Raw genomic sequence first — 72,089 nt, forward strand, 5'->3', positions numbered from 1 at the left:
GGTTGGTTCTATTGGGGTCCAATTCGTTCCCAAAACATAGGGTGTTGGGTTTTTTTTGTGATTTTAAAGCTTACACATGTAAAACTACCTGTAATAGACAAGTTATGACAAAGAAATGGTTCATTTGGTTAGAAATGTAGAAAATAGGCAAAAAATAGGTCATATTGGCCTCAGTTGGTTCTATTGGGGTCCAATTCGTTCCCAAAACTTAGGGAGTTGGTTTTTCTTTATGATTTCAAGGCTTATACATGTAAAAATACCTATGATAGACATTGTATGACAAAGAAATTGTTCATTTGGTTAGAAATGTAGAAAATAGGCAAAGAATAGGTCATATTGGCCTTAGTTGGTTCTATTTGGGTCAAAATCGTCCCCGAAACTTAGGGATTTGATTTTTTTTTTTATGATTTCTAGACTTATACAACTTAAAGTACCTATAATTGACATGTTATGACAAAGAAATGGTTCATTTGGTTAGAAATGTAGAAAATAGGCAAAGAATAGGTCATATTGGCCTTAGATGGTTCTATTTGGGTTCAATTCGTTCCCAAAACTTGGGGAGTTGGTTTTTCTTTGTGATTTCAAGGCTTATACACGTAAAAATACCTATAATAGAAATTGTATGACAAAGAAATGGTTCATTTTGTTAGAAATGTTGAAAATAGGCAAAGAATAAGTCATATTGCCCTCAATTTGTTTTATTTGGATAAAAATCGTCCCCATAACTTAGGGAATTGGTTTTTTTTTTATCTCAAGGCTTATACATGTAAAACCACCTATAATAGACATGTTAACACAACGAAATGGTTCATTTGTTAGTAATGTGGAAAAGAGGCAAAGAATAGGTCATATTGGCCTCAATTGGTTCTATTGGGGTCCAATTCGTTACCAAAACATAGGGTGTTGGTTTTTTTTTATAAAAAGTATATACATGTAAAACTACCTATAATAGACATGTTATGACAAAGAAATGGTTCATTTGGTTAGAAATGTAGAAATATGCAAAGAATAGGTCATATTTGCCTCTGTTGGTTCTATTGGGGTCCAATTCGTTTCCAAAACTTAGGGAGTTGGTTTTTTTTATTGATTTCAAGGCTTATACATGTAAAACTACCTATCATAGACATGTTATGACAAAAAAATGGTTCATTTGGTTAGAAATGTAGAAAATAGGCAGAGAATAGGTCATATTGGCCTTAGTTGGTTCTATTGGGGTCCAATTCGTTCCCAAAACATAGGGAGTTGGTTTTTTTTTTGTGATTTCAAGGCTAATACATGTAAAACTACCTATAATAGACGTGTTATGACAAAGAAATGGTTCATTTGGCTGGAAATGTAGAAAATAGGCAAAGAATAGGTCATATTGGCCTAAATTGGTTCTATTTGGGTCAAAATCGTCCCCTGAACTTAGGAAGTTGGATTTTTTTTGTGATTTCAAGGCTTATACATGTAACACTACCTATAATAGACGTTTTATGACAAAGAAATGGTTCATTTGGTTAGAAATGTAGAAAATAGGCAAAGAATAGGTCATATTGGCCACAGTTGGTTCTATTTGGGTCAAAATCGTCCCTAGAACTTAGGGAGTTGGTTTTTTTTGTGATTTCAAGGATTATACATGTAAAACTGCCTATAATAGACATGTTATGACAAAGAAATGGTTCATTTGGTTAGAAATGTAGAAAATAGGCAAAGAATAGGTCATATTGGCCTCAGTTGGTTCTATTGGGGTCCAATTCGTTCCCAAAACTTAGGGAGTTGGTTTTTTTTGTCATTTCAAGTCTTATACATGTAAAACTACCTATAATAGACATTTTATGACAAAAGAATGGTTCATTTGGTTAGAAATGTAGAAAATAGGCAAAGAATAGGTCATATTGGCCTCAGTTGGTTCTATTTGGGTCAAAATCGTCCCCGGAACTTAGGGATTTGATTTTTTTTTTTTATGATTTCTAGATTTATACAAGTTAAAGTACCTATAATAGACATGTTATGACAAAGAAATGGTTCATTTGGTTAGAAATGTAGAAAATAGGCAAAGAATAGGTCATATTGGCCTTAGTTGGTTCTATTTGGGTCAAAATCGTACCCTGAACTTAGGGAGTTGGTTTTTTTTTTATCTAAAGGCTTATACATGTAATACTACCTATAACAGACATGTTATGACAAAGAAATGGTTCATTTGGTTAGCAATGTAGAAATATGCAAAGAATAGGTCATATTTGCCTCAGTTGGTTCTATTGGGGTCCAATTCGTTTCCAAAACTTAGGGAGTTGGTTTTTTTATTGATTTCAAGGCGTATACATGTAAAACTACCTATAATAGACATGTTATGACAAAGAAATGGTTCATTTGGTTAGAAATGTAGAAAATAGGCAAAGAATAGGTCATATTGGCCTCAGTTGGTTCTATTGGTGTCCAATTCGTTCCCAAAACTTGGGGAGTTGGTTTTTTTTGTCATTTCAAGTCTTATACATGTAAAACTACCTATAATAGACATGTTATGACAAACAAATGGTTCATTTGGTTAGAAATGTAGAAAATAGGCAAAGAATAGGTCATATTGGCCTCAATTTGTTCTATAGGGGTCCAATTCGTTCCCAAAACATAGGGTGTTGGTTTTTTGTTATTTAAAGACTTATACATGTAAAACTACCAACAATAGACATGTTATAACAAATAAATGGTTCATTTGGTTAGAAATGTAGAAAATAGGCAAAGAATAGGTCATATTGGCCTCAATTGGTTCTATTTGGGTCAAAATCGTCCCCAGAACATAGGGAGTTAGTTTTTTTGTGATTTCAAGGCTTATACATGTAAAACTACCTATAATAGACATGTTATAACAAAGAAATGGTTCATTTGGTTAGAAATGTAGAAAACAGGCAAAGAATAGGTCATATTGGCCTCAATTGGTTCTATTGGGGTCCAATTCGTTCCCAAAACTTAGGGAGTTGATTTTTTTTTTATTGATTTCATGGCTTATACATTTTAAACTACCTATAATAGACATTTTATGACAAATAAGTGGTTCATTTGGTTAGAAATCTAGAAAATAGGCAAAGAATAGTTCTTATTGGCCTTAGTTGGTTCTATTGGGGTCCAATTCGTTCCCAAAACTTAAGGAGTTGGTTTTTTTTTGTCATTTCAAGTTTTATACATGTAAAACTACCTATAATAGACATGTTATGACAAACAAATGGTTCATTTGGTTAGAAATGTAGAAAGTAGGCAAAGAATAGGTCATATTGGCCTCAATTGGTTCTATTTGGGGCAAAATCGTACCCTGAACTTAGGGAGTTGGTTTTTTTTTTTATCTAAAGGCTTATACATGTAATACTACCTATAACAGACATGTTATGACAAAGAAATGGTTCATTTGGTTAGCAATGTAGAAATATGCAAAGAATAGGTCATATTTGCCTCATTTGGTTCTATTGGGGTCCAATTCGTTTCCAAAACTTAGGGAGTTGGTTTTTTTATTGATTTCAAGGCATATACATGTAAAACTACCTATAATAGACATGTTATGACAAAGAAATGGTTCATTTGGTTAGAAATGTAGAAAGTAGGCAAAGAATAGGTCATATTGGCCTTAGTTGGTACTATTATGGTCCATTTCGTTCCCAAAACATAGGGAGTTGGTTTTTCTTTGTGATTTCAGGGCTTATACATGTAAAAATACCTATAGTAGACATTGTATGACAAAGAAATGGTTCATTTGGTTAGAAATGTAGAAAATAGGCAAAGAATAGGTTATATTGGCCTAAATTGGTTTTATTTGGGTCAAAATCGTCCCCTGAACTTAGGGAGTTGTTTTTTTTTTATGATTTCAAGGCTTATACATGTAACACTACCTATAATAGACGTTTTATGACAAAGAAATTGTACATTTGGTTAGAAATGTAGAAAATAGGCAAAGAATAGGTCATATTGGCCACAGTTGGTTCTATTTGGGTCAAAATTGCCCCAGAACATAGGGAGTTGGTTTTTTTTTGTGATTTCAAGGACTATACATGTAAAACTACCTATAATAGACATGTTATGACAAACAAATGGTTCATTTGGTTAGAAATGAGAAAATAGGCAAAGAATAGGTCATATTGGCCTCAGTTGGTTCTATTGGGGTCCAATTCGTTCCCAAAACTTAGGGAGTTGGTTTTTTTTGTGATTTCAAGGCTTATACATTTAAAAATACCTATAATACACATGTTATGACAAATAAATGGTTCATTTGGTTAGAAATGTAGAAAATAGGCAAAGAATAGGTCATACTGGCCTCAGTTAGTTCTAATTGGTTCAAAATCATCCCTGGAACTTAGGGAGTTGGTTGTTTTGTGATTTCAAGCCTTATACATGTAAAAAAACCTACAATAGACATGTTATTACAAATAAATGGTTCATTTTGTTAGAATTGTAGAAAATAGGCAAAGAATAGGTCATATTGGCCTCAATTGGTTCAATTTTGGGTCAAAATCGTCCCAAGAACTTAGGGAAACAGTTTTTTTGTGATTTCAAGGCTTATACATGTAAAAATACCTATAATAGACATGTTATGTCAAAGAAATGGTTCATTTGGTTAGAAATGTAGAAAATATTCAAAGAATAGGTCATATTGGCCTCAGTTGGTTCTAGTGGGATCCAATTCGTTCCCAAAACATAGGGAGTTGGTTTTTTTGTGATTTCAAGACTTATACATGTAAAACTACCTATAATAGACATTTTATGACAAATAAATGGTTCATTTGGGTAGAAATGAAGAAAATAAGCAAAGAATAGGTCATATTGGCCTCAATTGGTTCTATTTGGGTAAAAATCGTCCCCTGAACATAGGGAGGTTGTTTTTTTTTTGTGATTTCAAGGGTTATACATGTAAAAATACCTATAATAGACATGTTATGACAAATAAATGGTTCATTTGGTTAGAAATGTAGAAAATAGGCAAAGAATAGGTCATATTGGACTTAGTAGGTTTTATTGGGCTCCAATTCGTTCCCAAAACATAGGGAGTTGGTTTTTTTTTGTGATTTCAAGAATTATTCATGTGAAATTACCTACAATAGACATGTTATGACAAAGAAATGGTTCATTTGGTTAGGAATGTAGAAAATAGGTAAAGAATAGGTCATATTGGCCTCAATTGGTTCTATTTGGGTCCAATTCTTTCCCAAAACATAGGGAGTTGGTTTTTTATTGTGATTTCAAGGCTTATTCATGTAAAACTACCTATAATAGACATTTTATGACAAAGAAATGGTTCATTTGGTTAGAAATGTAGAAAATAGACAAAGAATAGGTCATATTGGCCTCAATTGGTTCTATTTGGGGCAAAATCGTACCCTGAACTTAGGGAGTTGGTTATTTTTTTATCTAAAGGCTTATACATGTAATACTACCTATAACAGACATGTTATGACAAAGAAATGGTTCATTTGGTTAGCAATGTAGAAATATGCAAAGAATAGGTCATATTTGCCTCAATTGGTTCTATTGGGGTCCAATTCGTTTCCAAAACTTAGGGAGTTGGTTTTTTTATTGATTTCAAGGCTTATACATGTAAAACTGCCTATAATAGACCTGTTATGACAAAGAAATGGTTCATTTGGTTAGAAATGTAGAAAATAGGCAAAGAATAGGTCATATTGGCCTCAGTTGGTTCTATTGGGGTCCAATTCGTTTTCAAAACTTAGGGAGTTGGTTTTTTTTGTCATTTCAAGTCTTATACATGTAAAACTACCTATAATAGACATTTTATGACAAACGAATGGTTCATTTGGTTAGAAATGTAGAAAATAGGCAAAGAATAGGTCATATTGGCCTCAATTTGTTCTATTGGGGTCCAATTCGTTCCCAAAACATAGGGAGTTGGTTTTTTGTGATTTCAAGACTTATACATGTTAAACTACCAACGATAGACATGTTATAACAAATAAATGGCTCATTTGGTTAGAAATGTAGAAAATAGGCAAAGAATAGGTCATATTGGCCTCAATTGGTTCTATTTGGGTCAAAATCGTCCCCAGAACATAGGGAGTTAGTATTTTTTTGATTTCAACGCTTATACATGTAAAACTACCTATAATAGACAAGTTATAACAAAGAAATGGTTCATTTGGTTAGAAATGTAGAAAACAGGCAAAGAATAGGTCATATTGGCCTCAATTGGTTCTATTGGGGTCCAATTCATTCCCAAAACTTAGGGAGTTGATTTTTTTTATTGATTTCATGGCTTACACATGTTAAAATACCTATAATAGACATTGTATGACAAATAAATGGTTCATTTGGTTAGAAATCTAGAAAATAGGAAAAGAATAGTTCTTATTGGCCTCAGTTGGTTCTATTGGGGTCCAATTCGTTCCCAAAACTTAGGGAGTTGGTTTTTTTTGTGATTTCAAGGCTTATACATGTAAAACCACCTATAATAGACATTTTATGACAAAGAAATGGTTCATTTGGTTAGAAATGTAGAAAATAGGCAAAGAATAGGTCATATTGGCCTCAGTTGGTTCTATTGGGGTCTAATTCGTTCCCAAAACATAGGGAGTTGGTTTTATTTTGTGATTTCAAGGCTTATACATGTAAAACTAACTATAATAGACATGTTATGACAAATAAATGGTTCATTTGGTTAGAAATGTAGAAAATGGGAAAAGAATAGGTCATATTGGCCTCAATTGGTTCTATTTGGGTCAAAATCATCCCCATAACTTAGGGAGTTTGTTTTTTTTTTTATCTCAATGCTTATAAATGTAAAACTACCTATAATAAACATGTTATGACAATTAAATGGTTCATTTAGTTAGAAATGTAGAAAATAGGCAAAGAATAGGTCACTTTGGCCTCAGTTAGTTCTATTTGGGTCCAATTCGTTCCCAAAACATAGGGTGATGGTTTTTTTTTGTGATATCAAGGATTAAATATGTAAAACTACCTATAATAGACATGTTATGACAATGAAATGGTTCATTTGGTTAGAAATGTAGAAAATAGGCAAAGAATAGGTCGTATTGAACTCAGTTGGTTCTATTAGGGGCCAAATTGTTCCCAAAACATAGGGAGTTGGTTTTTTTTGTGATTTCAAGGCTTATACATGTAAAATTACCTATAATAGACATGTTATGACAAAGAAATGGTTCATTTGGTTAGAAATGTAGAGAATAGGCAAAGAATAGGTCATATTAGCCCTAGTTGGTTCTATTGGGGTCCAATTCGTTCCCAAAACTTAGGGAGTTGTTTTTTTGGTTATTTCAAGGCTTATACATGTAAAACTACCTACAATAGACATGTTATGACAAAGAAATGGTTCATTTGGTTAGAAATGTAGAAAATAGGCAAAGAATAGGTCATATTGGCCTCAGTTTGTTCTATTAGGGGCCAAATTGTTCCCAATACTTAGGGAGTTGGTTTTTTTTCTGATTTCAAGGCTTATACATGTAAAATTACCTATAATGGACATGTTATGACAAAGAAATGGTTCATTTGGTTAGAAATGTAGAAAATAGGCAAAGAATAGGTCATATTAGCCATAGTTGGTTCTATTGGGGTCCAATTCGTTCCCAAAACTTAGAGAGTAGGTTTTTTATTATTTCAAGGCTTATACATTTAAAACTACCTACAATAGACATGTTATGACAAAGAAATGGTTCATTTGGTTAGAAATGTAGAAAATAGGCAAAGAATAGGTCATATTGGCCTTAGTTGGTTCTATCTGGGTCAAAGTCGTCCCTAGAACTTAGGGATTTGGTTTTTTTGTTACTTCAAGGCTTATACATGTAAAACTACCTATAATAGACATTTTATGACAAAGAAATGGTTCATTTGGTTAGAAATGTAGAAAATAGGCAAAGAATAGGTCATATTGGCCTTAGTTGGTTCTATCTGGGTCAAAGTCGTCCCCAGAACTTAGGGAGTTGGTTTTTTTGTGATTTCAAGGCTTATACATGTAAAACTACCTATAATAGACATTTTATGACAAAGAAATGGTTCATTTGGTTAGAAATGTAGAAAATAGGCAAAGAATAGATCATATTTGCCTCAATTGATTATATTTGGGTCAAAATCGTCCCCAGAAAAAAGGGAGTTGGTTTTTTTTTTTTTTTATCTCAAGGCTTGTACATATAAAACTAACTCTAATAGACTTGTTATGACAAAGAAATGGTTCATTTGGTTAGAAAGGTAGAAAATCGGCAAAGAATAGGTCATATTAGCCTTAGTTGGTTCTATTGGGGTCCAATTCGTTCCCAAAACATAGGGAGTTGGTTTTTTTTTTTGTGAGTTCAGGGCTTATACATGTATAAATACCAACATTAGACTTTTGATGACAAAGAAATGGTTCATTTGGTTAGAAATGTAGAAAATTGGCAAAGAATAGGTCATATTGGCCTCAGTTTGTTTTATTTCTGTCAAAATCGTCCCCTGAACTTAGGGAGTTGGTTTTTTATGTGATTTTAAGGCTTATACATGTAAAACTACTAATAATAGACATGTTATTACAAAGAAATGATTAATTTGGTTAGAAAATTAGAAAATAGGCGAAGAATAGGTCATATTAGCCTTAATTGGTTCTATTTGGGTCAAAATCGTCCCCAGAACTTAGGGAGTTGGTTTTTTTTTTCATCTCAAGGCTTATACATGTAAAACTACCTATAATAGACATGTTATTACAAAGAAATGGTTCATTTGGTTAGAAATGTAGAAAATTGGCAAAGAATAGGTCATATTGAACTCAGTTGGTTCTATTTGGGTCAAAATTGTCCCCGAAACTTAGGGAGTTAATATTTTTTTTTTTGTGATTTCAAGCCTTATACAAGTAAAAATACCTATAATAGACATGTTATGACAAAGAAATGGTTCATTTTGTTAGAAAAGTAGAAAAAAGGCAAAGAATAGGTCATATTGGCCTCAGTTGGTTCTATTAGGGGCCAAATTTTTCCCAAAACTTAGGGAGTTGGTTTTTTTTTGTGATTTCAAGGCTTATACATGTAAAAATACCTATAATGTACATGTTATGACAAAGAAATGGTTCATTTTGTTAGAAATGTAGAAAATAGGCAGAGAATAGGTCATATTAGCCCTAGTTGGTTCTATTGGGGTCCAATTCGTTCCCAAAACTTAGGGAGTTGTTTTTTTTCTTATTTCAAGGCTTATACATGTAAAAATACCTACAATAGACATGTTATGACAAAGAAATGGTTCATTTTGTTAGAAATGTAGAAAATAGGCAAAGAATAGGTCATATTGGCCTCAGTTGGTTCTATTAGGGGCCAAATTGTTCCCATTACTTAGGGAGTTGGTTTTTTTTTGTGATTTCAAGGCTTATACATATAAAACTACCTATAATAGACATTTTATGATAAAGAAATGGTTCATTTGGTTAGAAATGTAGAAAATAGGCAAAGAATAGATCATATTGGCCTCAATTGATTATATTTGGGTCAAAATCGTCCCCAGAACTAAGGGAGTTGTTTTTTTTTTTTATCTCATGGGTTGTACATGTAAAACTACCTCTAATAGACATGTTATGACAAAGAAATGGTTCATTTGGTTAGAAAGGTAGAAAATCGGCAAAGAATAGGTCATATTGGCCTTAGTTGGTTCTATTGGGGTCCAATTCGTTCCCAAAATTTAGGGATTTGGTTTTTTTTTGTGATTTCAAGGCTTATATATGTATAAATACCTACATTAGACATGTGATGACAAAGAAATGGTTCATTTGGTTAGAAATGTAGAAAATAGGCAAAGAATAGGTCATATTGGCCTCAATTGGTTTTATTTCTGTCAAAATCGTCCCCTAAACTTAGGGAGTTGGTTTTTTCTGTGATTTCAAGGATTATACATGTAAAACTACTAATAATAGACATGTTATGACAAAGAAATGGTTCATTTGGTTAGAAATTTAGAAAATAGGCAAAGAATAGGTCATATTGGCCTTAAATGGTTCTATTTGGGTCCAATTCGTTCCCAAAACATAAGGATTTGGTTTTTTTTTTGTTATTTCATGGCTTATACATGTAAAACTTCTTATAATATACATGTTATGAATAAGAAATGGTTCATTTGGTTAGAAATGTAGAAAATAGGCAAAGAATAGGTCATATTGGCCTCAATTGGTTCTATTTGGGTCAAAATCGTCCCTAGAACTTAGGGAGTTGGTGTTTTTTTTTTATCTCAATTCTTTTACATGTAAAACTACCGATAATAGATATGTTATGACAAAGAAATGGTTCATTTGGTTAGAAATGTAGAAAATAGGCAAAGAATAGGTCATATTGGCCTCAATTGGTTCTATTTGGGTCAAAATCGTCCCTAGAACTTAGGGAGTTGGTGTTTTTTTTTTATCTCAATTCTTTTACATGTAAAACTACCGATAATAGACATGTTATGACAAAGAAATGGTTCATTTGGTTAGAAATGTAGAAAATAGGCAAAGAATAGGTCATATTGGCCTCAATTGGTTCTATTTGGATCAAAATCGTCCCCATAACATAGGGAGTTGATTTTTTTTGTGATTTCATGCCTTATACAAGAAAAAATACCTATAATAGACATGTTATGACAAAGAAATGGTTGATTTGGTTAGAAATGTAGAAAATAGGCAAAGAATAGGTCATATTGGCCTCAGTTGGTTCTATTGGGGTCCAATTCGTTCCCAAATATAGGGAGTTGGTTTTTTTTTGTGATTTCAAGAATTATTCATGTAAAATTACCTACAATAGACATGTTATGTCAAAGAAATGGTTCATTTGGTTAGAAATGTAGAAAATAGGCAATGAATAGGTCATATTGGCCTCAATTGGTTCTATTTGGGTGAAATCGTCCTCAGAACTTAGGGATTTGGTTTTTTGTGATTTCAAGGCTTATACATGTAAAACTACCTATAATAGACATGTTATGACAAAGAAATGGTTCATTTGGTTAGAAATGTAGAAAATAGGCAAAGAATAGGTCATATTGGCCTCAATTAGTTCTATTTGGGTCAAAATCGTCCCCAGAACTTAGGGAGTTGGTTTTTTTTTTTTGATCTCAAGGCTTATACATGTTAAACTTCCTAGAATAGACATGTTATGACAATGAAATGGTTCGTTTTATTAGAAATGTAGAAATAGTCAAAGAATAGGTTATATTGGCCTTAGTTGGTTCTATTTGGGTCAAAATTGTCCCCGGAACTTAGGGAGTTGGTTTATTTTGTTATTTCAAGGCTTATTCATGTAAAACTACCTATAATAGACATGTTTTGACAAAGAAATGGTTCATTTGGTTAGAAATGTATAAAATAGGTAAGGAATAGGTCATATTGGCCTTAGTTGGTTCAATTTGGGTCAAAATCGTCCCTGGAACTTAGGGAGTTGGTTTATTTTGTGATTTCAAGGAATGTACATGTAAAACTACGTATAATAGGCATGTTATGACAAAGAAATGGTTCATTTGGTAAGAAATGTCCATAATAGGCAAAGAATAGGTCATATAGGCCTCAATTGGTTCTATTGGGGTCCAATTCGTCCCCAAAAACTAGGGAGTTGGTTTTATTTGTGATTTCAAGGCTTTTACACCTAAAATTACCTATAATAGCCATGTTATGAGAATTAAATTGTTCATTTGGTAAGAAATGTTGATAATGGGCAAAGAATGGGTCGTATATGCCTCAATTGGTTCTATTTTGTTCAGAATTTTGATTTTAACTTACATCTGTGTGCACCTTTTCTTATGTGTATCTTGTAGGAGGCCTACAAGAAGAAATTTGAAGAAGCCAACACCCAAGGGATTCAGAAGAGTTCAAATGAGTTGTACTGGGAAACTGTAGGTGGTCGCAACAAGAAGGGTCGTGTGAAGGGACTTGGCCAAGAAGCAGAGTTTTATTATGGCAACAGGAAGGGTTCCAAGTCTTCCCAGCAGTACACGCCTTCCTTTCTTTCCCAGATGCAGGATCAGATGGACCAGAGGGTGTAGCAGAGGTTGGAGGAGAGGGTGCAAGCTATGCGGAGTGAAATGGAAGTCGAGATGGAGACTCGATTGGCCGAAATAGAAAGGAGAAACCAAGAGAGGTATGAAGAGATGATGCGTCGATTCTCCAGCAACGACCCATGTTCCAACATTCCACATCAGCGTCGAGACCCCACGAAAGACCCGGGTAGCGGCGGTGCAGGGCAAGGTACTCTAGTTGTATCTTAGAATTTGTGTACATAGTTGTACATGTATTAGATTTAGATTATGTTGTATAGTTGCACAAAATGTATACATTATTATTAATAAATATATAAAAATATTTTCGCAATTAAATCGTAAATTCAAAGTTATCTTAAATTAGGTGCAGGATATATAGGTGACCAAAATCAAATTAAATCATTTAATTTTTGCTAAATAAACAGGACTATTCTGACGGACTTTTTCGTCGGAACTTATACTCTTCTAACGGAATTTTTCGTCGGAACATATACTATTCCAACGGAGTTTTCCGTCGGAATAGTATATGTTCCGACGAAAACGTCCATCGGAACATATACATTCCAACGAATAATTCCGTCGGAAGAGTATACTTTCTAACGTAATTTTCCGTCGAAAATGTATATGCACCGACGGAAAATTCCGTCGGAAGCATATATTTTCCGACGTATTTTTTTTCATCAGAACATTGCGACGGACTCTCGTTTAAAGTCAAAACCAGCTCCAACAGACAGAAATCCATCGGAGAATCCGTCGGAAGTGGGGCTTTCGACGGAATATTCCTCGGAAAATGTCGATTTTCCTACGAGGTGTATTGCGACAGACTTGTTCCGACGGAAAGCCCAATTTCGATGGATTTTTCGATGTTTCCGACGGAAATATTCCGTCGGAATCCAGTTGTTTTCTTGTTGTGTAATTAAGTTAATTCTATGACTTAATTAAGCTACATAAATCACAAAAAAATTGTTTTAATCATAAAATTAATTGATAAAAACTAAAAGGTTCATTAAAAGATTTAATAAATGTAAACGATTTATAAAGATATAATACCTCCTTATCCAATAGGATCATCAGGCGAGAAACTTGTACTTTGATATTCCAAAGATTTTTGCTCGAATATAATTCTCTGATTAAATTAGATCTGCATGTAAAAACAAAATTCAGTAAACAAAACATAAACATATAATCATTAAGTATCCCAAATAAACACAATTTAAGCAATAATCACAAATATACATTTAAACATGGATTTTAAAAATTAGGCTAAGAATTACCCCGCCATAGATGACTGAATAAAACTGACACAAAATTAATGACACAAAATTTGCTTGGTTTGGTTTTGTATTGATACGAAATTTTGTTGGTGTCATATGATGCGTCAATTTATAATGGTAAATATCACAAATTTTAGTTCAATTATAATTAAGGAATAATTTTTATTTCTTATCATAAACACTATAAAAATTTATCTTATAATAGTAGGTATATAAATCCTATATCTAAAGATGATTATTTTAAAAGATAATTTTTAGTTTTTTAAATAAATTAAATCCTACTAAATCAATATTCGTTGTTTTTACTTACGTGACAAAATTCTTAAATCTCATTCATCACTTTTGTTTAGGTGGAAAACGAATTTTTTAATTTCAAAATAAAATAGAAATCTAATTTTTAATTGGTTGAAAAATGCCTACTTTATTATATATATTAGATTAGATTTTTAATCCGAGTTTTTTTTTCTGATTCTCCCTCAATAAAAGTGAGTTGTGACTCTTGTGAGTGTATTACAAAGTCTTCTGGCAATTGGTTAGGGAGGTATAAATCATACAAGGTATCATGTTATGAGAATAGTTTTTTTTTTCCTTTTGAAATAATAGATTCAATCGGAAATGCCAATATATTAGCTCTTGGATAGGAGGAATTGAAGACGAACCTGAAGCTAGAGACAAAGAACACCGAATGTAAAAGATTTAATTGTGACTAGAATAAGGGTTTCTTTTTCCCATGGTTGTTTATATATATATACGGGGAGGTTCCGCTGAAAACAAAGCTTATGCTGAAATCTAAAAACAAGCAATCTTAGCCATTGAATGTTCACTAGATAATCTGATGGTGTGAAACAACCCAGAGGTCACTATATACAAAAATAAGGTAATTATATCAAGTTATACTAATTTTGATGACATTTACACCAAGGTCACTATATATAGAAATGAGGTAACTATATCAATTTTTACAATATTTACTTAGAGGTCACTATATACAAAAATAGGGTAATTATATCAATTTTGACCACATTTACATAAAGGTCACTATATACAAAAATAAGGTAACTATATCAATTTTGACCACATTTATACAGAGGCCACTATATATAAAAATAACGAAGGTCACTATATATAAAAATAAGGTAATTATATCAATTATGACAACATTGACCACATTTATATAGAAGTCACTATTTACAAAAATAAGGTAACTATCATCAGATAACTTCTCCTGTGCTCCTCCTTGTCATCAAATAACTTCTTCTGCTGCTCCTTATCATAAGATAACTTCTGAGCAACCTTTCTCTTGTTGTCCTTTATCCTCTGATTGTCCCTTCTCCTAATTCATTGAAACAATACAGCACCATAATCCTAATCAACAACATTCACAGCAACAATATAGCATAATACAAAAAATATTAGAAAATCGAAACAAATTCACACACAAATTCTTGCAGAAAATCCAAACAAAAATTTCATTTCAACTCTTAAGATCTTCCATTGAGTGTACATTTCTCCAACTACTTCAGATTAACAGCAAACGCAAACCAAATTCGATAAACAAAGTAAAAAATACACGAAAAATAGCAACGAAAACTCAACTAAATAACAATTAAACTACTAACAATAACAATAATAATCTACTTTCTAAGAAGATCATCAGAAACTTCATGCAGGGCACGTTTGATGCTGGGACAGACACATTTTGCACAGGGCTACAATGATCAATGGCAATGTAATAACACAGCCACACCTACAAGGTGTAAGAGAGTAAGCAATATTTAATTGAAAGCCACTCACAACAAGAAGTAGTCCAACAAATTCAAGCCACCCCTCCTTCCGTCTCCTAATTCAGACCATGGCCTCTAAGCTACTTTGTAATCAATAATATTTCCATCAAGACGAAGGACATGGAAACTAACTTCTTGCAGTCTTATTGAACATGATGACCAAAAATAGAGTTCAACACTGGTCTAGGGAGTCCAGCCTGTGATTAAGTTATCAGTAATTGTCTAAGACTAATAGATAACTTGAAAATAGATGCAAAATGTATTTCTAATCAGAGACTGGTTGATCGATAAATAGGAAGATATTCATTTTCCACGAAATCTCTCAGTTTTTACATTTCTCTCTTGCAAATGAGAAGGGATAGTCATCAAACATAATCAAGTTCATGACTAAAGAATGAAAGTACCTCATGAAATAAGTTAGCAACATAAAGTGCTGATAAAGGAGTTTGTTCTGCTGTCTTTATAACAACTATATTACCACAAGCTAAGGCAGGTCCAACCTTCCAAGAGAACATTAAAAGGGGAAAGTTCCATGGAATAATCTGCCCTGCTACACCAATTGGTTCATGCAGAGTCTGTACATGATACGGTCCATCAGCAGGAACGGTGAGACCGTGTATCTTACCTGCCCAACCTGAGGATCAGAAATCAAAATAAGTTTTCTGACAGTAGCTTGTTCTAGGGCCACAAAATATAAGAAATGCAACCTTACTATATTAGTTACTTATTTACAAGAAAATGCCATAGCTTAGGGTAATCTTGGTTATGGAGTATTTACTTACCAGCATAATACCGGAAAAGGCGTGCAACCATAGGTATTTCAATATTGGCAGCTTGCTCATAAGGCTTTCCATTATCCCATTTTCTAAAGCAGCAATTGCATCATTATGTTTTTCAATAAGATCTGCAAACTTCAAGAGGATTTTTGATCTTTCCTGCAGTAGATCAACAGTAAAGTTGGCTTAAGGCATATTTACAACGTAAAATCGAAGTATAATTTCACGAATTTTCGGAAATTTAGTTACATAAGTAGTCATCTTTGGCCATGGTCCTTCATCGAATGCTTTCCGAGCAGCAGATACTGCTCTATTCACATCTTCGGCATCTCCTTTAGCAACATCAACAATCACTTTCCGAGTCCGATTAACAATAATCGATTAACAACTAAAACAAAATATCGTTCAAATCTACTCCTATGAAAATATACTGAAGTCGAAACTCAAAAATGCAAATCAAATCGATAATTTCCACCAGAAAAAAAAAATATATATATATATATGTGTGTGTGTATTTATATATATATATATGTGTGTATATATATAATATATATATATGTGTGTGTGTATATATATATATATATATATATATATATATATATATATATATATATATATATCATAAACGAAGAACTCAAAAAATACACAAATCAGAAACGGAAAACAAAAGCAAAAGCAACACATCATAGTAGCAAGATCTCAAACTAAAATCAAGCTAAAATCTAATTAAAAACCTAATTTACACAAAATACGATAAATTAAACAAATGAATCTCAAAGAATGTTATACGAAGAAATTAAGTTAAATTTGAACATAATTACCCAAACCTAGGCCTGCTAATCTCTCTCCTCCTCCTATACTCAACAGTTAAGACAAACCCAAACAATATGCAATATACACTGGAATTAATATCTAACAAGCCACAACCTCAACAAAACCTTCGTTTTCTCTTCGTCGCTTAAGTTCACCACAATAATGGCAACAAATACAAAATTAGAATCGTGAAATTCAAATGGAACAAGCCACAACTGAAATTAAAATCGAAACTCAAAAAATTTGAATTGAAAAATTAGTTTGATTTTAAAAAAAACTTAGAAAATACAAAATTAAACATAAATATAGAACCACAAAATAACATTATAGCTAAAAAAAACAATATGAAGAAATTAATTTGAATTTAAAAATAAATTCACGCTAAAATAAAGAAAATTAATCGGATAATGTAAAAATGATATAATTAGTGAAATCAAAATCGATTTACTTACTTGATACTAGATCGTAGACGATAATGATAACGAATTTGACGAAGAATCAAAGCTATTACATTATTGTGTTTTTGATGTAGCATGAAATTAGAAGAAGAATCGAGAAATTTGAAGTACTGGAGCTTTGAACAAGAGAGAGAAAGGAATGAAGTAGATAGAGAAAGTTACTGATAAAGGCAATAAAAAGGACGAAGATCGCGTGTTTGTTTCCTCTAATATCAGCCAGTATATATATATATATATATATATATATATATATATATATATATATATATATATATATATATATATATATATATATATATATATATATATATATATATATATATATATATATATATATCACTAATAAATAAAGTCGGTCTCGCAGCCAGGCCACAAGACAGCGACACTTGGCATTCCAATTTTTCGTCAAGTGTCGCGCCATGTAGGACATAAATACGTATTATTGTGACACATATGATGATAAGTAAGCGATTTTTGGATAGATTTTTTAAGATAAAATTGTTGCATTGAGTTTTATTATCGATAAAATTCTAATATTTCATATATACAAAATTAATCATAACTTTTAATAAATATACTATTGCTCAATTCCATTTCCATCATCAAATTCGTTTTAAAAAGTTCTTTAAAATAATATATATATATATATATATATATATATATATATATATATATATAGAAATGGGATCATGTGATAACCCCTCTTCTATGTGAGAACCCATTATGTGTAAGAACTAATCTGGACCGTAGGATTAGATTTGATCTGACCACTCAAAATGAATTGGTTAGTAATAGCACTTTTGTAACTTTTTATGCATACTTTCCCCTTTCTTTCTCCTCATTCACGATCTGATTTATTTTACGGTTTATTTCCCCTTTCTTTTTCTCTCTCTAGACTTACATCAAACAGCTCTCTCCTCTCATAAATTTGGGTGCAAATTCCTTCAAGAAATAAAGGTTTGTTATTCAATTCTTATGATTCAATTCTTTCTATTCAGTATATTCTCTTTTATATATTCTCATGATTTTTGTTTCAATTTTTGCCCTAATTTTTGTGATTTATATGCTCTTTTTATGTTTGATTTATGCTTGATTTTCGATTTATGTTCCATTTTAATTGATTTATGTGATTTCTGAGTCGATTTTTTTAATCGAATTTAAGTGATTTATGAGCAATTTCATGAGGCGCATTTCAGAGCGATTTTTGTAAGCAATTTTTTTTTATCGAATTTATGCGATTTATGGGCGAATTTTTTGGTCTATTTTTGTTCCATTTTTTATTGTTTTGTTGCTTTCGATTTTAATTTCATCTTATTTCTGTTTAATTTTTTTTGTATGATTATTCAGTTCGTTTTTTTGTTTGATTATCCACTTCCAATTTTTTGATATTTCGGCTTTATCGTTCTTTGAATTTTGGTTTGATCGACAATGGTGAGATAATCTCCAATCTTATTGAGCATTTGTTTGTCATTTGATTCGAAAAACAACGGAGTAAGAGAAGAGACGAGTTGACATTTTGAGAAATTCGACAATGTCGTTATTGTCGGCAATCAGCGAGGAACTCGGCGAGATTGATGGACAAATCAATGACATTTTCGTGCATTATCGTAAGATTTATGTCATTTTCCCCAATTTTGTGAAATTTAATTATTTTTTGTTCCAAATAATTTAAATTGGTAAATTGTCGTATTGTGAGTTGTTCTTAGAAGTCTTTTGATTCATCTAATTTCAGCATTGGGGATTTGATCGACGCTTTGTTTTTGTTGCTTACAAGTTGCAATTGCCTGATATTTAGCTGTGTAATCTATTTACTGGGATAAGTTTGGGCACAGAGATTTGTTTATATATATATTTTTGCTAGTTTCATTAAGTAGAAAAGTCTGTCTTAGCCATTGAATATGGTTAGCTTCTTGGTTCTTCATATACTGACTCTTTTATCCTCCTCTGCAATACAGGTGTGTCATTGAAGTCTGTAATGGCGTGACCTTTCTTGACCTTATAGTCATGCAAATTGAGGTCTAGCATTCTATTTTCTTTCGGATTTCTGTATATTTTGATTCATCTTGACACTTACCCTCTTGTGAATGATACACAGAACCTTAACAACAAGAATGGATCCAAAGTGCCTTTGGTTCTAATGAACTCATTCAACACACATGATGATACACTAAAGGTAAAGTACCCATATAAATATTCTATACTGATTAGTTGTTCAACCAGATGGATAGTTCTCTTTTTGAAGAAGAGCAACAACTGATTAGTTAAGAAGAAGATGGTGATTTAGTATTTACAATTTGAGCACTTTGTATATACTTCTTAAAAGTCATTTGCTAATATTTTATTTAGATGAAAGCAACTAAAATTACTTGTATTTCACTTGTGGTAGGAATGCTCGCTGAACCAAGTAAATGAAATGATGCTTCATTGTGATCAAGCCCTGCAACATGTACATTGGAACGCTATATTTGAGATGCTGCATATGGGAATTGTAGACAACAATTTAAGGTAGAGCTTTAGTCCTTGTCACTATTGCTTTAATGAGAGTATATGTTCATTTCATTCAGCTATATACTGCTTACTTTTAGATTAAACTGATTTAGCATGTATGTGGAACTGGAATAGGAAACAGGGTGGCATTTATTGCACTTTTTCACTACTTAGGACACTAAACTTCATTACCTTAGGACTGTCAAATTGTTTTCTGTTAATAGCATGCGATGCCTTTTAAAGCTTATTACACTTTTCCTTCCGTCCTTCAATCCCTACACATGATAATACCTCCACTTGTACTTTAAGATTTCTACTTTGATTGACTATACTATTCAAAACACTTTGTATTATATAGTGCTTTGATCCGTTATTTACTGTTGTTACTTAAGTTTCTAATCTGTAATATTCTTAAGACATCCTTCTTTTTTGGGGACTAGGGTTGGTTAATAAGCTTACATATCCACATTAATGTCACTACATTTGGTAACTTTTTTCTGATCAGTTTGTTGTTAAGTTAATTGCTTGCAATTTTATGCTCATATGTGGCTTTTTGATGATAACAATTAAACCTAGGATAATCACAAATAAAACTCATGACTCATAACATAGAATTGTATGGAGCATTATATCACATGTTAACTTTAGAGCTGAAATTGTAGATAAAGTGCATTGCAGCTTGAAGATTCTTTTATGTGCTGAAAGTTAAACCTGTATGTTTGGTTTGAATTGCGCAACCAACTTGGCTGCAACTTTGGAGGGCTGCAGCTTCTATATACTCGATGTGCAATTTTCTATCTTCAAGGGAAAACGTCAGCTGCTGCTGATCATTCCTTACAACTTCTCTAAATCCCTTGTTTTCAATTATAGTACTCTTTTTTTTTTCCCTCCCTTTTTCTCTCATAGTTCGAGGAGATCCTCTGATCTCCATGGGCATTTACCAATCTGTGCTAATGGAGGCAAGTGGACAAACAACCTCAGACCTACATGAACTTATGTGGTTAATCTGTGAGTCGGCTTCCTATAACTCCATTGTGTTATTATTGAGATTTTTGAATGAATGTGGATGATACTCTGCTAATTACAAAAATATCATATGCTTGTTGATTGCTCATGTGGATGAAATGAGCAAAGAAATAATTGTTGATTTAATGAATGATTAAAGAAATGTTTGCTCATTTGACAAATGAGCAACTAACTATTTGCTCATTTGCTAAATGAGTAAAAAAATTGATTGCTCATTTCCCAAATGATCAAAAATTTGATTGCTCATTTCCCAAATGATAATGAGCAACTAAGTTTTTGCTCATTTATTAAATTAGCAACTAACTATTTGCTCATTTGCTAAATGAGCGAAAAATCGATTGCTCATTTTCCAAATGATCAAAGAAATGTTTGTTTATTTTACAAATTATTTGCTTATTTGACAAATGAGCAAACTAATGGTTGTTCATTTCACAAATGAGCAAAGAAATGAGCAAACTACACTCAATTAGCATGTAGAGTAGTGTGAAAATGCAGAGTTTGAAAATTTTGAGTAGTTAATGAAATTTAGTTCTTTTGGCTATTGAGAAAACAATACAAAAGACACCCACTATTACAAGTTATAAAATTGCAAAACAATTCTTTGCTCATTTTTCAAATGAGCAAACTATTTAATGCTCATTTGTCAGATGAGTAGATAATTTTGGCTCATTTTGTCAAAAAATAATATTTATTCTTTACTAATTTGTCAAAAATGAGCAAATAATTCGTCAAAATGAGCAATTAAATTTTTGCTCATTTGTCAAATGAGCAATTATTGAGCAAAAAAACTCAATGCTCCTTTGTCAAATAAGCAAACTATTTAATGTTTATTTGTCAAATGAGCAAATGATTCTTGCTCATTTTGTCAAATTAATGCTCATTTGTGAGTGTGTTTGAATGTTTCAAATTAATGTAAACTATTTAATGCTCATTTTTTTAGTTTTCTTTCATTTTTGTTTTTTGTGTTTTTGTTTTCTGGTGTTGGATCTGAATGTGAATATTTTTCAGAGCTCTAAATCTGAGTATAATTGCAAGAAATTGATTGAGGCTATAATTTTGTTGCTTAAGCTTGTGGTGTAGATGATCTGAACTTCTGAAGTGTGTATATAGTTCAAATTGAGGGTTGTTCAGAATAGTTGTATTCTTTTGTGATTTGAAAACAATTAAGATCTGGTATTTTGTTTAATTGCAAGATAGTTTATCAATTTTTCTGGCAGTTATAATTTGAGTAAAAAAAAAAATTGATCTGGGATTTGGCCATTATAGAATGTCTTACTTATGTATGTGGAACTGGAATAGGAAACAGGACGGCATTTATTACACTATTTCACTACTTAGGACACTAAACTTCATTACACTAAAATAATTGATTAGAATCATTAGCAAATCATTATTGTTAAACAACCATATATAGGATATATCTTTGGCTGACTATTGCAATTTACTTATCGAATACTCCCAATGAAATTCAGGTTCCGGCCCCGCATCCTCATTGATGTAAGTCATATAGACATTACGACAACTGTCTTGGGTTTCAAGATTCCCATGACAATCATGATTGCTCCTTCAGCTATGCAAAAAATGGCTCACCCCGAAGGTAAAAATTCAAGTCCTTGATGTTCATCTGAACGTTCAACTATTCTACTTTGATATGTCAATTTTAGTTTTGGTTTATTGATGCTCATATGCAAAAAAACTAATGTAAGTCATTCTAAAAGTATCCTCAATATGCAATTTGGTATTGTTACTGCTACTCTTGTTTTCAGGATAGTTGGTCAAAATTAACACAAGGCCAGCAGACACCTGCTGTCCTGTAGCCTGTAGGCTTTAGTAATACATTGATTTATGATCTGAATATTAAAAATCTCAATCAACTTGATATTTTTATTTTAATTTAAAAGCAGTATTGGATCAATGCTTTGAATCAAATGCTCTGAACTAGATGCTCTATCATATATGAATATGATTTTGAAGATGATACTTTAATTAATAGTATTCACAGTCTGACACTCGTCAATACTCTAGTCTCATAGTCTCATGAGCCACATTTTATATTAGTTCCTGCTTTTAAAGTGTATAATGTGGCATGTACTTGCATAAGGTGCATATATATGAGACTCCCCAGGGCATCCTCACCATGCTATTATTGTTTCTACTATGACATTCATTTTCTTAGTTTCCTCCTGAATAGTGGAGTGTTAATTTCTTTGTCTAAGCTTGCTGTATAGATACTCTGTACTGAATTGAGAAACTGGAAAAACCTCCTTTTTTGAAGTGATCATTTTCTTGCAGGAGAATCTGCAACAGCGAGGCAGCGAGGGCAGCATCTGCTGCTGGCACAATTATGGTTTTGACTCACATTTCTTTCCCTTCCTATTTTTCCTCTCTTTTTGACCTTAAGTATCAAATTCATTCTTTGATTTGCATGTGTGATTATTTGATCTAGGCATTGTCTACAATGGCCACATCTAGCGTTGAACCTGGAATTCGATTTTTCTAGCTTTATGTGAGTAGTACAAAAGAAATTGTAATTTAGTAACTCCAGCATTTTTCCAGCTTGCTGATTTAATGAATAATTAAACAAATGTTTGCTAATTCCAATTTTAAATACGTTAGCTTACTAGCTCAAGGGTAGAGCATTGTGCAAATGCACAAAAGATGTGGGTTCGAATCCCACGTAGGTTCTTTATGTAAAGTGGAGACACAAGTTTGTATGAGAGTTTAATTGTAACAAAGTTTATATAGTTATAAATCATTTCAAACCAGTTTTTTGCTCATATAATTTAGTACGAATTTGATTTTTTTTTTCTTTTAATTAATTTTGTTTATAGAGATAACCTATGTAGGAATTGAACCTACATCCCCTATGCATTTGCATAGTGCTCTACCAATTGAGCTAATAGGTTTTATCATATGTTTTAAATCATTTTCTATGTTATAAATTTTTAATCAGTTCATTTGATAAATCAACAAAGAATTGTTTGCTCATTGATAAAATGAACAAAGAATTGTTGCTCATTTGATAAGTGAGCAAAGATTTGTTTGCTCGTCTGATAAAAGAGCAAAGAATTATGTGCTCATTTAATAAATGAGCAAATAATTGCTTGCTCATTTGACAAATGAGCAAGATTTATTTGCCCATCTGACGAAATGAGCAAAGAATAATTTGCTCATTTGACAAAATAAGCAAAGAATAATTTGCTCATTTGAAAAATGAGCAAATAATTACTTGCTCATTTGATATCATACACAAGCCAAATAAGACAAATATTATGCATCATCTCTTATAAGAAAATTTTGTAATACTTGAGGGCTAAATTATAAGACAAATATTATGACCAATTTATTCCTTGATTTTGCTTATTTGTACAGACAACTAAGAATTAGTTTGATCATTTGACCAAAGCTCTTATCTTACACCACAACTCCACCTTCACCTTACACCACAACTCCACCCTCACCTTACCCAATCACACGCACAACTCCACCTAAGCTCTTATCTTACACCACAACTCCATCCTCACCTTACCCAATCACACGCACAACAACAACAATAACACCACAGCAGGCCACACATCCTAATATCTGCGCCACCAACCATGCCCTGCTACCAGCAATTTTGCAGCCATCGTTCCCAGCCAACACTAAGCTGCTGCTATAGTCCTCACAGCCACTCCACACATTGCAGCACACCAATTGCTCGTCCGATAAATGAGCAAAGAATTATGTGCTCATCTGATAAATGAGCAAATAATTGTTTGCTCATTTTGTATATGGACAATGAACTTTTGCTCATTTGACAAAATGAACAAAGAATTGTTGCTCATTTATCAAATGAGCAAAGAATTGTTTGCTCGTTTGATAAATGAACAAAGAATTGTTTGCTTGTTTGATAAATGAAAAAAGAATCGTCTGCTCGTTTGATAAATGAACAAAGAATTGTTTGCTCATTTTGACAAAATGAACAAAAAATTGTTTCTCATTTGATAAATGAACAAAGAATGTTTGCTCATTTGATAAATGAGGAAAGAATTATTTGCTCATTTGATAGATGAGCAAAGAATTGTTTGCTCATATGATAAATACCAAGATCATCATCTGTTCGAATACCACCAACTAAGACATTAACCCAACTACACCCATCTGCCACATCAATTTGACTACCCCTAATAACAAAGAGCAGTTCATTTTCTACATCAAAAGTATCTGAAGTATTACCTACGAACTCATTCAAAACAAACTCATTGATAATAGAGTACTAAGTCACAAGATTTCTAACAAGCATTTTATCAAACACCTTGTATGCATTATCAGGATATTCATAATTATCATAAAAATGCACCAATAACCCATTATAAACCAAGTTTTAATTGCAACACGATTACAGAATTCATAACAAAAATTAATCAACTAAGTAAAAGGATTCCGTCAACACAAACAAGATAATGATAAACAACAACACTGCGTAAATTCAAAATACTGACAAAAATTAAGAAAATTATATTCGGAAAAAACTAACATAACTTTTGTTGATTGTTTACCTGTATAATCTATGAAGCTTGTTGATTCTTGTTGCTGCTGAAATCTGACAAAAATTGAACGGAATTGTATTTGCTCATTTTAAATTTTGTTTGCTCATTTTAATCCTGTTTGCTCATGCAATACGAAAATCCTAAATTGGAAACACTAAACTAAAAAAATCTAGTAAAACTTAGAATGTTAAATTCGAATAACCAAAATTAAGAGCTATCAAATTCGTAAAATTTCATAATACAAAAATCGAAAATTAGAAAATCAAATTTGTAAATTATGACGAAAATACTATTTTGGGACAAATTAAAATCAAATTAAGAGAAATTCGAACAAGATTATTTAAATTTATCAAAATTAGAACAAGTTGATTTGAATTCATCAAAATTCGAACGAGATGATTTGAAATCATCAAAATTACAAAAATCAGAACAAGAAGATTGAGAATTCAATTGAAATTATCAAAATTGAAATTAAATTAAGAAAAATCTGAAAAGTACCAATTGAAATTCTGCAACAGTGAACAAGAGGAGAGAGAAATAATCGATCTTTAGTTGTCTCCATTGAAACCACCTTCAAGTTTTGTAGAGAGAGAAAGAGGAGTATACAAATTATACGTAATTGGGGCTGATGTTTTTGTTTTTAAAATTACATTATTGTCATTACTAGTTGAATAATCTCAACAGTTGGATCTTATAATATCTAATGGTTGTGATGAGTTCTCATATATAATAGTGTTCTCACATAAAGGGTGGTTCTCACAGGATCCCGACTCTCTCTCTCTCTCTCTCTCTCTCTCTCTATATATATATATATATATATATATATATAGGAAGACTCATATAAGAATCCATTATATGTAAGAACCAATTTGGACCGTGGAATTAGATTTGATCTGACCGCTCAAAATAATTTGGTTAATAATGACATTTTAGTAATTTTAGCTGCACTTTCTCCTTTATTTGTCCTCATTCACGTTTCATTGCCCTTCCTTTCTCTATCATCATACAACTCTCTCTTCTCTCATACTTTTGGGTGCAAATTCCTTCAAGAAATTAGGGTTTATTTCAAGAAATAAGGTTTGTTGTTCAATTCTTATGATTCAATTCTTTCTATTCATTTTTTTCGATTCTCATAATTTTTGTTGCGGTTTTTTCGAGCATTTTTATGTGATTTTTCTCAATGTTTTTTTAGCGATTTTACTCAATTTTTTGAGCTATTAATTAAGCAAAATCTTAGTGATTAATTTGATCGAATTTCTGAGCGAATTTTTTAGCACATTTTTTGACCGATTTATGCGATTTTTTGATCAAATTTATGCGAATTCTGAGCGTTTTTTGGTCGATTTATGTGCGATTTATGCGATTTCTGTGCGAATTTTGATCTTGCGATCTTGGTTCAATTTTTTTTGTACGATTTTATTACCTGCACTTTCAATTCGATTCTTCAATTTTCAAGTCAAATTTTGATATTAAGGACCTTTACAGACTTATTTTTGTCAATTAGTGTTATGGTTATACACTAATAATACTTACTGTTATTGATTATTGCGATTATTTTGATATTGTAATTGCGCTTATTGTGACTAGATGTAAAGCAGTGCTTTCGCCTCATTTTGGCGGTCCTCAATTTCTTGAGCTTCGTGACAATGTTGATGTTCCTGATCTTAAGCCTAATCAAGTTCTTGTTCGTGCTATTGTAATCAAATTTACCTGTGTGGTGCTTGTGCTGATTGTAGAGGAATTGATGCTAGTACTTGAATAGATAAGTGGTACAGAAATTGAATACATTAAAGATCATCAATAGCTATATACTATGAATTATGTATGTGTTTCTTGCTGGAGAGAAAGTTGGTATTTGTTTCATCACATTAAAAGAGTTTGATGGAAGAAGCTGAGATCCTTCTTTACTGCCTAATGTGTATGCTTCTTTTTTTCCCCTCTGCGGTTCAATTTTATGTTTATGGAGTCTTTTTCGACTCTTTTTCACACAATTTATTTTCCAGTTTCATGATCCCATAAATGTTCATGTATTTTCAATTTCTTGTCTTAGAAGCTCAACTTATGTAGGAGGTTGTGTGCTAGTCTTAGTGACAACTATTAATGCCCTCTGTTAAATACTGATTTGACTCCACCACAAGGATGTTGGGGATACCAAATTTGAGTGCCATGACCTGAAAGGCTGATGAGGGAAATAGACATTGGAACTTTCCTTTTCGTTGTTTAATTCCTACTCGTATCAAATAGTGGTTTGACCTGCAGGTGGTTAAGACATCAGCCCATAACCATCTCTAAGAATTGCTATAGGCCAAACTTTTGTGCTTTGGGCACCTTGGTTTATTGTTTAACTTCCAACACATATTTTTTTGGCTTAAATACTCCTTTATGTGTTATGGAACTTTCTCAGTTAGATGATTTCTAGAGCACTTAAGTGAAACTTGCTGGAATTCTTCTTTTAGCTTGAAGGAAATTGCATATTTGAATCTGTTTGGAAAAATTAGAGCTCTTACAGATGGTTTGGTGCTATGGCTCACAAGACAGGTACAAGAAAAAGTAAGGATATAGTGAAAATTTATTCCCTGTAACTAATGTGTATCACTGCTATGTTGTAAAGTTTGTATGGCAAATTGAAATTTAATGGTTTTTGTGTGAGTGTGTAACATAATTTTGAATAAGTATTGTTTGAGTTGTGCTGAGGAGGAAGTTTAGTGTAGGGAAAGTTAAGGTTTACATTCAAATGTTTATAACATTAGCCTACTAGCTCAACGGGTAGAGCATTGTGCAAATACACAAAAGATGTGGGTTCAACTCCCACGTAGGTTTGTTTGTATGATGCTGAGACGAGCTTGTATGAGAGTTAAGTACTTGTATGAGAGTTTCTTTGTAACATAGTTTCTGTAGTCATTAACCATTTATTGCTCGTATACCTTAGTGCTATTTGCCTATTTGGAGATAATATGGTTTACTGTTGACGTTTTTTTTTTTTTTTTTTTTTTTTATTTTTTTTATAGTTATTTTTAGAGATAATCTATGCAGGAATCGAACCTACATCCCCTATGCATGTGCATAGTGCTCTACCAATTGAGCTAATAGGTTTTTGCTTATGTTCTAAAGTTTTTTTTTTAAATTCTATGTTCTAAATCTTTTCTTCTATGTTTTAAATGTATATGTCTATGTTCTAAATATTTTTTATTATGTTCTAGATATTTTTCTTATGTTCTAAACATTTTCTGCCTATGTTCAAAATTTGTTTTCTTATGTTCTAACTTTATTCTGCTTATATTCTAAATTTTTTTCCAATGTTCCAATTATTTTGTATGTCCTAAATTTTATTCCTATGTTCTAAAGTGTTTATGCATATCTTCTAAATTTTTTCTCTATGTTCTAAATTAATTTTGCCTGTGTTCTAAATTTCTTTTCTATGTTTTAAATATTTTCCCTATGTTCTAAATTTTTAAGCCTATGTTCTAAATTTCTTCCTATGTTGGAAATTTTTATTCCTATGTTCTAAAGTTTTAAAGCTTATATTCTAAATTTTTTAAGCCTATGTTCTAAATTTTTATTCCTATGACCTAAAGTTTTTAAGCCTCTATTCTAAATTTGTTTTGCTTATGTTCTAAATTTTTTCCTATAAAGTTTTTATGCCTATGTTCTAATTTTTTTTTCCTATGATCTAAATTTTTATTCCTATGTTCAAAAGTTGTTAAGCCTATGTTCTAAATTTATTGTTGTGCCTATTTTTAAAACTTGTCTTCGTATGTTCTAAATTTTTTTCTAAATAAAGGAGATGTCATGAGAGCCTCAACAATGCAATCGACATACAGAGAGCATAGCTGCATAGCTCTAGCCTAGGATACACCCACAAGATCATGTACATAAGATTAAGCACTACACCCACATCCTGAATAGTTCAAATAATCAAACTTGTCAATGTCAGGACCTATACTTCAGAAAACCAAAACAGAAGGTGGAAAGCAACAATAGGATATATATTTTTCTCTACCAACTACAAACATTATGAGATACAATTTCGTTGAAAAATTAAGAGTATAATCAAGAGTAGCGCCGACCAACCACCCAATAGATCCATGAAAAATGATATCACTAACAATTAAGAACACAACAAGAGGTATCACTTACTTAGAACATGCTGAAAAAGAGTCTAGAACATGATGAAAAAGAGTTTAGAACATGCTAAGCTAATTTACAACTCACATAGGTGAATTAATTCATTTAGAAATTCTGAAGTTACATAATTAGGTGCAAAAACATAATAGACAAATCACATTTTGCACAGAAATACAATAAATCATCAAAAACTGAAAAAAAAAATCGCAATAAAACTGATAAATGAAGCAAAAAATTACAGAGGTAGCAAAAATTACAGACTATTCAATAAAAGAAATTGAATACAGAGGTAGCAAAATAATCGAAAATTGTTAACCAAAGCTTATTGTATCGAACTGCAAAACAACTTTCAAATTTATATGATGTGACTTCTGACTTTTTGCTTGCATTCAATATTGTAGAATTAACTCCTCTGTACGAGTAATTGTAAATCCTTCTATACAAATTTGTATTAGCAAAATAATCGAAAAAAACTACTAAAATGACGCCAAAAAACCAAAAATAAATAAATAAATCAAACAATAAATAATCAAGAGTAGCGCTTAAATTACCTAATATCGCTGAAATTCGAACACTAAAATCGCTGAAATTTGAACCCTACGAACCCTAAATCCGCTGAAAGTTCCAGCCTTAAAATCTTTTGAACCCTAAAATCGCTGAAAAATGAAAATAAAAAAATCGACTTGAACTCATGCGAAATTCATGAAAAACAAATCAGAAAATTCGCAAAAATCAAATCACAAAAATCGCAAAAATCAAATCGAAAAATCGCAAAAATTAAATCAAAAAATCGCGAAATTTACTTGAATTTCATGAAAAATTTGAACAAAATCGAATAAAAAAAACATACCTGATTTGAAAATCCTTCAAATTGCAACTTCTATGGAGATTTTTGGGAGTTTGAGGAGAGAGAAAGTTACGGGGCGTTTGGCAAATGGGAATGGGAATTTGGGGAATATAGGGTGGGAGTGGGAATGGGAATTAATAGGTGGGAATTCATGAAATAATCCCAATCCCTTATTTGACATATTTTGGAAATAAGATTGAGAAATTTTAAATCCTATGTTTGGTACGTGGGAATAATAAAGGGATTAAAAGCATACTTTACAAGATTACCCTTTGCATATTAAAAAAGTGTCAATATATGTCACAAAAGAGGGGGTAGTATTGTCTTTTTAACAATTCAGTGAATTCCCCCTAAAATATTACCTGCCCCCCAAGTAATAAAATGTAGGGAATACAAGCTAATTATTCCCAATCCCATTCCCATTTTATATCATAATTCCCACCAACCAAACATGGGTTTATAAAGATTAAGGATTATTATTCCCATTCCCAACCCCATAATCCCACTTACCAAATAGCCCGTTAGAGTTTTTTTTGAGTTTGAGGAGAAAGAAAGTCATGAACGTATAATATATATATATATATATATATATATATATATATATATATATATATATTTATAGGAACAGATTTCCCTTATTAATTTCTTAGGTTCTGGGTTAACAGATAACCCTTGTTAGTTTGCCTACATTCCTGTTGTATATCAGATTAATCATTATACGATTGCTAACAGGTGGCAGCAGGTCCTAGACACATTTTTCACTCGCCTGTTTCTCACATCCTTTGTTTTTTGTCTTTTCTCGTCTTTGTTACTTCTTTTCTTGAAGGGAAAACTTTATCTTTATTTAGCTAGTACTAGCTTTTGGGAAATTGATAAGGTTCAGCTGCTATCAAGTTAATTCTTTGAGTATTTATAGCAGTTGATAGAGAAAATCTAGATGAGTAGCAGGAAACGGGGTCATTATTGCAACAGAGAATGATGTATGGCCTTTTATAGTAAGTTTATTGATACCAAATACTGTTATACTATGTGCGAAGGAAAGCTCAATAGAATTCTAGACATGTACATGTTATCTGCCACAGGGTGCTTTCTATTACTCTAAGGATGCCATGGCCGAAAGGTCTTATTGATTAAGCAGATGACATCAAACCTGTTGTTTTTTTTTTCCCTTCTCTTTGCCATCTTTACCAGGAGTTAGACCTATTTTCTTGTGGGGAAGGTCCTGCTGACAATGATAGATACTGGTGTAGTATCGTAATTTGGTTCTTCATTAAATTGACAAGGCTATGCTGCAGAACTATTTAATTTATAAGGGAGAATGAGGATGACATGTTTTCCTGCCCTCACTTTTGGGGAAAACTCATGATCAGGGAAAAGATGTAGTAAGAGATGTATAAGCTGTTCAAGTTTAGAGATAAGATTAATTTTGTGTGAGGAAATGGTCTTTGTGGAGCTTAAGCTGCCCACCAATCGAGGCATACACAGAATATATACAGAGTAGTAAATAAAATTAGAGAGCATGGCTACAGGACTACTGGAATGATGAAAAGAGAATAAGTTGCTTCTTTTGTTGAGGGAGGTGAAAAACATGGCTGGCAAGTATAGCAGATGGAATGATATGGTTGTCAAGAGAGCATGAATTTTGCTTTTGGGAATGTGCTACTGAAATGCAGGGAGAATCAGTTTGGGGTAATTGTTTGGTGAAGAAGGAAAAACTTGATGCAGAATGTGCTGCTGCTCACAAATTATTTGCAAAGAAGACCGAACATTGACATGTTCTTTGAGTAATATGAATAATTTAAATGTTGAAAGGTGAGGAAACATGATGTGCATGCTTAGCTATAGCTCAACATCATGTTGATAGTGGATATTGGGGCATGTCATACAGTACACCAATGGGATTGAGAAATAAGAAAGAATCTGTGTTTGCTTTCCCAAAGCATTAGTTTTAATACCAGGATGAGGCTACACACATAAGAATCAAGTCCTTTAAGAAAAAGGTGATTTTCCAAAATGAGGTTTAGTTTATGGATGAGAATGAATTTGGACATGTAGAATTCTTCACAAACCCCTTACGGAGCTATTGGAATTCCTGTAACGAAGACTTGGTAGGGATTGCAAATCTAAGTTGTCTTGCATTGTTTAGGAAAATGCTTGTACATGCTTATCTGGATGTTGAAAAGATGAGATAACATCTAGAATTCATCAATACCGCTCTATTCATCCGAAAATGTTGTAAGGATGTAAGTTGTGCATTGCTTTTGCAAATGCTTATCCATGCTAATCTGCGTGTTTAAAAGAGATGGAAATCATAATGTATGGAAGGATTAGACCTGTTATGCTCAGCTGGTTTGTGAAGCTGTCAACTGCAGAGTTGCAGACAGAATTAACAATATAAGCACTGGGCAAGCAAAGTCACACAAACTCTAAACCTTTGGCTTCATGTAGTAGAAATTATGATAGAATTTTTTACTTCCATCAATTTTACAGATCTTATATGAGCTTATACTATGTAATTAGGTGCCATTGTGGTAGATGGTGCTTGATGCCGAGTATTTGGAGGGCATTAAGAGAGATTTCTTCCATCCGTTTCTAGATGATAACTTTGATGATCAAATGCTTGGTCAGTTTCACAGGGCAATAGCTTGGCAATATTTCATTTGATTCTGAAGCTTCAGCTATTCTATATTACCTTTTTTCAAACTCTTTTAAATGATGTTTTTGTTATGTCTGTTTCTTTATATCGTACAATAACTTATGACGATTCATGTTAGCCGATTCCAAATCATTTTGGGACTAAGGCTTTGTTGTTGTTGTTGTTGTTGTTGGTAGAAAGGAATGCTAAATTAAATTAAAACAGAGTTTGTTACAAGAGTTGCCCAGCTAGCATTCGAGTCTAGCAAATTACAGTCATCGAGAAGAGAGTGAGTTTCTAGTTTCTCAGACAAAATTATATTATTACAGGCCAGGGGTGGGGTTTCGGAATATCATTACAGGGTTTCAAGCTTCAGCTATTCAACCATTGGAAGCATGACTCATTCCGCTTGTGTGTTTGAAGCTGAACTATATGGTAAGATCAGAAGGAGAATCTTGAACAGATCAGATAGGCACTGAACAACTGTTTATAACAATAATCATAACCATGGAAGAAATTAATTAGTTGAGATTATGTTGAATTTCGTACAAATGCCTTTACCGGTTCAATGCATGTTGAGATGATATAGCTCAGTAATAGTTTCAGAACCTCTTTTTTCTTAGTCTAAGCCTTGCATTAAGGTGCTGATTTATTACTTCAAGTAACTGTTTTAAATAAGTTTTTCTTTTATTTGAGCGTATCTTTAGGATTTTGTGAAATATTTTTTTCTTGTATGTGCTTTGGCTCAAAGGCTTTCTTTTCCTTTGCGCTGTAGGATTATGATACTTAGGATGTAGCTTCTTGGTCTTAATGAGTATTGTTAAGATGTTATCAGTCTATAACTACTACCCATGATTATTTCCTTTGTTTGAATTTGAGAAATGATCTGTATAATTCTGATATTATGTGCTTCTTATTTGACTCGTATCCCTCAAAACCTGATTCTGAGTGAATTAAGGATTGAAGTTGTTCTTAAGGAATGATTCTAAATTGTAATAATTTGAAAGAATACGAGATTCTAATTAGTAATATATTGAAAGAATACGACTAAGTGTTCACCCCTTTTTTTTTCGCTTAATTAAACCTACATGCAAGGGCGAAGCTACATGGGGGGCGGGTGGAGGCCCGGCCCCCATGCCCCAATTTCGTGGCCTATTATTTTAACTGCTGGCCCCTATAAATTATTAGAATAAATAGTATTCTTGTTAGACATATAGCTGTACTCAACGCTTGCCGCAGTGGTTTAAATCCATTGATTGGGGTTTTAGATTTAGATCTTAGGATCAAGCCCCTTAGTGACAAAGACTAGTACTTTTTTTTTGAAACCCCAATTACTGATGGACTCGACATTGTTGATTTGTTTCACTACTGAATCAGTAATTTTTTTTCTCAATTTTTTATAATAATGTGTGAAATTCTTCTTTATAATGTTAATTGCTAAGGTTTAAGGATTAAATACTAGCATTAGTTTACTCATTACTAAACTTTCTTAGATGATCCATTTAATTTTTTTCCCCTTATTCACCTAAGCTACTTTGTTTGTTGTTTGCTATTTATAAATAAGATAATATATAATTAAAAATGATCTGATTAGATTCATCTCAATTTATTAATAATTCGTAAATAATTTTTTTTGTAATGTTTACAAAGACTAAATTAGATATACTAATGGTTAATGAAATATATTATGAAGCTTGCCTTAATAAAACTAGGAATATATGCAAGAAGAATAGAGGAAGTGTTTGTATATCATCAAAATTGATATGTATGTTATTATTTTGATAATTGTGATATGTAGGATATCCCATAGAAAATTTTCTTAAGTAGAATGCATGGATTAAAAAAGATTCAATGATTTTTTTTTCTTACAATTAAAGTATCAAACTATTTTCACATTAATTTTTTTATTAAAGTGTTAATCGGCCCCTATAGCTTTAAAATTCTGGCTTCGCCTCTGCCTACATGTATGATCCATTACACATGCAGATGGAGTTGGCTGAATTAACCTAAGTAGATCTGTTTTTATTGTCTAAATCACCACTTTGATGTTTAGGATTTCTTAGCTTTGATATATGAACTTCTATTTAGACTTTCTTTCATATTGCAAGTACACTTGAAATGGTTTCGTACATTTCAAACCTGCAAATTTCTTGTTTAAACAGTGTCTTTAACTGCTTTACTGGTATTATTTAAGCTGTTAGTGCTCTCTGCCTTGGTAAGGATTGATTGCCAGAAACTGATTTTATATTGAATGTTTCGGTTCTCTTGCTAATTCGTAACAATTCAGCTCATTTACACGTCTTCCACCAAGAGCAATGAACTATTCGTTGGGGATTTGAGGGCACAACCAAAGCTTACAGTATGTCGGTATCCTTTTAATCTCAGGATGTTTCATAAATGATATGAATGTTTATCGTACAATAAAATCTTTGAAATTCTGTCCAACTTAAAAATTCTGATATTTTCTATTTGTTTTCTGTTATTTGTCATCTCAGAAACTTAGAAGAGCTTTGTGGAAGCAAAAGGGTTGAGTTATCCATTTAACCGCATTTTTCCTCGTTCACTGTCTATAGAATTCATCTTCGGAAAAGATTCAGGAATTTCTGTATACAATACAGCTTTGTCACAAATAGAAAGGTTGTAGTCAAAGCATACTAATTGAACGGCGGAAGACAACTGAAGAAAACAATATAAGTGGATTCTTCAGACTCTGAAGCCAAGTGAACCAGTATTTCAAAGGTGAGAATCTCATCTCATACATTTATTTATTTTAATTAAGGGTTCTTAAAACTTTGAGGTGTTTAGTTCTGAAAAGAATACCATATAAAATTATCAACTAAAGTAGTAAAGTACCTACAAAGCTAGAAAACGTAATAATAATGGTGGTGCTATTACAAGGAAAATTAGTAACCATCATATATGCCTGTGACTTTTGCGGTGTATTTCTTTTTAAAATTGACTGTTCTTTTGGAAGGGGCAACAACCCTATCATCTCTTAAGGAGGTAGGTTATAGTTAAATTACTTAATTTCATAAGTTAATTTTGTCACATTGCTTGACATGAGCCACAATGATTGAGAGTAGTATTGGGATGGGTGACCTCCTAGGAAGTTCTCATGTTGGTTCATGTAGCCGACTCCACTTATGGATTAAGGCGATCAAGCAGAAGAAGATGAAGAAGAAGAAAAGTTAATTTTTGTGTCTGATACTAAGATTCATGTTACAGACGAGAACTTTGCTTCAAATCTAAATTAAAAAAAAAACAAATAATTAAGGGATTAAAGATTATTAGCCATTTTTTAGTATCAGTGGGTTGTGCCTCATGTAGTGTTTTACAGGCATGGAACAACCGCCGTGTTGGGTTGTGCTACTTCGTATGTTGAATTTTTTTCGTAGTATTCATGCTGCAGACAGCTGTGGCTAATGTTAAAAGAAAAACCATGGCAAGCACAGGCCAAGCCCATCACGCTCAATGTTGACTAGGGTAAATACTGGCCTGTTGGACCATGCCATACCTGCCTCTACCCTTCCTAGCTTATTACCAAGATTGACAACTTATGAGCTATAGGAAACACGCCCAGGGATCCTGAGTTAAATGCTCCCTCCATCCCTTTTTATTTGCTACGTGGAAGTTTACTTTATTATGTTATGGATTGTGTAAAGTTGATGAGCGAAAATATTGGCAAGACCAACAATGTTGTTTTTGAGAGTAAATATTAGAATATATGCTTAATATATATTCTGTTATTATTGTAAATATTGTATTTATCTCCTAATTTGTTATGGAGATTATCTTGTTTTTATTCTTCCTTTATTAGCTCCTAGTTTATAGGCTTAGATTGTTGATATACTACTGTAAATATATGCTGGCAGAATCAATGAGAAAAGCACCCGTTTACACTCTTTCATGGTATCAACCTAATTTCGATCCTAAAATCCCTAACAATTTCCTCTCTCTCTCTCTCTCTCTCTCTCTCTCTATCTCGTCTCTTTCTTCCGCTGCTTCTTCTCCATGGCCGAATCCACCACCCAAAAGTTCCACCCTGCTCTTACAATTACCAATGTCAAGTCCTTTATTCCGATTACATTGGATACGGAGCATGGCCTGTATCACTCTTGGGCGGCCTTAATCAAGGTTCTTGTTAGGGTCCATGATTTACATCACCATATCATTCCTCCTACGGAGAACAAGGAAATCGCCGCCTATGCCGCATCCAAATCCGCGGACCTGCTCTTTGGACGCGTCTTGACGCTGCGGTTCTCTAGTGGATTTATGGGACTATTTCCACAGATCTTTTACAGGTTACCCTACTCAAGGATGACATTGCTCAAGGGGCGTGAGCTCGTTTGGAATCAATGTTTCAAGACAATAAAGCTGCTCGAGCAACTCACCTTAAAGAAGAACTTGCTGATCTCAATTTCGGTAATTTTTCATCCATTGATAGCTACTGTAATCACATCAAATCCTTCGGCGATCGCCTTGCTGATGTTGATGCTCCTCTCTCCAATAGCAGACTGGTTCTCAAACTCACTGCCGCGCTCCCGGAAGCTTACGCCGAAATGGTGGACATCATTCAAAATCAGGAGCCTTTACCCTCTTTTGAAAGTTGTCGTTCCAGACTTAAACTCGCCGAAAGAACAATCAAAAACCGTCTGGCGAAGGAAGCAAATTCGGGTGCTCCGACGGCTCTTGTTGCTTCTTCCGGTAACACTACCTCTGATTTGAGCTCTGCTTCTTCATCTCGTCCTCCTTTACGCAGTAACAAACAGAAGAAGGGCAATAAAGCTTTTGGAAGGAAGCCAACTAATGGACACACGGCCCACCCACAAAGCCAAGCCCCTTTTAATTGGCAACACTCTCCGTGGGCCAGTTGGGCTTCATGGCTTTCTCAATGGTCCACCCCTCCTCCTTGCCCATATCCTTCAGCCTCCTAGACTCCTCGCCCAGTTCAGTCTTCTGGGCCTCGCCCTGCTAGGCCTGGAATCTTGGGATCTCGTCCTCAGGCTTACACAGCCACTGCTCCCAGTCAGTTTGGCAGCTACACTCCCACGGATATTGAGGCAGCGATGAGTGCTCTTTCCCACTCTCAACCGGATGGAAACTTTTACATAGATACCGGTGCTGCATCTCACATGACTTCGGACCCAGGTATATTTAATTCCTATTTCAATTCGAGCATTAATAATAACATTGTTGTTGGTAGTGGTCATCTCGTTCCAATTGTTGGTCATGGTAGTTCTATTTTACCCTGACCCTACCTCCCATTTCACCTAAATAATGTTTTACATGCTCCTAAATTGATTAAAAATTTAATATTTGTCCGAAAATTTACCAAAGACAATTCCGTCTCCATTGAATTTGACCCGCTTGGTTTTTCTATCAATGACTTACAGACAGGAACCATACTAGTGAGATGTGACAGTACCAGTGATCTTTATCCTCTTTTCTCTGTAAATCAAGCCTCTACTCCAGTCAATAATTCAGCCTTCACTTCCATTACCTCTGATGTTTGGCACAACCAACTAGGTCATCCCGGTGAAGCTGTTTTTAGTTCTCTTAAGAACAATAATTTTATTGATTGTAACAAGACTTATAAAATTTTTTGTTCTTCCTGTCCACTGGGTAGACTTTCAAAGTTACCTTTTTATGATTCTATGTCACAAACTGCTTCTCCTTTTGATATTATTCATAGTGATCTCTGGACTTCCCCGTCATGAGTACTTCTGGTCATTGTTACTATGTTTTTTTCCTTGATAATTACAGTAAATTTTTGTGGACATTTCCTATTACAAAAAAATCACAAGTCAAACACATTTTCCAATCATTTCAAAATATGATTTGTACACAATTTACTCATAATATTAAAATATTTCAATGTGACAATGGCACAGAATATGTTAATGGCACTCTACAAGAATTTTTTAATACTCATGGCATGCTTTTTTGTCTCTTGTGTCCTCATACATCACCACAAAATGGAAAAGCCGAACGCCACATTAAATCAATAAATAACATTATCCGGACCCTTCTTGCTCATGCGTCATTGCCTCTATCCTTTTGGCATCACTCATTAGACATGGCAACCTATCTCCTAAACATTCTTCCCACAAAAGTTCTAGGTTTTAAATCTCCCACTTAGATTCTATATCAATGTGATCCCATTTACTCGGAATTACGTGTCTTCGGTTGCCTATGTTTCCCTCTCTTTCCATCTACCTCTATTAACAAATTGCAAGAACGGTCCATCCCTTGTGTCTATCTTGGTCCCGCTCCTAATTATAGATGTTCAAAATGTTATAATATGTCTAATGGAAAAATATATATGTGGTCACGTGAGATTTGTTGAGTCCGAATTTCCCTTTTCGAAGCTCCACAGAACTCACACAGACACTTATAATGTTTTCGACACTCCTCCAGAAACTAATCAATTACACAATTACATTTTGTCCTCTCCATCTCCTCCTTCTCGGTCTGGGCCCTCCACCATTGGCCCAACCATTACTTCTCCTGGGCCCTCGCTTTCTCACCCTCACCCTACACACACTACACCCTCTCGCAGCGCACACACTTCTGCTGGGCCTTCCTCTGCTAGGCCTCTCTCCCAGACCACTCCAGGTACTGTCACTCTCTCTTACCCAGCTAATCAGCCCAGTTCGCCACACTCTTCCTCTATTGTGCGAATTGGGCCTTAAATTCAACAAACCCACACCATACTGTCAGACCAGCCTACATCCCTCCCTTCCTCACCTTCAAACACCAATTCCCATAATATGACCACAATAGCTAAACACAGTATAACCAAACCAAATCCAAAATATTTTTTCAATTTTTCGGCCATGACTACCACTAATATATCCCCATTACCAAAGGACCCGATTAGTGCTATTCGCGACCCCAATTGGAAAAATGAAATGTTGGACGAATTTAATGCTCTTATTGCTAATAAAAACATGGGAATTAGTACCTAGGACAAAGGATGTGAATGTCATTAGGTCTATGTGGATTTTTCGTCATAAACGTAAATCTAACGGTTCTTTTGAGAGGCATAAAGCCCGTTTTGTAGGTGATGAGAAAACGCAGCAGCAAGGTATTGATTGTGATGAGACCTTTAGTCCGGTTGTCAAACCGGCTACTATCCGTATAGTTCTCAGCATTGCTATCTCCAAATCTTGGTCTATTCACTAGTTAGATGTCAAGAATGCTTTTTTACACGGTTATCTCAATGAAATAGTTTATATGCAGCAACCCTTGGATTTCCGTGACAAAAGTCCCCTGATCATGTTTGTTTATTGAAGAAGTCTCTATATAGCCTTAAACAGGCTCCTCGGGCCTGGTATCAGCGATTTGCAGATTTCGTTGCCTCTGTTGGGTTTACTCACAGTAAATCCGATAACTCTCTATTTATCTACAATCAGGGATCCAATATGGCATATATATTGTTGTATGTTGATGACATTATTCTTATACTTCTTCTGATAAGCTGAAACAGCACTTCTTGACTTTCCTGGGTGCCGAATTTGCCATGAAGGACTTAGGTCCTCTGAGTTTCTTTTTGGGGATTGTTGTGTCCTGCAATGCTGAGGGTATGTTTCTGTCCCAGAAATAGTATGGTACAGAAATCATTGAAAATGCTAGCATGGCCAACTGCAGCCCATGCGCGACTCCTGTTGATAACCAAACCGAAAATTAGTGCTTCACAAGATTCACCATTTGCGGATCCTACGAAGTACTGTAGTCTGGCCGGTGCATTACAGTATCTTTTACCAGGCCTGACATTTCTTATGCTGTTCAACAGGTCTGTCTGCATATGCATGATCCCAAGTATGTACATATGGTTGCTCTTAAGCGCATTCTGCGCTACTTACAGGGTACATTATCCTATGGACTTCAGTTGTATAAATCCTCTCTTAACAAGCTTGTTTCCTATACTGACGCAGATTGGGGCGGCTGCCTAGATACTAGATGCTCTACTTCCGGTTATTGTGTCTATTTAGGTGACAACTTGGTCTCTTGGTCGTCTAAACGACAACCAACATTGTCCTGTTCTAGTGCTGAGGCGGAGTATCGCGGGGTAGCTAATGTTGTTTCGGATTCTTGTTGGATTTGGAATTTGTTACTTGAACTGCTTTTTCCTATTACTAAAGCTACTCTGGTTTATTGTGACAATGTGGGTGCCATCTATTTATTAGGGAATCCGGTACAACATCAACATACTAAACATATTGAGATTGATATTCATTTTGTCAGAGAGAAGGTCGCTAAAGGCGAGGTTCGGGTTATGCATGTTTCTTCTCAATATCAGATTGCAGATATCTTCACGAAGGGTTTGCCTCGTGTATTATTTGAAGATTTCAGAGCCAGTCTCAGCATTCGTGATTCTCCCGTTTCGACCGCGGGAGAGTATTAGAATATATGCTTAATATATATTCTGTTATTATTGTAAATATTGTATCTTGTATTTATCTCCTAATTTGTTATGGAGATTATCTTGTTGTTATTCTTCCTTTATTAGCTCCAAGTTTATAGGCTTAGATTGTTGATATACTACTGTATATATGCTGGCAGAATCAATGAGAAAGGCAATCGTTTACACTCTTTTAGTAAAGTAACCCCTACAAGTAATTTAAGAGTTACTCGATCGCTTATAATCTCGAGTTACCCCTATAAGTAACCCGACCATATAAGTAATTCGTATGGTCGGGTTACTTAAATTAGTAACACTTATAATCTCGATCGCTTAGGGGTTACTCTCACACTAAAAACGAGCTAATCGATTGAGTAAGTAACCTCTACAAGTAACCTTTGAATAAGTAACCAATGAGTAAGTAAACCCTACAAGTAACCCCTAAGTAAGTAACTCATACAAGTAATCCCTGAATAATTAACCCCTACAAGTAACCCCAGCCATACAGAAAAGTTGCGGATTTTTTTTATAAAAGGTAAAAATTAAAATAGGAAATGCTAACCAATAACAATATGACAGGGGTTTGGTTATTAAATACAGTACCTATGATTTTACTTTGAGTAGATGTATGTAAAAAGTTGATTTATTTTGGAATAATCAAAAAGTCGTTTTAATATTTGAAATACCGATCATTATTCCCGATAATGTTTCTAATTATTATTACTAATGCTTTCATTCATCACAAATATTATGTACAATAGAGAAGTTGATTATATATGTGCATTTGATGTTTTTTTTGAGTCAAAAAGTTGTAAAATTGGAAGGAATAATAATCATTTGCAAGTTTGAACATCTTTCTAAAGATTGGAAGGTTTAGAAAGTTTGACAGAAACTTTAAAAATGGCCTATGAATATTCGGCAAATTTTGTCCACTTACCCCCTACAAAGCTAGTACGTATTTACTTTTCTTAAGGGGTTTCTTCTTTCTTGGGAAGAAGGGCAATTAACATTTCGATTGCACATTGAGTTGCTGGTTAATATCAGGAAAACAAAAGTAAAATAACCATCAAACGAACGTGAGCAAAGTGTATGACAGAATTTGGTGGGATTTTCTTGAAAAAGTTACTGCAAAATTCCAAACCAATGACAAACAATAATGAATTGCATTTCTACCTTGCTTATAACTCATAAGTTCCTTTGCTCCTTAGGAGCAAATGTTGTGCATTCTCTTTTATGTAACATTGTAACATTATGAATTAAACAAATTTAAACCAATTTCTTACTAACAAAATTAGAAAAGGGAAAAAAAAATTAAAAATGTTACTATATCATGCCCATTTAGCCAAAACAGACATACAACCAGCCCCTAAAAGTAATGAAATATGTGAGCCTAATTGAATCCTAGTATTTGCCTGCATCCTTGGATTCATGAAGTCTGCAGCTAGTAGATCAACAAGTGCCATATATATTAGTATCCCTGCTGCAGCCGCCTCGAATATCCCCTGTATGATTAGTGATCGAGGGCTACTTTCGTCGTATACACCGGCAATTGCAATGCCAATGCCAATACCAATTGGTGTTGTAAGTGAGAAAAACAGTGCCATTGTTGCCATAGCTCGTGACTTGAACTTAGCCTGTAAAAAAATGATAATTTCATTAATTTATGAGTGCTATAATTTTTTTAAAAATCATATAATGAATCAAATATTAGGCAAATTTATTAAAATTATGATAATATTGAAAACTGACAACAGAAAAAGTAGAAACAATACACCTTTTCCTTGTTTTCAGTTTTTGGTTTTTTGTTTTAAAAAAAAAAACTGAAAACTGAAAATAAAAAACAATGCCAAAACAAGCAAGTTTAGTTGTTTACCTGAGTGATGCAGCCACCAAGTCCCATGCCTTCGAAAAATTGATGGAAACTTAATGCAACCATTAAAGGTTTAATGGTATCAAGCCTTTGAGATGTTCCCAATGTTATGCCTATTATTACTGAATGGACCACAATTCCCAACTCTAATACCTGAATAAAAACCATCCAAATAATAGTTAATTTGCTAGGTATAAATATTATTGAAGAATATGATTGAATTGTCAAAAAATAAATACTATTGATAAAATCTTAAGTAAAGAAGGGTGTATATATTCATGTTTGTCAGCAACTTTATAATACTACTTTTATGATTGAATTCAAAATTATGATTAAGAGTTTTATATAATTTGAACAAAGTTGAAACTTGTTAGGTGTGATATATAAATTAGTAACCTTTAAGTTGGCACCTAATAATGTTAAAGAATATAGGAGTAAAGAAGAATATGACATCCTTTGCTTCAACTTTTTGACCCTTTAAAGTTTGTTTGAGATACTAAGATTTGTAATCCACTCACTCGTGTTTTAAATATTTTACTAATACAAATAAAAATTTAATTAATACATTTTCTCTTATACTCATAATAAAGTATAGTAGACATTTTAGTTTAAAATATGCTTTCATCTAACTTTGAAATGAAATAAAATTGACTGAGATACTAAGGTTTGTATTCCAGTCACTCGTGTTTCAAATATCTAAATAAAAATTAAATACGTTTTCTCATATACTCTAATAAAGTATAATAGACATCTTGGTTTGAAATATACTTTCATCTAATTTTGAGAAGAAACAAAACTGGCTAAGAAACTAAGATTTGTAGTCCAGTCACTCGTGTTTCAAATATTTTACTAATATAAATAAAAATTGAATACGTTTTCTCTTATACTTATAATAAAGTATATTAAACATCTTGGTTTGAAATATGTTTTCATCTAATTTTTGAAAAGAAACAGAATTGACTGAGATAGATAGATACATACGTATGTAAATATATGATAAAATAACTATTGTATCCTTAAAAAAAACTAACCGGTTTAAAGATTGAAAAATCAAATATTACTAATTGAAGTGTATTAAATAAAATAAAAATTATCACCTGAGCAGTAACACGATGCCTAATAAGTTCAAGCTTACTTAATTGTTCCCCTAATTCATCACTACCTTCACCAACTAAAGAACCACCACCATGACCATGAGTAGCATGAGTATGAACATGCACGTGACCAGCATGTGCACCATTACTCTCTTCATCCACCACTTTACTATTAATAGAAACTTCCTTATTACCATCTTTCCCACCAAAGTGAACCCTTCTATAATGCCCTGTTGCCAACGAATCCACCATTAGGCTCCCAATAGAAGCCACCATCGCGATGAACGCGGCGAAGGGGAACTTCTGCCAAGGAGTTTCCCCTATACAAGGAGACGTCAACCCCTCGAAAGCTTCCGGGAGTATGTGGATGAACCCGGTAGCGAGGATTACTCCTGCAGCGAAGGCCTTGATCATGAAGAATATATCGTTTTCAGGCCGTAAAACGGATATCCGTTTGCCTAGTAGAGGAAGTCCTACCCCAATTGCTCCGGCTCCAAGGATTGCTCCTATGGCGCCTAACTTAAACTTGAGGGTTAAGGACTTGCCGTCGCGGGGTAAGTCATCAGCTTCGCATCTGCACTCAGCTGCTACCATGGCAGGCAGGAGTTGCATAATAGTAAGCACATAGTAAAAAATTGTTTTTGCCATGTTTTTTCCTTTTTTTTTTTTAAGAGATGATTTCTTTTTTTTTTTTTTTTTTTTTTTTTTTTTTTGAACTTATGATTTGAGATATATATTATGAAAGAAGCTGAAGGTTGGTTTTTATAGGAGTTTGAACGGTAGGGTTATGGAAGAAAAGGAATGACATTCACATTCATTTAACAACATTGGATGGTTCATGAGAGAACTAAGAAAGGAAGTTAAAATAAAAGAAATTAAATTATGTTAGATGGAAAAAGGGAAGATCAAAAAGTTACTATGGATAAAAGAGTATCTTGAAAATGTCGACATTATTTGGTGATTATTATAGGGATGTCAAATTTTGTTATTTTTTGATCCATAGCTTTGTTTGCTAGTCCTTTATATCGTTTGAGTTTTCACATTTGTCCAAACATAATTTCATAACAATCAATATTTTTTAATTTTTTTTTTTTGAAACAGACAATCAATATTTTTAAATACATATTAGTAACAATTATTTTTTTAAAAAATTATATTATAAAAGTAGACGTTGTAACAACTCCAACAACATATCACATGATTATGAGAGTGAGAGGTAGCTCAAGTGGTTAGAGCTTTCCTTCCGGTTTCAGGAGATCCAGGGATCGATTCTCACCCCTGTCCTTGTGGCTCTCTAAACACCAAATGAAAACATATTACATGATTATATTTTAAATTACATATTAGTTACAAAATTAAGTCAAAGATAACCTATAGATAGTGTAAAATCTCAAGTGATGCATTTAAAAAAACGAAGGGAGTGTTTTTTTCGTCTTTATTTATTTGGCATACTTTGACCATCACAAGGTTTTAATTAAATTTGATAAATATAGGCGGAGTAAAATAACACATAACAATAATAATAATAATAAAAATAAATAAATGTAATTAAAAGAAGTACGCCATGTAGACAGAGACGACTTTATTGGGGTTGTTTGATTATGGATTATTTGGAATGGGTTGGAATGGAGTTAGAATCCATTACATCTATTTTTTGTTTGGTTAAGCTTTTTAGTAATGGAATTTTATACCGAAGGTGTTCTAACTTTACCCCATAGCCCTAGAATCCCATACCCACCACTCCCCCCAAAGATTCACAATTCATTCTATTAATGAAGTATAAAATCCATTCTAACAATAAATCCAAACAAATTTAGACTATTATTGATTTTAGAATCCAAACCTCTATAATATGAGATCACATACCAATCCATTCCAATTTGATGAACCAAACACCCCCTTGGAAGAGTATAATTCCCTTTCCTTTTTTTTTTTTTTGTTTTTTCTTTTTTGCGCCACTTGCTATTTTTAGAGGAAAAAAAAACCCTACTCTTTCGCTTTTGTGTTCCTCATTATAATTTTATCAAAATAAATTAATCATCCACTTGCCCCACATAATATTATAATCCATCCGTTCCTAAATAAGTGATACACTTTCCTTTTTCGGTCGTTCCTAAATAATTGACACATTACTAAATATGGCAAGGATCCATTATTATTTAATTGTTTTTCTATCTTACAGAATGGCCCACCACTTTAAGGTTTAATTTATATTAAAATAACTTTCACCCCCACTCAAACATTTTTACTAACTCCACTGTATAAATATTCCAGTAATTTCACTTTATTAATTATAATAAACAATTCAATGAAAGTACCTCACTCAAACATTTCTTAAACTCCATGCCCATTTCAATGTCATCTAAAGTTTAATAGTAACTAAATACTCTCAAAAATTTACGAACAATCAGTAATATAAATAAAATAAAGGAAAAATTGATTCTAATAATCCCACCTTTGACAAGTTCGCTGATAATAATCCCACCTTTATAGGGGATCTTCTTTTATTGGTCCCTAACTTGTTGGTGACTGGTTTTAATAGGTTAAGATGCCATGTGTCATTTTGTAATTGGTTAAAAAAAATTAAAAAAAAAAACCCACCACCTACCAGCCCTCCCCCACCCACCGTGAAACCCTCTACTTTATCCTAGCCCCACCAAAACCGGTCGGCAGCCACCCTAAACCCCCGAAAACGGCCAGCCACAGAACCCCCCAATACCAAAAACCACCCCGCCGACCTAAAGTCACCCCCGAAATCACATTCTGAACCAAATCTCATCCCCGAAACCACCATAAGCACCACACCCACCACCTTGAAACTGCCGAAAACCCCCCAAAAACCGTCAAAAACCGCCGAAAACCGTCGAAAACCTCTTCAAATCCTCTGATCGTCCCCTCGTTTGCTGCTGCTCTTGCTATTCCTGCTGCCTGTGTTTGATCTGGGTTCGAGCTGGATTAATTTGGGTAATTTTGTTGGGGTTTTTGGTGGTTTTAGGGGGCGGTTTTTGGTGGAGGGGCTGGGGGTGTCGAGATGGATCTCGCCGTCGAGGGAGGATTTGGCGAACGATGGGGGAGTGTGGCCTGGTCGTCGGCGGGGCAGAGGGTAGGGGGCAGCCGGCAGAAGGCTAATGGCACGGACTGGGTTTTTCTTTTCTAATTTTTTTTTTTAAATTTTTTACCAAAAAAAAATTTAGTTTTTTTTTTAATTTTTTTGAGCAATTATTTAGTAACACTTGTCACTCAAATTAAAAATGAAAGAGTTTACCCAATGTACAGGTTACCAGTCATAAGGGACCAATGAAAAAAGATCTCCTATAAAGGTGGGATTATTAAATAATAATCTAAAAGTGAGATTATTAACAGCGAACCGACCAAAGGTGGGATTATTAGAATCAATTTTTGCTAAAAGAAAAATTTTGGGGATATCATCTAAAGTTTCATCACAAATTTTTTTATGTGCCTGGTGTTGTTGGAATAAAGAAAGGAAATTCAAAGGGTCAAATATGGGCGCCCGACTAGGTGCGAGAAGATTCGCAAAATCTGAAGTTCCGCCGCCTGATCGGGCGCGAGAGCAACCCAGTTTTTGGCTAGGTTCTCGCCCGATCGGGCGCGAGATGACGTTGGAAAAATTGTTGTTTGTTCGCCCGATCGGGTGCGAGAACGTACAACCAAGTTTTTGATTAAGTGCTCGCCCGACCGAGCGCAATTTTGTCTGTTGGACTCCAACAGTTCCCTTGGATTCCTCTTCTTGTTTGATTTCTTGTAACCCCCCATTTAAGAGGTTGATTATGATGATTAAAACACTATCATTATTCTGATTTTATTCTTCTCGTTGATGGAAAATATTCCTCCATGATCTTCCACCTTCTTTCATCCATCATTATAAATTGAAGGATGATTTTTCTGATTTGATACACTTGAATATACACAAAAACACAATAGCTTAAACACAATCTCCATTGGGCATAAGATACTTGACTCCAACCTTCCACCCAAAAGTGCCTTTGTGTGGAAGTGGTGTGTTAACCTTAGGGAACGTGCCAGCGAATACAATTGAGCACCATGGTTGCGCTGGAATTTCGTTTTCAAGTTAGTTATTTGCATCACGACACACCGATTTTGTTCATTTGTTTGTAAGATCACATTTTCGATCTTGCTTAATATTTCTATACTATTTGTACTAGACTACTCCATTATTTATAACAATTTGAAAACGAAATTATGTCTATTGCAAATTTGCAACTAGTGTTATGAACAAGACCCTTCCCGACCTCTCTAAGTTGGAGCCTCTTGATGGTAACAATTACAAGAGATGGTCACAAAAGTTAATAATCTTCTTAGAACAATTGGAAATAGATTATGTTTTGAATGAAGATGTTATTAAGACACTCAAGAAGGCGGAAGAAAATGCTAAAACAGCTACAACCGCAATTTCGGCGGCCATAACGGAAGCCTTGAATAAGAAGGAGAAGGACAACAAACTTGTTCGTGGCCATCTCCTGAATCACATGAACAACACTTTGTTTGATTTGTTTGTCAATTTCAGGTCAAGCAAGGTCATATAGGATTCCTTGGAGAAGAAATATGGAGCGGATGATGCCGGGAAAAAGAAGTACGTGGTGGGCAAGTGGATCAACTTCAAAATGGATGATGAAAAGTCTATCATGACTCAAGTCCATGACTATGAGAACATGGTGATCGATATCCTTGGTGAAGGCATGAAGATGTGTGAGACTCTTCAAGCCAAAGTCCTCTTGGAGAAATCCCCTCCCTCTTGGAAAGACTACTGTAATTCTTTAAAGCACAAGAAGAAGGACATGACCCTCCAAGAACTCATTAGTCACATGAGAACCGAAGAGGCTAATCGCCTTAAGGATAAGTTTGAAAATTTATCTCTTAATTCTTCTAAAACTAATCTTGTTGAGTCTCCTTTGAATGTGTCTAAAAATAGGAAAAACTCTAAGAAGAAGGGAAACAACAAGTCCAAAAGCAACTTCACTCATAACAACAAAATCCAAAAGCCTAAGGGAGCATGCTATGTGTGTGGAATCATTGGACACAAAGCATACCAATGCAACCGAAGGCATGGAGCCATGAAAGATGAAAATACCTCCCAAGCCAACATTGTTGAAAAGGAAGATATCATTGTTTCGATGGTGGTTGAAGCCAACTTGGTGGAAAACAAAATTGAGTGGATTTTGGACACAAGAGCATCAAGGAATTTTTGTGCAAACAAGGCTTTGATGACCAAGTTTGAAGATGAAACCGAAGGCGATCATATCTACATGGGCAATAGTAGCACCGCCAGAGTCCTTGGAAAAGGAAAGGTCCATCTCAAACTTACCTCCGGAAAAACTTTATCTTTAAATAATCTGTTGTATGCACCTTCTCTTAGGAGAAATCTTGTCTCGGGAGCCCTTCTCAATAAAGCCAGCCTAAAACTTGTTTTTGAGACCGACAAGATTGTAATGACTAAGAATGGAGACTTTGTTGGGAAAGGTTACCTCAATAATGGCTTGTTTGTTTTGAATGTTATGAATAAGAATGGAAGTACTTCTTTTGCTTATATTGTCGAGTCTTTTAATGTCTTGCACAATCGTTTGGGTCACTTAAATTCTTCTTATTTAAAAAAGTTAAAGGACATGAATTTGATAAATTTTTCAATGGGTGACAAACTTTACAAATGCCAAATTTGTGTTGAGGCCAAACATACTAAGAAACCATTTAAGCAAGTGGTCTCAAGAAGTACAAAATTACTTGAATTGATTCATTCAGATTTAGCGGACTTTAAAAAATGCACTAGTAGGGGTGGAAAAAAACTATTATATTACTTTTTTGATGACTTTTCTCGTTATACCAAAGTTTATTTGCTTAAAACTAAAGATGAAGCCGAAAGTGCATTTTGAAAGTACAAAGTCAAAGTTGAAAATTAATTGGACCTAAAGATCAAAAGAGTTGGAACCGATAGAGGTGGTGAATATAGTAAAAATTCTTTAAAAGATTTTTGTGAGTCCAATGGCATAATACATGAAACTAGTCCACCTTACACACCCCAATCAAATGGTATTGCCGAAAGGAAAAATTAATTTTTGAAAGAGACTATGAATGCCATGCTTCTTAGTTCCGGTTTATCCGATAACTTGTGGGGAGAGGCGATTCTTTCCGCTTGTTATGTACTCAATAGAGTGCCCCATAAGAAGTTGGAAAAAACCCCCTATGAACTTTGGAAGGGATATAGTCTAAATTTAAAAATTTTGAAAGTGTGGGGGTGTTTGGCTAAGGTGGTTATTCCAGTTTTTAAAAAATCCACTATTGGGTATAAAAATTTTGATTGTGTGTTCATTGGATATGTTCATAATAGTGCAGCCTATAGGTTCATTATTAAGTGATAGATCAATTTGTGAAGCTAGAGATGCGGTATTTTTTTAGCATATTTTTCCTATGAACAAATCCTTGTCTTCTAATGTTGATGTGCATGTTAGTAAGTCAAGTATGAATGTGCATCTTGTTAATTCTATGCCTAGTTCTAGTCTCCCATCTTCCTCTACCAAAGTGGTAGAAGTTGAGCCTAGGAGAAGTAAGAGACCTAGAATATAGTCTTCTTTTGGACCGGACTTTTTGACTTCATTTGTGGTAGAAGACTTTGATGTAGATTCTTTGAGTGAGCATGTTGTGTCTTTGTTTCTTGTATAAGAAGACCCTAAGACTTATGATGAGGCAATGAGATCCATTGATGCTAGTTTTTGGAAAGAAGCCATTAAGAGTGAAATTGATTCTATTATGTCCAATCACACTTGGGATCTTTGTGACTTGCTTAAGGGTTCTAAACCTATAAGTTGTAAGTGGATTTTCAAGAAGAAACTTAGACCGGATGGGGCCATAGATAAATTCAAAGCTAAACTTATTATTAGAGGTTTCCCCCAAAAAAAGATATTTCGGGTGTTTTTAGTCCCTCGGGAGAGTTACAATACTGGGTATGAGCGCCTGACTTCTGTACCTACAAAACCACGAAACTCCGGTTGGGTGGAGTTCCGCCTCCGAAGATCAAGTTAGTATGATTCCGGATGAGTACGCGTGCGGAAAGTAAAATGGGTGTTTCTCACTGATTCAGGGAGATTCCGCAATTAATATTGCTCGGGGTTTGTGTGTGTATTTATGAATACCAATAAATGAGGATGATTCCTCTATTTATAGCGGATGAGAATCTGCTCTCCCATTGGGGATTCAATGCCACGTGGCATCCTCTGATTGGATCCCCTTGGGCCTGTATGAGGGTGACACGTGTCAGGCCCTCATTGGGCCACGTGGCAGGGGTAATTTTTACCCCAATCATTTTTCCTTCACAAGTGTGGCGTGGCTTGCTCCGTGGCACCTGTGATACTTGTCACCATGCGGGAGGGCGACGGTTCGCCTCCTTCCCTCCATTTTTTGAATTTGAAACTGAAGGGGGGAAGGTGACGGTTAACCTTCTGGGATTTCCTATAAATAGGAACCTCCCTCCTCTCATTCCTCACTTTGCCAAACTTGAGAGAGAAATTATTTGAGAGAAAAAAGAGAGCTCCTGATCCCGCTTGCTTTTTTCGTGCAAACAGCCTCCAACCTCAATTCATCCGGATACCGGTTGAGTATTTCTTTGCCCGTCTCACTAAGGTATCCGTCTGACCTTGTCATTTTCTCCAATCTTGATTTCTGATAAAGCTGCAGCCGGTTTCATGCCATCTGGAGCTTCATTAAGCAATCTCATGATGAATTGCACCCAATAGACCCTTAGCCGGTTTACACCGTCTGAGGTGTCTTCAAGCAATCGCATTGTGAGTTGCACTTATTCAGTAAATCCTCAGTCGGTTTACACCGTCTGGGGTATCTTCAAGCAATCTCATGGTGAGTTGCATTCAATAGACCCTCAGCCGGTTTTCACCGTCTGGGGTATCTTCAAGAAATCACATTGTGAGTTGCATTCAATAGACCCTTAGCCGGTTTTGACCGTCTGGGTTATCTTCAATAAAATTTTCTTTTGAATTGCTTTGCAGTTCCCTCAGCCGGTCTCACACCGTCTGGGGTATGTGCGAGCAATTCCTTTCTAAGCTGCTTTGCTGACACCTCAACCGGTCTTATACCGTCTGGGGTATCTACGAACAACCTCTTGATTTATTGTTTTAACGGATGCACAACCGGCTTTCGATCTGCCGACTGTGGTAGTTCCGTACAATTTTCTTCATAAGTTGCCTATAATAGTCCTCAGCCTATACCGTCTAGGGGGTTTTTGGACAACCTTTCATAAAAACTCCAAACTACTTGTTCTGTATGTCTACCACAACCGGCTTCTTCCGCCTGTGGTATCTTTGGGCAACATTGCTAATTAAGCTTGCTTTCTTTTGCCAATTTGTAGTCTGTTCAAAGTGATACCGTCTGGGGTATCTTTGGTCAACAATCTCAACTTCTTTCACCAACATCTTCTTTCAACTACAAGGTAACGACTTTGTTCCTTGCTTTTTTGGAGGTTGTTTTTAAATTTTCCCGGCTGTATATATTGTTAGAATAATGGGCTCACCCAACACACACACGGCACACCACGATTTAGAGGTCAGCCGGTCTCCTGGTACGGCTGAGTCTAGGATTAGGGGTGCCGCCTTTGGGTACTAGGACTCTCCTTGTTCATCTCCAAATCCGATCGTCTCTGTCTCTGTGCAGGACGCAATGGCTCGAACTAGGAAAACAGCCGTTGATCCAGAGTGCAGAGGGGAAACCTCTGAAGAATTTCCGCCTGACTCTAATCAGGTTGAGATGACAAGGGGATCTCCGCATGGCACCCCGAGCACTCCCAGTGATGGAATACTGGGATTGGGTCAGGAAGGCGGTGAAGATGCCGCCTCTCCCTCCAGGGTTGAGCAGGAAGACCCTTCAGAGAACGCGAGCGGTGAAGAGACCGCCTCCTCATCCGGCTCAGAGCAAAGCGGCATTAGCAGCAGCCTTCTCACGCCGGATGTGGATAGTGAGGAGGAGGAGAGGACCACCTAAAATAATAAGGGCGACCCTCTCCTTATCGCCGTCTCTGCAAAAGATAGGGCCAGCATGGCCAGAAACTTAGAGGACTTTATCAAAATACGTCCTCTTGGAGAAGATTGGAGAATAATCGTGCCGCCTGAGATGGGCACTATAATCTGGGAAGATGATCAGCCAAATTCAAACAGGTATTTCGGCTATTATGAGGCGGCGTTTCTAGCCGGTCTCCGCTTCCCTTTGCACAACACCATCAAGGCCATTCTTCGAGGGTATGGTCTGGGTATTTGGCAGTTAACTCCTAATTCATGGGTTAACATCTTAGGTTATATCTCCGCCTTCGAGATGTAGAACATTAACCCCGGCTGGGAGGCCTTTGCCCACATGCACTATCATAGTAGAAGCCCAGGCGGGTGGAGAGCCTGGTATACATTGACCACCTTCCCTCAATACTTGATGACCCTAGACAAACCGTCCAAGTGGTCGGACTGGAAGAATAAATTTAAACTGGTTTCTGCTCCCACCAAGGAGGAAAACCGGGAGTATAGGATATACAACCGGAAGCCAGACCTCCTGGGGCATAAATTCAAAAAGCCTCGAGTCACGGATGAGGACTACGAGAGGATAATTGAGGCGGGGTTTTTTGAACAAACCACAACAACCCTCTCTAATGGAGAGTTAATAAGCGTACCCAAGAATTGGGTACCAAAGCACGAATTCCTTCGTGATAAGGCGTTCTTGTCCGCCTGTAAACTTAGCACTCAGTTTGAAAAACGTAGGTTGCACTAGTGCTTGATCCTATTTTGCCGTTTGTACATGATATGCTTTCTCAATTCTCTTCTAACCGGATGGGTTCCTTTTTGCAGTGCGAGCCTTAGCCATGTTGTCAGCAGAAAAAACACTGGCTAAATCTGCCAAAGGAATCGGCAAAGAAAATGCGGAGAAGAAACTTGCCACCCAGGCGGCAAAAAATAAGGTATACTGCTTTTCCTTTCTTTTTCCTTCAACTTTCGTTTGACTTCTTGCCGGCTGACGTTTTGCGCGTTTATTTCAAGATGGGAGCAAAGTGCCCCGCTCCCTTACAAAGCTAATAAGGCCCCGGCCGGGAGAGGAGCCGACCACTCAAAATAAGGCGAGGAAGACTTCCTCCCAGGCAGTCCCCAACCGGCTGACGGTTGGGGGTAAATCTGTCAAAAACACAGGCCTGGGATTTGATCTTACTTCTAAGCAGCCGGATGTCCCAGAGGCATCCAAGGGGACGGCGCCGCCTAGGGCATCCGGCGCCTCTTTACTGGATGAGGGCAGTCTTGGCCCTCATCCAATATCCCAAGGTACTAATGATCCTTTCAACCCTTCTTTGCTTGGCAAGCCCATGCGGGTCAAGTCGCACTCCCAGCTCCAGCCAAAAGACTCTTCTGGCAGCCGGCAGTCAATAGGAGGGAAGTATGTTGCCTTCTCACCATCTTTTTTTGGTGCAGATCTCTCCCCTCGCTGGCCGGATGTACAGCAGTACGCCCGGGCCATGCTGAAGGCCGTCCCAAAAGAGGAGAAGGAGGCGATCCCAGGGATCAACACCTTCAATGCCGACCAGGTCATGGCTGGCCTGGCTGAGATATGCGTTCTTCCAACTGTTTAAGTTATTATGCCGTCTGACCCCTTTTAACACTGCTTGGGCTTTTGCAGTCATTGCTTCGCGTGGAGGGGCTCAAGAAAGCTTACGCCCGCAAGCAAGAGGAGGTAAGACAGGCTAAACGGGATGCGTCCAATGCTCATAACGTTGCCCAATATTCCATGATTATGCATGAATTGAAAACTAAAGGCATAATCATGCAACAGGCGGACTCCATCAAGACGCTCCAGAAATCTCTCAATGAAGCCAACACAAAGCTCCACAATCTCCAGGCGGAGAAGGAGAATGCTGAGGCAGAGGTGAAGAGGGCGTCGGATTCTCTCAAACTCCTGGAACTAACCAGGAAGGAGAATTCTTCGCTGCTGACTAAGAACGTCCGCCTGAAGAAGGAGGCGGCTTCAGCCAGTCAGAACTTCCAAACCACCCTGGAAGCAAAACAGAGCCGACTTATTGAAGAGAATGAGCAAGATTGCGCCAACCGTATGCATATGGCTTGGTCCTTGGTACATCCGGACACGGAATATGCCGTCTGGGAGCTTGCTTACAAGTACACTGATCTTGCCATTGAGGCCCAAGAGTCGAACCAGTCGGCTCCGGAGCCTTATGAGGAGTGGGCGCAGAAGCAGATCGAAGCCATGCAGGCGGAGATCGGCTCAGACGGAGGGGATGAGCCCCAAACTGAAGCGCAAGGAGAGATCGCCCCCTTTCCTGCCTCGGAGACCGCCTCTAAGGGCCCGGCTCAGCCTTAAGCTTTAATATCATTCAACTTTTCCGGTCTGCGTGCCGTGTATTTCATGTATCACTTTCACCGGACAGGGGTCCGGCTAACATTTGAATAAGTTTTATTTTAATATATACATATGTCGACTGAGTCGGTTTGCTTTGTCACTTGAATTTTATTCCAATTCCTTTCAATTTTTGCATGAACTCTTATGATATGCCGGATGTATTAGCCATGTATGCCCCTGGATGGTTGGCTGTTTAGTTGATATGTCTAAGCAGGCAGCCGTCCATAATTATCCGGATAAGTGAATAGGAGATCCATGACTATTTTATAACAGGTTTGTCGGCTTTATGCAGGCGACCTAGGGCTGGACGTATGCTCTTCAAACCCTTGTTAAGCATGAGACAAGGTCTGGCCTTATTTCAGACGTCGTGCCCAACTGTATTGATTTCTTGCAAAAGCCGGTTGCGCACTGAAGTGTAATTCGCCGCCTATATTGCAATGGGGCAATAGCAAGGCGGGTGCCGGGGTCAACAGGGTCTGACCTTACGCATGGACCATTGAGCCGGCTGGGGTGCTTTTGGGCAAAAGTCGGCTGCTGATCATGGTCGACATCACCGTCTGTACTACGTTGGGGCAATAACCGGTGGCAACCTATGATGCTATTTTCCGGCTATATTGCCTTGGGGCAATAGCCGGTTGTAGTATGACAAAATTTGCCGGTTGTATTGCCTTGGGGGAATAGCCGGTTACGATTTTTAAGATGATTTTGAAGTTAATTAGGGTTGAACTTCAGGATAGAAGCGGGGACCGGCTGTAGTGCTTTTGGGCAAAGGCCGGCTGATTAACAAGATTTAATTCACTGTCTGGATTGCCTTGGGGTAATAGTCGGGTCTATCTTGTTTGCGATAGGTCATTCGAACGGACATGGGTTATCTTTAACCTAACCGGTTAAAGCCGTTTGAGTTCATGACGCATAGAACAATGTACCACCCGGAAGGGAGATGTTCTCTTCAACGAATTCACCTAGATGGGCGTCGCCGGATAACTGCTTAGGGTTAAAGCAGGCGGTTTAAAATATGTGGGCCTTGGGCCTTTAAGTAGCTAAGTTAGGTACTTAGCTTCTTATTTTGAGCAAACGGGTGCCCGGTTGTGCATTGCACAGTTATGTCTTGTTAGATGCCCGGTTGTGCATTGCACATGGGACTTAAAACAAAAAATTGAAATAAGGTATTCCTTTCATTCATTTACTCTTTACAAAAAGTATTTACAATCTCCTTAGAAGTAGTACTTTTTCAAGTTATCTACATTCCAGGTTCTGACTGACTATCTGTCGTCTGGTGTTTCCAGGCGGTAGGTGCCGCCTCTTACTTCTTTAGAAATCCGGTAGGGGCCTTCCCAGTTGGGGGTTAGCTTTCCTTGTTCATTTGCCCTAGCGGTTGCCTCCATTTTTTGTAACACAAAGTCCCCCACTTTGAGGGGCCACTTGCGTACTCTTTTGTTGTAAGCCCTCGTCATTCTCAGACGGTATATCTCATGACGTAAGGCGGCGTTGCCCCTGCGCTCTGGGAGTGAATCCAATGCTAGACGCATGGCCTCCCAATTAGCCTCTTCGTCATAGAGCATGACTTGGAGTGTTGGCTCATAAAGTTCAATAGGCAAGACGGCTTCAGTGCCATATGTCATGAGAAACGGGGTTTCACCGGTTGCCCCCTTTTCAGTAGTTCTGATGGCCCAAAGGACGTGAGGTAACTCATCCGCCCAAAGACCGCCAGCTATTTCAATCTTCTTTTTTATGCCGTCTAAGATGAGTTTGTTGAAGGCTTCAACTTGGCCGTTTTCTTGGGGCCGACCAACAGATGCGAAGCAATGCGAGATCCCCTGATCTCCCAACCAATCCTTGAGGGTAGGCGTTTCAAACTGAGGACCGTTGTCAAATACCATAGACATAGGAACCCCAAACCTGGTGATGATGTTCCTCCAAATGAAGGAGATGACATCCTTTGTCTTGATGCCTTTGACCGCCACTGCCTCGACCCATTTGGTGAAGTAGTCTACAGCCACCAGAATATATCTTCTGCCGCCTGTGACAGGCGTATAAGGACCTAAGATGTCCATGCTCCATTTTGTAAATGGAACCGGGCTGTAGATAGTCGTCAGGTCTGTTGCCGAACGGTGTATGAGTCGGCCAAATCTCTGGCACTTGTCACATTTCTTCACCAATTCCATGGCGTCTGCCTCAAGGGTGGGCCAAAAATATCCTTGCTGCTGGCCCTCTTTGCTAGAGTTATGCCGCCTATATGTGAAGCAAAAAAAGCCCGCGTGTAGATCCTCTAGCACCTCTTTTCCCCTTTCAGGGGTAACACACTTCAGCAACGGCTGGAGGTAGCCCTTCCGGAAGAGCTCCCCCCTGTACATTTCAAAGCTCAGAGCTCGCTTTTTAAGTGCTACCGCTTCTGAAGAGGCATCCGGCAGAGTGTCGTCTACCAACTAATTCCGGATGGGATCCATCCAGGTAGAGCTTCGGTCAAGAATTCCAATGGGGTCATGCTCAATACTTCTTTTTTTCCATGACCTCCCAGAAGACTGACCTAGGCGTATCACAAGTGGCGGATGAGGCCAGTTTGGACAAAGCATCCGCCTGATTATTTTCTGATTGGGGCACCTGACTTAGATGGAATTCATCAAGTGTCCCCGCCTCATCTTTGACCGCCTGAAGGTATTTGATCATTGTCGGATGGGTGGCCTCATAGTCACCATTGAATTGGCTAACAATCAATTGAGAATTAGAACAGGCGTCAACTTTTCTTGCCCCTGCCGCCTACACATAAGTATACCGGCTAACAAGGCTTCATATTCAGCTTCATTGTTTGAAGCTTGAAACTTGAATCGTAGTGCATATTCATATGTACCCCCTTCCGGAGATTTGCAAATTACGCCTGCACCACAGTCGTTCAAGGTAGAGCTTCCGTCTACGAATAACTTCCAAACCTGATCGGAATTTTCCGGCTGTTCCGGCCTAGTCATTTCAACAATGAATTCGGCAAACGCCTGACCTTTCACTGCCCGCCTAGGTTCGAAAGTTATCACCAGGCTTTGCATTTCAACAGCCCATCTGATCATTCTGCCGGATGACTCTATAGTAGTCATTGGACGCTTGAGTGGTTGGTCAGTATAAACAATCACCGGATGAGCCAAGAAGTAGGGCTTCAACCGCTTGACTTCTTTGTAAAGACCCAACCCAAAATTTTTGATTATCGGGTACCGGAGTTCAGCATTTCTGAGTATATGGCTGATGAAATACACCAGGATCTGTTTACCGTCTCTCTCAGCAAGGAGAACAGCACTAAGGGAGTGATCTGAGACGGCTAGGTACATGTAGAGAACCTCCTTAGGCAGGGGACTCACTAGCCTTGGCAAGGAGTGCAAATGTTGCTTTAACCTCTGAAATGCCGCCTCAGCTTCTTCTCCCCATTCAAATCTAGACCTCATCCTGATTTCTTGGAAGAAGTAAAGGCACTTGTCACCTAACCGGCTGAGGAATCTTCCTAATGCCGCCAGACAACCAGTTAGCTTCTGGGGCTTCTTGACAGTGCGGGGTGACTTCATGTCAATCACCGCCTGTACCTTTTCCGGATTGGCCTCTATGCCTCTTTGATCAATCAGAAATCCGAGAAACTTCCCAAACTCAACACCAAAGACACACTTCCTAGGATTAAGCATGACCTTGTGCCGCCTGAGGGTGGTGAAGGTTTCTCGGAGGTCAGCTAGGTGATCCACCTGTAGCTTGGATTTGACTATCATGTCATCAATATACGCCTCTACATTCCTTCCGATTTGATTGATGAAAACCGTGTTGATCATTCGTTGGAAGGTAGCAGGCGCATTTTTCAGCCCAAACGGCATCACCGTGTAGCAGTACAACCCCTGATCAGTGACGAAGGTCGTCTTCTCCTGATCCTTCTTCCATAGGGGAATCTGATGGAAGCTTGAGTAGGCGTCCATGAAGCTCATCAAGGCATGGCCGGCTGTAGAGTTGACCAGGCTGTTGATCTTAGGAAGTGGGTAGCTATCCTTCGAACATGCCTTGTTCAGATCTGTGTAATCTACACACATCCGCCAGGTACCATTCGGCTTTTTGACAAGAACAACATTTGCTACCCAATCCGGGTAGTAGCATTTCCGAATGAACCCGGCATTAAGGAGCTTTTTTACCTCGGCGGCTGCCGCCTGAGACCTCTCCTCGCCATGATCCCTTTTCTTTTGCCTAACCGGCTTTACTTTGGGATCAACGGCCAACTTGTGGAAGGCTAGATCCGGGCTGACGCCTGGCATCTCCTCCACTTCAAAGGCAAATATGTCTTTGAATTCTCTCAGAAGTTGGAGCAAGTCTGCCCCTAACTTTTCAAAAGCAACCATCCCAACCTTGACTGTTCTGTCAGGGCGGCTATCGTCCAGGACGACACCTACACTCTCACCAGCCGGCTGGGTCGGGAGTCATCCCACCTTTCCCCGGCTAATGATTGCTATTTGGTTTTTCTGGCCGGGGCCAATTGGTCTGCCTTTCGCTTTTCACCGGCTGCCCTGGGAGCAGGCGCGACGTCCTTGTCATCAAGGTCAGTGGGTTCCTCGTTATGACCGGCTGCCATAGCAGTTGGCCTAACGTCTGAGAGGTAGCACTCCCCTAGCCGTCTTTTGGTCCCCGCGCAGGGCACCGACTGACCCGTCATCCCTCTCAAACTTAATCATCATGAGGGTAGGACGGCCCAATATGAGATTGTAGGCGGTCAATTCCTCGACCACCAAAAATTTGACGACCATGTGCCGCTCTTCCCCTTTCTCTCCTAGCCGGATGGGTAGGTCTATCCTTCCCACCAAATGCACCTAAGGGTGGCAAAAACTGACCCAACCCGATAACCCGACACGAACCCGACCTGAAAATAGCGGGTTAGGGTTGAGATTTTCGACCCGAAAACTTAAATGGGTCGACACGAACCCGACCTGAAAATTAAATGGGTTAGGTTAAGGTTGAAATTTTCAACTTAAAAATGACCCATCTAACCCGAAAAATAAATCGGGTAATTATCAAGTCGGGTCAACCCAAATCCGACTTAAAAACCCGAACACATTTAAGTTTAAAAAAAATAAAAAATAAATAAAAAAAAAAAACCCTAAAGAAACCATCAGCCCAGCCCAAATTCGAAAAGAGCCTCCTTTATAAACTCACAAACCCTAAAATTATATCTTTTTTTCTTATTTCTTCCAGCCGTTGTTCTACCCTTCACTCTTTCTCTCTTCAATTGTCTCTCTCTCTTCAATCCTTAAAATCCTCTCCATTGTTGTTTTTAACTTTGAAGCTACTCTAAACTCCATTAAAGCTTGTCGATTTACTCCACTTCCACATTGTCGGTCTAACTTCAATTCATCATCGATCTAACACCATTTTGTTTCGTAACTTCGAATTATTTATTTATCTACTTTTGTTTGACTGTGGTTTATTTCTTTGTTACAGATCGAAATAATTTTTCTAAAATTATGTTTGGGAATTAAATATAGTTAGATTATTGGAATTTTACACACCTTATGCTGAATATATGTATATACTTCGTTTTATTTTGTGATTTAATTAGATGATGATGCACAAGATTCGGATCAACCTTATGCTTCTTGTACTATACTTGTATTTTGTAATTTGTTATTTCTAGTCCTACATTATGAATTCCATTTAATTTGTGATTTTAGATACTTCGTAATGCGTTTGTAAATGTAAATCTATCTAAATTAAATCAGAACTATCCTCTTATAATTTTTTTAATAAATAATAAAATTAGTTGAAAAAATCAAGTCAAATCAAGTTGACCCGAACCCGAACAGATCAGGTTTGGGTCAAGCATTCTATCCCGAAAAACTAAACAGGTTAGGTTCAGGTTGATGCTTTTTGACCCGAAATCGAACTGACCCGAACATGAAAGTGACCCGACCTTATCTATTTGCCACCCCTAGATGCACCACTCCTCCCCCAAAGCCGACTAGTGGGTGAGGAGCCTTGTGCATACTGCTTGTACTTGAGCTTTGTCAAGCACTGGTAGCTGATCAGGTCAGACGAGCTCCCGGTATCAATTAAGATCCGGCCAACTCGTTGGTTGGCTACCTTGCATTCGATGACAATGGGGTCATTGTGGGGCCGCCTGACCGTACCCCGATCCTTCTCAGAGATGAAGACCTTAGGGAAGGTGTATTTCGACGCCTGACCCTCATCCTCTGGGTTGGACAGCTTTCGGTTGTTATCTTTGGTGCCCCGGATGGTGGGACCTCCGCTTCCGAAGTCGCCTGCGATGGTGAAGATATGCTCTTCATCAGTTTCAGAGCTCGCAGCCGGCTTTTTAGACGGTTGTCCACCGCCTGATTTGGGGTTGCCCTTGGACTTCACCAGGTAGGAGTTCAAATCTCCCTCGCCAGCCAGACGGTCCAATAGCCGCCTGAGGCTATAGCAACCATTGGTGTCGTGGCCGACATCCTCACGGAACTGGCAGTACTTGCTTTTGTCCCTGTTCTTGACAGAGCTTTTCATTATAGTCGGCTTCTCAATTATCAACCGGTCTTTTATCTCCATGAGGATGGAGGATCAGTCTTTGTTGAACTCGTACTTGGGGACGTACAGTTCCAACTTTCTTTGTTTCTTCTGGGACGACTAACTAGAGAGGTCTGCTGCCCAGACTTCTTTTCTTTTCTTTTCTTCCTTTTTGGCCAGCTGAGTTGGCCGGTTTTCTCTTTTCTCGGACCGCCTGGGCTCCGATGTGTGCTTGATGGCGCAGAGTTCGGTTGCCTGTATATAGGCCTCCGCCTCCATCAGCGCCTCCTGGAGGGAAGATACCCTCTTACGGACAAGGTCAAATTTGAAAGTTGACCCATCCTTCAGACCCTTGAAGAAGTCTGTATATGCAACTTTGTCAGATAGCCCCTGAATCTGAATTCTCATCAGATTGAACCGTCACCCTGCTGAATAGCCCCTAGGTCGAGACTTGTCTTTTTGGCAAGGATGTTCATGGAGAAGTTGGACGCGAACAGGTATGCAAGCATCTTAAAGTTATTGATGCATCTAGCCGACAAGTCGTCAAACCATCGTTGGGCTATGCCCTTCAATGTAGCGGCGTCATCCAACCCCTGTAGGTACATGAGGTTGGTGTATGCCATAAGATGGTCTTCCGGGTTAGTGGTACCGTTGTAGGTACCGACCAACACATTTTTAACCTTGGCCGGCTGTGCCGCCTCGGTTATTTCCCGGGAGAAAGCCGAAGGCTGTTCCCCAAGGTTTAGCAGCCGGAGCTGCCAGTCCATAGGCTGGACCTGGTACGCCGCCTGACCCCCGAAGGGAGCCGACTGCATGAATGGAGATCTATACAGGGCGTATTGCTGTTGGGGCACATACGGAGCCTGCTGGATCACGTGAGGGCAAGTACGTGCGGACACACCGCGTGACTTATTGTTGTTGGGGCACATACGGAGCCTTCTGGATCACGTGAGGGCCAGTACGTGCGGACACGCCGCGTGACTGACTCCCTTGTTGAGTCTCCGAATGCTTCATTGAAGCATTTTGGAAACTACCTGAGTAGGTCGACGTAGAGGCCGACTAAGACATGCTCTGACTTCTCTTCTCCTAGATGAACATCCGGGCGTCAAAGAAAGTCTTCTTTGACCCATCCGGTTGTGTTCCTTTGCCCTGATTCAGGGAAACGAAGTTTGGAGAGGTCGATCAGGGGCCCATCCGTCCCCTTGGGTTTGGGGTGAGGAGTAGGCACCCGGTCTTTGATTTGCTTCTTCCCGGAGAGAGAAGGCTTCTTTTCCGACTGACCCTTGTTTAAGCTAGTTGACTTCTTGATAATGTCTTTTATTTCCCCTTTGAAACTTGTCATGAACCTCATGAGCTCGTATGTGGTGACGAGGGCAGCACCCTCCGCCGCCTGGGGTAGTCCAACAAGCTTGCCACCTGGGTTGCTGGGACCAACTTTATCGTGGCCCCGTTCCCTTGTTCCTTGGAACGAGTGCGCCTAGATCGAAATGACTCGTCTGGGGCCATATAGGTTTCGACGTCGTAGTCGTCACCACTGCCACTTTCATGGTCCGTATAGACCTCAGGGTCAGTCGTAGGCCGGTTGCCCTCTGCATTCGGTACAGCATCAGATGCCCCTCAGTAGTACTCACCCCACAGATGGCGCCAAATGTTTCGGGGGTTTTTTTAGTCCCTCGCGAGAGTTACAATACTGGGTATGAGCGCCTGACTTCTATACCTACAAAACCACGAAACTCCGGTTGGGTGGAGTTCCGCCTCCGAAGATCAAGTTATTATGATTCCGGATGAGTAAGCGTGCGGAAAGTAAAATGGGTGTTTCTCTCTAATTCAGGGAGATTCCGCAATTAATATTTCTCGGGGTTTGTGTGTGTATTTATGAATACCAATAAATGAGGATGATTCCTCTATTTATAGCAGATGAGAATCTGCTCCCCCATTGGGGGTTCAATGCCACGTGTCATCCTCTGATTGGATCCCCTTGGGCCTGTATGAGGGTGACACGTGTCAGACCCTCATTGGGCCACGTGGCAGGGGGGTAATTTTTATTCCAATCAGAAGGTATAGATTTCTTTGACACCTACTCTCCCGTGATTAAGATTGCCACCATTAGAAGCTTAGTTGCCCTTGCGGCAATTCGTGACTTAGTGGTTCACCAAATGGATGTTAAAATGGTTTTTCTTAATGTAGACCTTGATGAAGAATCTATATGACTCAACCAGAAGGGTTTGTGGTGAAAGGCTAAGAATATAAAGTGTGTAGGCTTAGAAAGTCCCTCTATGGTCCTAAGCAAGCTCCTAAGTAATGGTTTGAAAAGTTTGATAGCACCTTTAGGAGTTGTGGCTATGAGGCTAATTCTTCGGATTCTTGTTTGTATTCTAAGAACTTTGGATCATCATGTATTATAATTTGTTTATATGTTGATGATATGCTTATTGTTGGTACTAATCTTGGTGTTGTGAATGATGCTAAGGCTTTGCTTTCTACTAAGTTTGAAATGATATGGGAGAAGCCGATGTGATTCTTGAAATCGTTTAAGAAAGACCAAGAGTGGGTTCTCCATGAGCCAATCTCACTATGTGGAAAAAATTCTTAAGAAGTTTGATTCTATTGATGTGGTGCTTAGCAAATACACCATATGATCCCAACTTAAAGCTTGAGAAGAACAAGGGTCCAAGTGATCTCAAGATCTCTATGGAAGGGTAATTGGTAGTGTGATGTTTCTAATGAATTGCACACGACTCGACATTGCCTAGGCGATAAGTAGACTTAGTAGATATACTCACAATCCAAGTCAAAGTCATTGGGTTGCTCTTCGTCGGTTATTAAGGTATCTTAAAGGTACTATAGATGTATGTTTACACTTTAATCGTTTTCCAAATGTTTTGGAAGGTTATTGTGATGCTAATTGGGTAACCGATAATGATGAAATTTCTTCTACTAGTGGGTATGTTTTTGTTTTACGTGGAGGGGCGGGGCTATTTCTTGGAAGTCTTCAAAACAACCATGTCTAGCTCGCTCCACCATGGAATCTAAACTTATTGCTCTTGAGTTGACAGGTCATGAAGCGGAATGGCATAGGAATCTCCTAGCCGATATACCATTGTGGGGGAAGAGTTCATCACCGGTGTCCATACATTGTGATTCTCAAGCGGCACGAGTGGCCAATAATAGCAACTACAATGGCAAAAAGAGACATATTCGTATGAGAGACAAAGTGGTGAGGCAATTTCTCAAGAATGGAGTGATTGCATTGGACTATGTGAGTTCCGAAAAGAACTTGGCGAATCCTTTGATAAAAGGATTAGCAAGAAAACAAGTTGATGAATCATCGAGGGGAATAGGACTTACGCCATATGATACATTACATTTGTCCTAATTCCTATGGTGATAATGTTTGTAATGTTTGTTTGTTTGTGAGGTTGAGTTGTTTAACTCTTAATGGGTCCTTGTGCTGTTGAGACGCACGCTAAAGGACTTACCTATGTGGTTGTGAAGACTATCCATCTTCTATGAAAACTTTGGCCGGTTTTCTAAAGCCTCCACTAGACCTAAGGTGAATGTGCTTGGCTATAAATAAGTGCATCTCTTCGCGGAGTTCAAGTATATTTTGGAGTAATGTATGTGATGTGGGGGTCTTGGATTATATCTTAGAGTTTCAAGGTCCGTCCACTCTTTGATCAAAGGTTTAAGGGTTTCAAGATTCGTCCACCCTTATATTTGTAGTTCATTGCCTCATCTCACTAAACACTAGATTTCAAGTTACCTATGTAATATCTAAGTGTTATGTATTGATCTCCTCTTATGCCCAATATGTTGCTTATCCTCATCTTTGTTGGCTTTCGTTCCCTTCCTTTTGTGGGTGATTGTTGGAATAACGAAAGGAAATTCAAAGGGCCAAATATGGGCGCCAAACCAGGCGCGAGAAGAGTCGCAAAATCTGGAGTTCCGCCGCCCGACCGGGCGCAAGAGCAACCCAATTTTTGGCTGGGTTCTCGCCTGATCGGGCGCGAGAAGATGTTGGAAAAATTGTTGTTGGTTCACCCGACCGGGCGAGCTCGGCCCGACTGGGTGCGAGAACAACCCAGTTTTTGGCTGGGTGCTCGCCGACCGGGCGCGAGTTCGTCTGTTGGACTCCAACGGATCCCTTGGATTCCTCTTCTTGTTTGATTTCTTGTAACCTCCCATTTAAGAGGTTGATTATGATGATTAAAACACTATCATAATTCTGATTTTATTCTTCTCATTGATGGAAAATATTCCTCCATGATCTTCCACCTTCTTTCATCCATCATTATAAATTGAAGGATGATTTTTCAGATTTGATACACTTGAATATACACAAAAACACAATAGCTCAAACACAATCTCCATTGGGCATAAGACACTTGACTCCAACCTTCCACCCAAAAGTGCCTTTGTGTGGAAGTGGTGTGTTAACCTTAGGAAACGTGCCGGCGAATACAATTATCCACCGTGGTTGCGCCGGAATTTCGTTTTCAAATCAGTTATTTGCATCACGAAACAGCGATTTTGTTCATTTGTTTGTAAGATCACCTTTTCGATCTTGCTTAATATTTCTATACTATTTGTACTAGACTACTCCATTATTTATAACAGGTGTGGTCGGGGTTATTTATTCCGGAGTTATTTATTTTAGGGTTACATATTGGGAAATCCTCTTTGGTAACACCGTAGTTTTTAATTTTCTTAGTGGTGAATTGGGAAAAATCTTATTATCCTTGGTAAACTTGAACTTTTTATAATTTTTCAATGGTGAACTTAATGAAACAATTTAGTTAATTCTTAACCATGGTTAACATTTATTTAAATAAAAAAGGTGAAATTCCTAAAATATCCTCAATACACTCAAATCCCTAAAACGTCATCACTCAAACCCAACATGTCATCATCAAGATCATCATCATCTTCATCCTCCTCTCTTTCTTCCTCCTGCCAACACCGAACAACCACCACCGAACAGCCATCTTCATCATCAACACATCTCTAGCAGCCACACCACACCACCAAACCACCTTCGAACCGCCACCGCCACCACCACACGAAACACCGCAGCAACCCGCCGCACCTGCCAACAACAACCCACAATAACAATAACAACAACAAACAGCCACCAGTCAGCCACCGTATAAGCAGCCACCGAAACACACAACAGCCACCAACAAAACCGTCAATTACATCGATTCGCCACCAAACCACCTTCGATCTACCACCAATTCTCACTCCAATAGCCCGCTCTGCAGCCTGCAATCACCAATTCGCCTACCGCAGCCAGCCACCGCCACTGCCGACACCGCCACCCCCTCCCTTTCAAAGTTAGGGTTGGTATTGAAGTAAAATCTACATTATTGTACAGAAACAAGTATCCGAATCCTCATCATCATCACTGTCGCTTACATCACTGCACCAGAAAAAAATCCTCCAATGAAATCAATAATCATTAAAAAATAGGACATGTACAATATGCTCATTCCAATTCACTTTAACACGAGAAATCATCAATTTTTATTTTTTTTAACAATATTTCAAACAAAAGAAACCCTACAGAATCTTGAATTACATGTGTGTATATATATGGAGTATCCATATATCAGCAAAACCGAGTCTTGAAGAAAAGCAAAATCATTCAGGGCAATAATACTACACTTTAATCACCCACAATTTAGAGAATCTCTTAATCAGTTTAGGGGAGAGGTTTTTAGGGTTTTCGGGGGGAGGGGGGGGGATGTGGGTTTCGGGGGAGGGGGTGCTGCTTCAGGGGGGTGGGGGAGAGGCGCAGTAGGGCGGGGGATGCCGGTGCGCCGGGGAGGGTTGGGGCGGCTGGAGTGGTGGCAGCCTGGTGGCCTAGGGTAAGGGGGTGACTTTTTTTTAAAAAAAAAAAAATTATTTCTAAATCATTTAAATGTAAAAAAAATTTAAAAAAAAAAAAAAAGCCAACTATAGTTAAATATTTAGTTAAAATTTATCATTAATGTTATAGTTGACTTAATATAAAAAGTTCAAGTTTATAAAGAATAATAAGATTTTCCGCAATTTATAACTGAGAAAATTAAAACTATGGTGTTACCAAACAGAATTTCCCTTACTTGTTTAAGAGTTATTTGGTGGTCAGCCACACAGAAAAAGTACCGAAATTTCATTGTTTTCACTCTATTTTTTTTACTTATATATTCATGTAAACATCTAGCAGATCACAAAAATTAAGACAAACCAAATCTTATAATGTTAAATAAATGGAAGAGAACAAAGCCTTAGATGATCTCTACCAAATTTTATAATTAGAAGGTTTTTTTTTTTTGAGGGAATTATACTTAGGCCCCGTTCACTTCACCTTAATTTTGCTGAACTGAAATTATTTTTACTGAATTGAAATTATTTTTACTGATTAAAACTGAATTTTACTGAACTTATTTTTACTAAAATTATTTTTACTGAACTAAACTTATTTTTACTGAACTGAAATTATTTTTACTAAACTGAACTTATTTTACTGAACTGAAGTTATTTTTACTAAACTGAAATTATTTTTACTGATTTAATATATATATATATATATATATATATATATATATATATATATATATTAGGTAAAATAATCTATTTTTGTAATTTATATAGTTGGTATATATAACGATAATATATTATGCCAACCATTTAAATTTACATAATATCGTATATAAAAATGGTTGGCCTATATATTATGGGAATATGTATTGATATACTTGTATATGATATTAGGTTTAGGGATACTGCCTTTAATTTCATTGCCTAACTTTACAACCAAACATACCAAAACAATAAAACTAATAATAATAAGAATAAAATCATAACTTTATTATAATCATAAATTATTACAAGGATTGCTTCTTATTGCATATGACTATTTAAGTTTATTATTCAACGTCCATATGATGATCTTCTTCCTCGATGTCCCTAACTGATTGCCAAATATGTTATGCTATCTTATTTTGTACTATATCCATCTGAGCTTTCCTACCTTCATCAAATATGGAGTACTCCGCTCTAGGCTCAACATTTGCACATCTTTCTGAAATTGGTATCCCTAAAGTGTACAATCGGATATAATTATGAAGAGTAAGCGTTGATAAGATGATTGATAATTGATATGTTTGAGACATTTGTGGCATGTTTTTCAAAATTTTCCATTGCCTCTTAACGTTGCCAAAACACCTTTCAATTGTAGTACGCAATGAAGAATGACGATAATTGTAATGTTCTAGCATTCCTCGAGGTGGAGGACCATTGTGAAATTCCGGCATATGATACCTTGTCTACTTGTCTTTAATTGGACTCAAATAACCGAGTGTGTTAGGATAACCAGAATCCACTAAATAATATTTTCCTGATAAGAAAATAAAATTTTTATTAGAATAAATTATCCTGCTAACAGAAAATAATATTAAAGAATTACCTACCTAGAGGAGGGTGTGGAAATTCGAATTTTAGGATCAGTTAAGCAATTTCTCCACACCGTTATATCATGAGCACTTGATAAAATATAGTACTTGTATTTACCAAATATCACCGACTACAATATTATCAATAAGACATAATATTTTATACTTGACAAAAAAAAAGATATTATATTTTATAACTATACAATATGTGATAAAAGTATAGACAAAAGTGATGCATAAAAAAAATATATGTGAAGTATTAAAAAATCTTGTACGACAATATTTTGCAATATATGGAAAAAATAATTTACAAAAAAAAAAGCCTAGTAAAAAAAAGCATCAAAGTACATGAACTTAAATTAATTTTGCTGAAATTATTATTGCTGAGCTTAAATTATTTTTACTGAACTGAAATTATTTTTGCTGAACTGAAATTATTTTTACTGAACTTATTTTTACTGAATTTAAATTATTTTTACTGATTAAAACTGATTTTTACTGAACTGAATTTATTTTTACTTAATATTATTTTTTTAAAGTGAAGAATTAGGGCCTTAGAAGCTAATAAGGAAAGCTGTTGCCTTGCTTACACCGAGAAGACAAATTTCTAACAATTAATCTACTGTAATAAATAAATCTTTGAAATTAGGAAAAGGGGTAAAGGATAAAAATGGCATAATAAAACGAGGGAGGACTAAGTTAATGTAGAAGATGACTTCCATAAAAAATAATAAACCTCTATATAAGTCTATAATACAACACAGCAAAAGTGGCAACTAAAATAATCTGTTCAAGTCTTACAAAAAAATTAAAAAAAAAAAAAAAAAATCCTGTTCAAAAGAAGTGACCAGCAAAAGTGAAGGTGTGCATAGAATGTCGTCATTTGCGAAATAGTTCAATTGATTAGAGAAATTCCTACGGTTTACCTACGCGCACTACTACTTTACTAGGGGTGTACTTTACTAGGGGAGTCAATCAGGTTAAATAGTTCGGTTTAGAACGAGTTGAAATAATTAGGGTATTAGTTTGGGTCGGTTTAAAAAATTATCGGATTGGTTTTTTTTTTTTTTTAATATTACGGTTTTTATCGGGTCGGGTTGTAATCGATTCGGATTAAACTCAGTAAGTTTGAAAACAGGTTTTGCCAGTTTAAAACGGGTTTTGAGTCAAAACAGATTGGGCTAGGTTGTAATCGGCTCGGGTTGAAATCGATTAGTTTGAAAACGGGTTTTGCCAATTTCAAGCTGGTCTTAGGACAAAACTAATATAATTCCCGTGCAATAGCACGATTTAAAAATCTCACTATATTAATTTTTCCCGAAATCTAAAATTCTTTTTTATTTAATGAGTATTGTTTCGGGGTTTTTGGAGTCCCTCGGGAGAGTTACAATTCCGAGAATGTGCGTCGACCGTCTGTACCTGCAAAACCACGAAACTCCGGTTGGGTGGAGTTCCGCCTCCGACGATCAAGTTAGAACGTTTCCGAATGTATAAATGTGCGGAAAGTAAAGGTTTTTTTCTCTGATTTAGAGAGAATTCTGCAATTAATATTGCTCGATTTTTTTTTTTTATGAATATGTAATAAATGAGGATTTTCCTCTATTTATAGTGAAAGGGGATCAGTCCCCCTTTTAGAATTAAGGTGCCACGTGTCGATGGAGGATTGGATCCCTTTGGGCCTCTCTGAGGCTGACACGTGTCAGCATACTATTGGGCCACGTGGCATAGGGTAATTTTACCCTAAACAAATATTAATGAATTCTTTAGTATTAATAGATTGTTTATTAGTATGTTACGATAACATATCAACCCTAAAAAGTATATAAGTATAATATTCTTTTTCTAACCAATCACAACTCAATTATCTGTATATCAATACAACATTAATGCTACGTAAATAGTAGTTCAATACAAATGAAACTAAATTACAAAGTCTCAATATGTTAGGTAATTATAAGGTAACTCCCATTAATCTTTGAAGTTCTACCTATTCTATGTTTGGTCCATTCTATGGTAAATTACACTCTTTCTCTTTCCCGCAATATATAAATTTATTACTTTTAAATTTATTAATGTATTAAAAAATAAAGTGTTTCATTCTATATTCTCCCAAGAGTAATGGATATATAAATCATCTCCTCATCAAGTCAATTATATATATTTTAGATAGGCAAAATTGGCCGCAACACCCTGAACTATGGCTTAGGTGCACTGAGCACCCTGAACTTTGCGTAGTAGCCAAAACACCACCAACTATGGTGTTAGGTGCAACGCGTGCCTTAAATGAAAAATTTCGGCCACTTATTTCACTGGAAGAGGTAAATCTTGTTGGGTTTCGTAGTGTCCGACACTACGCAAAAGAGAAACCCGCCCAAGACCCGCCCACTAATTAAAGCAACTAAACATGCAATCACATAATTAAACAACAAAAGAGAGAAAGAGAAAAGACGTTCTTATCCTCAAAGTGTGCTTCGCTTGATCACGAGCTCTTACTTGAAAGCTTAACCTCGCAAGTGCGAAGGCCTCCTACGGCTCGCACCCTCGACCCCGACCCGAGCGGTCTTAATCCCGAAGGTTAGTCGGAACTTGACCAAATAAAAATAGAGTATTGCGAACTTAAAGGTTTTCTCACTAATGATGAGATGCCTTATTGAGTTCAA

The 72,089-nt window shown here is 36.4% G+C and overlaps 3 protein-coding genes, 1 long non-coding RNA gene and 1 pseudogene across 4 annotated transcripts; 2 read left to right on the top strand and 3 right to left on the bottom strand.

Annotated features, from left to right (window-relative positions):
• Positions 1-14,316: 14,316 nt before the first annotated feature.
• LOC110722403 lies at positions 14,317-17,246 on the bottom strand (annotated as a pseudogene).
• Positions 17,247-17,875: 629 nt separating this feature from the next.
• LOC110722404 (hydroxyacid oxidase 2-like) lies at positions 17,876-23,175 on the top strand. The gene is made up of 8 exons (XM_021901672.1): positions 17,876-18,005; positions 18,545-18,655; positions 19,004-19,064; positions 19,144-19,221; positions 19,435-19,553; positions 22,034-22,158; positions 22,854-22,908; positions 23,008-23,175. The coding sequence occupies exons 3-8, from the start codon at positions 19,053-19,055 to the stop codon at positions 23,069-23,071; spliced, it is 453 nt and encodes a 150-aa protein (XP_021757364.1). The 5' UTR covers positions 17,876-18,005; positions 18,545-18,655; positions 19,004-19,052; the 3' UTR covers positions 23,072-23,175.
• A 6,115-nt stretch (positions 23,176-29,290) lies between these two features.
• Positions 29,291-30,211, bottom strand: LOC110722405. Its single transcript, XR_002511591.1, has 2 exons — positions 30,069-30,211; positions 29,291-29,874 (listed from the first exon to the last, which is right to left on the bottom strand). It is a non-coding gene; the product is annotated as an uncharacterized LOC110722405 (long non-coding RNA).
• Positions 30,212-37,055: 6,844 nt separating this feature from the next.
• On the top strand, positions 37,056-37,634 carry LOC110722478. The gene has a single exon (XM_021901746.1). The coding sequence runs from the start codon at positions 37,056-37,058 to the stop codon at positions 37,632-37,634; it is 579 nt and encodes a 192-aa protein (XP_021757438.1).
• Positions 37,635-42,248: 4,614 nt separating this feature from the next.
• LOC110722406 (zinc transporter 1-like) lies at positions 42,249-45,337 on the bottom strand. Its single transcript, XM_021901673.1, has 3 exons — positions 44,072-45,337; positions 42,978-43,127; positions 42,249-42,738 (listed from the first exon to the last, which is right to left on the bottom strand). The coding sequence occupies exons 1-3, from the start codon at positions 44,714-44,716 to the stop codon at positions 42,433-42,435; spliced, it is 1,101 nt and encodes a 366-aa protein (XP_021757365.1). The 5' UTR covers positions 44,717-45,337; the 3' UTR covers positions 42,249-42,432.
• Between the last annotated feature and the right edge of the window lie 26,752 nt (positions 45,338-72,089).

This window comes from Chenopodium quinoa, unplaced genomic scaffold (genome assembly GCF_001683475.1).
Source record: "Chenopodium quinoa cultivar QQ74 unplaced genomic scaffold, ASM168347v1, whole genome shotgun sequence".
NCBI lineage: Eukaryota > Viridiplantae > Streptophyta > Magnoliopsida > Caryophyllales > Amaranthaceae > Chenopodium > Chenopodium quinoa.

What these genes read in the sequence shown, in the direction of transcription:
- LOC110722404 (XM_021901672.1), top strand. An exon ending in CACATGATGATACACTAAAG is followed by an intron (nt 19,222 to 19,434) that starts GTAAAGTACCCA and finishes CACTTGTGGTAG; the next exon opens with GAATGCTCGCTGAACCAAGT. An exon ending in CTGCTGCTGGCACAATTATG is followed by an intron (nt 22,909 to 23,007) that starts GTTTTGACTCAC and finishes TATTTGATCTAG; the next exon opens with GCATTGTCTACAATGGCCAC.
- LOC110722406 (XM_021901673.1), bottom strand. Translation starts at nt 44,716, where the DNA reads ATGGCAAAAACAATTTTTTACTATGTGCTTACTATTATGCAACTCCTG. An exon ending in GGCATCGTGTTACTGCTCAG is followed by an intron (nt 43,128 to 44,071) that starts GTGATAATTTTT and finishes GTTTTTATTCAG; the next exon opens with GTATTAGAGTTGGGAATTGT. An exon ending in TTGGTGGCTGCATCACTCAG is followed by an intron (nt 42,739 to 42,977) that starts GTAAACAACTAA and finishes ATTTTTTTACAG; the next exon opens with GCTAAGTTCAAGTCACGAGC.
- LOC110722478 (XM_021901746.1), top strand. Translation starts at nt 37,056, where the DNA reads ATGTTTCAAGACAATAAAGCTGCTCGAGCAACTCACCTTAAAGAAGAA.